This window comes from Somniosus microcephalus, chromosome 7 (genome assembly GCF_052327205.1).
Source record: "Somniosus microcephalus isolate GS21.2 chromosome 7, FLI_Smic_1.0, whole genome shotgun sequence".
Classification (NCBI taxonomy): Eukaryota; Metazoa; Chordata; class Chondrichthyes; order Squaliformes; family Somniosidae; genus Somniosus; species Somniosus microcephalus.
Genome location: NC_140993.1, coordinates 112,419,134 through 112,491,222, shown reverse-complemented (window position 1 = coordinate 112,491,222; position 72,089 = coordinate 112,419,134). Strand labels below are relative to the sequence as shown.

Sequence of the window (72,089 nt, the reverse complement as noted above, 5' to 3'; positions counted from 1 at the left end):
TTTGCAACACCAAATTTCTGATTGGTCCCCTTGGAGGACAAGACACACCCAACAGTTTGTCTGGAATATGTAATTTGATTCTGCCTGCTGGAGTAATCAAGGTCTTTGCAATATGTAATTTGATCCATTCATTGTGACAGCCAGGCTCCAGAGCTCACAGTGCTAACACTACTGCTTTCAGAGAACAGACAGGGCTCACCCTCCCGGGTTAGGAGCACACACAGCACTCACACTGCCCATTTCAGATAGGAAGGGGTGAGGCCATGGAGGGATCTTAACATGAGGATGAGAATTTCTTAATTAAGGTGTTGGTGGACAATGTTCCCCGTAATTTTTGTTGGTTGCGTGGTCCCTTTAACAGGCTGTGCGGCCCATTCAAAATTTCACGCATGCACAAAATCTCCTATTCAAAAGCCGGTAAGCGGCCTGTGCGGGACTTCCGGACAGTGTGCAGCCGTGTAGCTTAGCGGGAATGCTGTTGGTGGACCATGAACCAATGTAGGTCAACGAGTACAGGGGTGATGGGTGAATGGAACTTGGTGCATATTAGGATTCGTGCAGCAGAGTTTTGGATGAGCTCAAGTTCATTGAGGGTGGAAGATGGGAGGCTGGCCAGGAGAACATTGGAATAGTCGAATCTGGCAAATAACACATAAATGTAATGTTCTGCATGTTGTAGGAACAACACAGAATACGCTCTCATTTTTAAAAATTCATTTATTTATTGTCCATCCCTAGTTGCCCTTGAGAGGGTGGTAGTGAGCGGCCTTCTTGAACCGCTGCAGCCTGGGGAGGAGAGGTAGAATGTGGTGTAGGTGTAAAGGAGGTGGGGATGGAAGAACGTGATCCAGGCCTAACAAAGGGCAACAGAACATGATCTATCTTCCAGTCTGGATCATGTTCTTGCTCTCATCCCCCCATCTCCTTTAGACCTGGATCACGTTCTTCCCCCTCCCCACTGTTCTCACCGTGCTCCCCCCAACAAGTTTGTGACCTTCTCTCCCTGAGTTCCTGACCTTCCCCCGCCAAGCTCCTGATCTTCGCCCCACCCTGAGTTCCTCACCTTCTCCCCCTCCTTGAGTTCCTGACCCCTCCCTGCCCTGCCACAGCTCCTGACCTTCTCCCCCTCCCCGAGTTCCTGACCTTCCCCCCTACCGAGCTCCTGACCTTCTCAGCCCCCCGAGTTCCTGACCATCCCCTCTCCTCTCTCCCCTCCTTCGATCCCCTCTCACCCACCCCCCCCGGGATCCGATCCCCTGACCTTCTCTGCATGGAGTCAAGGAAAGTGTGACGGTGCAGGCCGCAGCCCCGCCCCGCTTGTTACTGCACATGTGTGGCCGGATCGAGTGCGCAAGCGCAGTACCAAACAGGCGTGCATGCACAGAGGGAATCAAAGGCACTGCGTGAAAAGTAACTCCGCTCGTTATGTGCATGCTGTACACGTGTGCTGAGTTGCGCACTGGTGTCATGAGCCATGTCGTCAGCAGATAGTCCTTGCCTCCCACCAGCTGCACATTGAGGGAGTGAAATCCCTTTCAGTTCCGGTACATGCGCCCGCGAAGCGACGTGCATGCAGTCAGTGGCACCCTGCACCATGGGGAAGCCTGCAATCCTAGCAAAGCTGCATGCTGCTTGCTGGCAAGAGAGAATGAAATGTAGTTAGCTCTCTTTGAATAGAGTGCCTCAGAGACCTCCTTTATGCAACAGTGGATGGCAAACTGCGAGATGTTGCAAATATCTCCAGGTCCAGCCTGGAAGAAGCCCGATGCATAAAAGTTCACGGCCACGGTTATCTTCACAGTCACTGGCACTGCGGTCATCGCCCCGCTCTGAGGTTGCAGTTGTGGCTGCAGCAGGTGGCAGATTTCAGTGAGGAGGTCCTTACTGAAGCACAGACGTCTCACTCATTGTTCCTCGCTGAGGATCATGTAGGAAAATTGCTCACTGAACACCCTGAATGGATATGGCCTCCTGCTGAGAGCCCTTATCCCCTCCTCCTCCCTCTTACAGCAGCTTGTCCTGCTCTGCGTGACCTCTGTTCATTCTCCAAGTCATGTTCTATTCTAAGGGGAATTCTGACTATAGTACACCCATGTCTGGCAGCAAGTGGCTTGTGCAGAAGCCTTGAACTCAGGAAAAGGTCCTTCATCACCTACCACACCACTCCCTATAGACTCTGGCAACTTCATACAGCTATAGAAAGCACCAAACACTTGTAAAAGCATGCCAACAGCAAGAAGAAATCAACCAGCAACTTATCTGTAAGTAGTTGATGATCCCTTTAAATAGTGCTGGTGGGGGTTCCTTCCTGCTACTGAATGCGTGTTCAGCTGTGCGAGGTTAAGAGAGGGCATCGCTGGAGCATGGAGCTCCAAAATGGCAGCGTTGGCGTCAAATCAGCATTGCATGCTGATTGACGTCATGATCTGCCTGCTCTGCATACCTCCAGTGGGCATTCACTGCGCAGACACTAACACCCTCACCAATACAGCATTTGCTGCGATTCGCCCCACAAGTGTGCGGCGCGCTGTGGGTGCCATTTTGGAACTCTTAGGGCACTCGTAGCACCCAAAAAACAGGCACTACGGGTCCAAATTTTGCACCCATCATTTCTTATCATGGAAGTAATTTCATCCTTAATCACTAATACTACTCCTCCCCCTCTACCAGATTCCTTATCCTTCCTGTAGACCTTATAACCTGGTATATTCAGTTCCCAGCCCTAACCGTCTTGCAGCCATGTCTCAGTAATGGCAACCATGTCGTAGCCTCTAAGTTGAATACTCACTGAAATCAATGAAAGAAAATGCAAATCGAACGCGGTAGTTGATGTTGACCAATTTTGCCCCCAATATCTCAAATATATTGTATATGCTATTCATTATCTCACCTTCCTTATCCATGTGCTCACAGCTCACATCCTGTTCTAAACACTTCCTGTGTCATCTACCTTGTAGGAGTTTAGATAACACTTTGAAGTTTGTACAAGCACTGTCCAATTTGTTTCCCTGATGCACACCCAAATCCTCCTGATAGGCATACATACACATATGATGAACATTATAGATGGAGTTACTAATGAGATGAGAATCAAAACTAAATTACGCAAAGAAATAACTAAATTAACAATGAACTATGCAAGATTTTTTTGTTTTCTTTGTCATTCATTAATTATACTTAGAGAGCAATAACATGAAATGTTACGATAGCAAAATACCGCAGATGCTGGAAATCCGAAATAACAACAGAAAATGCTGGAAAAACTCAGCAGGCTAGGCAACATCCGTGGAGAGAAATTAGAGTCAATGTTTCGGGTCAAAACCCTTTATCAAGACTAAAGAGGCACAGGGAATGAAATAGATTAAGAGGCCGGGCTGGGAGAGAACAAAAGAGAAGAAGAGACATTAAGAGGTATTCAAAACGAGATGAGATGGTGATAGGACTAGTGGAGACAAAAGACAGCTCTAGATTAGGTGTGAAATGCACTGGCAGAATGGGAGACAGATGCCATGTGGGAGAGAGAAAAAAAAGGAAAGGGGGGGGGAGGGAAAAATCAAAACAAAGGTATGGATAAAAAATATAAGTAAAAATGTAATAGGGGCCGAGGTTATGATCTGAAATTGTTGAACTCGATATTGAGTCCGGAAGGCTGTAAAGTGCCTAATCGGAAGATGAGGTGCTGTTCCTCCAGTTAATGTTGAGCTTCCGTGGAACAATGCAAGAGGCCAAGGACGGTGAGGTCCGAGTGGGAATGGGGTGGTGAATTAAAATGACAGGCGACCGGAAGCTCTTAATGTCTCTTCTCTTTTGTTCTCTCCCAGCCCGGCCTCTTAATCTATTTCATTCCCTGTGCCTCTTTAGTCTTGATAAAGGGTTTTGACCCGAATCGTTGACTCTAATTTCTCTCCACGGATGTTGCCTGGCCTGCTGAGTTTTTTCCAGCATTTTCTGTTACATGAAATGTTACAGTATCTTTGGTTGAATTGTAACAAGCAGAATGTTTGATATGTTTGTGACTGACTGTATCTGTTCCAAAATATGAACTACTCAAGCCAATGGAATAAGGAATGGATCTGTGTAGCAATACTGGAGCATTCACCTGCAAAGGTTATTTTCTTTAAATTAACCATAGGGGGAGATTTCCTCTGTGCACTGTACAGAAAATTAAAAATTGACTTATAACGACTGGGTTTACAATTTTATAACACATAGCACAAAGTGAATATTTTCCCCGATTGATAACATAAAATTATTGATCTAACTTGAGAAAGAGCTTTATTGAATCCCAGCAGCACTGCACTTTGTCCTGATGTACCAACTAGTTTATAATGGATTGAGCTCAGTGTGCTTTATATAATATTCAATCCATGCCATCATTGAATGTTAAAGGAATGAATAACACTGTCCAGCAAAATAGATTTTGCCGTCAGTATTTATTTTTCTTGGAACTCTTACTGTTACTGCTTTCCTTTGTAAGCCCTTGCCTTTCTTCTCACTAAAACAGCTAAACATTTTTACTGGTAACGTAAAAGGATTAACATGATAACAAAACTGAATGACTAAAATACTAAGCGAGAAAAAAATTATGTTTATTTTTTAGAAGTTTACAATAAAATTAACTCATAGCTTCAGTAATAACATGTAATAATAATGTTTTCATTTATATAGTGCATTTCATGTTGAAATATTCCAAATGCTCCACACAGTGGGGTAGAATGGACTTTGGCATGGTTGGCCAGTGGAGTGCACCAGGTGGCCACCCACTAGTCCTGGTGAGAGGCCCAATGCATTTTGAAGTCCAGGTCTCATGAACATTTGACTGGTGGGCTGCAGGCAGAAAGCAAGTGCACAGTGGCAGTCCATTGGTTTCTGCACCTCCCAGTCCCACAAAAGTAAACATAAACTTAGCTGTTGGCTCGTCTTCGGCTGGACCGGCAGTTGATACTGGGCGGAGCGTGCGCAGTACACACTCTGCTCAATACACTCCTAAAATGGCAAATGGAGTCCTATGTACATCATAGGATTGTACGAAAGGCTGATATTTAGTAGATGAGAATCATATACATATAAATTCAAATGTAGCCATTGACCAAATAATATTACCCATAATTACTCCTGAGTAACTAAGAAAGCTAAGACTTGTTCATAATGTAGCTGCACAGTCAAAAGCAGTTTTGACTAAGTTTCGATAACAAACAGCCACAGACTGTGAGTGAAAGTTAAATCATTAAATAACATACTATGATGCTAAGTAGAACTTAGATTTCGCTTAATAAAATAATTGCAACAATATTTAAAGAATAATGAGTATAAGGACATAAAATGAGAGAGATCATGGAGATAAGGTATGTATCTGGTAGATTAAAGTGAGATCGTTTGGATACCTCAAGACTAGTGAAACAGCGCTGATATGGGCCCTTGGTATAAAGGCCTTGTACCAGGGAAGCTAGAAATGAGATCAAAGTAAATTCCAATGGGGTGAAAAACTATAAACAAGATAACACTGAACATGGCAAAGTTGGTAGAAAAATACTGAAAAGGTGGGATGCTACCTTAGTCTGAGTGACAATGGTATTTTGACCATTAGAACCAATTAAAAAAGGTGATTTTGTTAAAGACCATATATGGACACTGGCCAAACCAACTTTTGATCAGAAAAGGGTTAAAACCTCGACACCCAAAGAACAACTTCACACAGACGTACTGCGAGGACAAAGGAACAGACTTAAGATGACATCATCTGTGTCCGAGAGGTTCCAGAGACCTAGGGCTGTGAGCTACTCATTGAAACTATTGCATAATATTAAGTATATTACTCTGTATGCTTAATAAATCTTGATCTATTGCTCAAACATACTGGCTGCTGCCTATTGGTGTCTTGTCCAAGAACTCAGAGATCATTAAGATCTTACAAATTGGCACCCCAGATGGGACAAGACAAAATGGCTAGTATTGTGTAATAGATCGGACCTCGAAAGTAGCTTCCTGATCAGCTGCTGCTCTTGAGGAGGGATAAACCCCGTGGGGAGTGCCCGTGAATTACGCGCCGATAGTTATTGATGTTAGAGGTCTGTTAAGAAAATCACCAAATGGCTAGTAAAAGTTGTGTTAATGCATATAAGAGTAAGTTAGACAGAGGCGCTTGTGTGGAGGAAGTGCAGGTATTACTGATGGAACGTTTAATCAAAGGAGACCGAGTCCCATTTGAAAAAGTGATATTCCGGAAAGTCTGTCTCAGAAAAAACACGGATTAAGAGAGAAACATAGCTAGGTGGTTAAGCATAAAGTGCAGGAGGGAGAGGGAGAGATAAAGAAGGAAAAAGATTTAATTTGCAGGCTAACCAATCTGAAAACTCAGCAAAGAAAGGGAAAAAACAGGGATTTGGAAAGCGAGGAAAAGCTGCTGAGACGCCGATGTAAAAAGAGAGAAAAAAGAGAAACTTAAAGCTTTATCGACATGGAAATTATTAATGTCTGTGCTGAGACAAATAAAACACAAGATTTGCTGAGTGAAAGGAACCTTAAAAAATGCTGGAATTTCAGTTTGTGTGAAAGTGTGTAAGTTTTCCTGACTATGAATGCTTAAGACGTTACAGTATTCCTTTCTCTGAAAGTCTGTCTTTAAAAGAATGTGCGAATACGATTGTGCCCCAAGAATTGGGAAAAAAGACTTTGAACTACAATTTAAGTTAAGCTGGTGTGTAAAAACTGAGAAGAACAACAAAAAGTTTGTTTAACAAAAGATTAAGTTTCAGTCTAAGATTTAACCTTGGAGTCGCGGTTGCTATGGTGAAATTTTCCAAAGCAGTTTGATTTGATTTGTTTAAATGTGCAAAACTAATTTTTCTCCAGTTATATTCAATGTTTTTACAGTATTTTGGAAAGGCATCTGAAGAAAGGACAATAAGAAATATGAAGTAATTTACTGTTTTCTGCAAGCATGTGCTATTTTGTTTTGTTTTATCTGTTCTGTTCATGTTTAGTTAAAGTGTGAAAACACAACTGTCCTTTTCGATCGGGAAAGTTTTTTTAAAATTTACGTGAAGTGACGCAATTGCGTGTGCCTGACAATGTTTCGCTCCACCTTCTTAAAAACCTGCAAAGGAGTTAACACTTTCCACCGACAGCTGTTTAAGTTCACCAAGCAACAACTTTAGTATGACATTTAAAGATATTGGACATTATTAAATTTAAGTTTCTTAATTTTAAGTTAATATTTCCCCACAGTGACAGAAGGAAAATTATGATTTGATAAATTAACCCCTTGGGCTCTACACAGAGTCACAATGGATTCTCTTTTTCCTTTTGTTATATGGAAGTTACCTTGTAAACTAATTGCAGCACTTCTGTCTCTAATGTGTAAGCCACCTAGCCTGGGAATCACTCGTTTCTGAAATTGGAAATGGAAGATAAATTGATAGAAATGAAATTGAACATTGACAAAACCTGTCAGTTCAACAATACTGCTGTTTGGATTTTGGGATAATTTTGAAATAACAAAGTGGACTCAGGCACTATATATTGGGTTACTTTTGGGAAAATAAAAGATCCTCTAAAATAATGATAAATAAAAAAGTGTGAATAACTTGGACCAAGTGAAAATGTTTGATCTATGTTTTCAATCTTAAATATTGTACTGGACAGTAAAGTTCCTCCAGGGCTCATGAATGAGATATGAATGGTAATTAATGGGATGTGTAAAATGGAGAGAGGAAGTGATTGAGGGTGTGAGATAGAAACAGGAGAATTAGACCACCAATTGGGAATTTTCCAAACTTTCTAATGAAAGTCAGGAAAGTGTAGTTCAGAATAGTAAATGGATAGCTTTCTCTTGGAGACATTTGTGTCCCTGCCTATAATGAACTTTTAAAGAAAACTTTGATAGTCTGGCCACTATCCAAGACATCGGGACCATGCAGAGGAAGATGAGCAAAGATCTTTAGATGACTACAATCTTTTGATAAGATCACCTGAAAGCCCAAGAAAGGCTTGTATCGGATGGCATGTGTGGCATAATATGGAGATACCGATATGAGTGTGCAAATGTGATTTGTTACGTATGAAGCAATTACCATCCGGAAATGCGTGGTGAATTTGCACTGAAGAACGGGTCTCAGACATGCTCAGTTACTTGACAACAGCAAGACATGAAATGGTTAATATGGCTCAGGAGAGTGAGACAACTTTTAAAGCATTGACACATACTCCATCGAGAAACTATCTAATTAATGAAACAATCAGAATAGAGTTAAACACATTGGTACCTGTTAGAGAGATTGAAATTGAAGTTGAAGTGGAGAATTACATGGAATTTGGATTGGGACAATTGAGGGCCAAGGGGAAATCATGTTTAGTAAGAATTATCCACAAGATGGATACGAGTAAAAGAGAGATCTGGAGAATCTTTTAAGTCCATGATTTGTTGATTAGACGTTAAACTGTAATGTCACTTGAAATGATTGTAAGACTGAATTTAACTGTGACTGTAATAATTGTGTTTTGTAGGTAACAGAGCGTGGGAAAACCAGTACGAATCCAGTATGAGGTGCTTTTGGTGGTGCCTCCTGTGTCACTACTACCGCAACTACCATGCTTTATGGGTCTAACAGGGCCTGTCCCATTCGGATACTACATTCCCCTGTTGTCTAAGGGATTCAGTGAGCTCATGATGCGACTGAACTCCTCCCTAAAGCATTTTTATGTTTTGGAGCAAGCGAACTCGAGAATGGATATTGAAATTGACAGCATAGGGGACAACTCACACTGGTGGGATATTGGGCTTAATATATCAGCACGCTCTTACGTTCATATTATTTCACACGCTCTGGTAGTTCTCCAGCTTGTAATGATAGTATATTTGATGTATGTAACCTATGTAATAAGACTTTGATACATAAGCCAATTGTATACTCATGTCTATGACTAACCAGCACTAACAAATTAATTGAGCACACCGAAAGAGAAGATCCAAGCAATGTAAAGGATACCCCAGGCAGGGTAACATCAGGAAAGATAGAAGAAACAGAGGATACTCCAGGCGGGGCAGAATTGGAACACCGGAACAGTGAATTGAATTTAAGTAAGGGGTCAGATCAGGGCCGTTACTGCCAGATCGTATGATGCAGCAATAGGAGCAGTGGGCGGAGGAGAAAGGATAGACTGGGATGCACTACAAGGCAAGACATATCAGCACGGCCGACATGATGGTTACATAAGAACATAAGAACATAAGAACATAGGAAATAGGAGCAGGAGTAGGCCAATCGGCCCCTCGAGCCTGCTCCACCATTCAATAAGATCATGGCTGATCTGATCCTAACCTCAAATCTTCTATCACTCTGCATCCAACCTAACCCATGTGATCTCCCGGGAGAGGCGAAAAACCAGATAAAGACCCAATGGCCAATTTGGGAGAAAAAAATCTGGGAAATTCCTCTCCGACCCATCTAGGCGATCGAAATTCTTCCAGGAGATCACTCTGTCCCTATATTTTCTACAGTACTTACCTTCTGTAAAGGCGATCTCCACCCCAGCCAGGAACAGGAATAAAACCATCTCCTGAAATCTAACAGAATTAGAACACAGTAGGAGCAGAAAAAGGCTACACGGCCCCTGGGCCCACTCCACTACCCACAGGGCCATGACCATTCCGAACCTAGACTCATGTCCAATTTCCTGCCCGCTCCCCGTAACCCTTAATTCCCTTTACTTCTAGGAAACTATCTATTTCTGTTTTAAATTTATTTAATGATGTAGCTTCCACAGCTTTCTGGGGCAGCAAATTCCACAAACCTACCACCCTCTGAGTGAAGAAGTTTCTCCTCATCTCAGTTTTGAATGAGCAGCCCCTTATTTTAAGATTATGCCCCCTAGTTCTAGTTTCACCCATCATTGGGAACATCCTCACCGCATCCACCCGATCAAGCCCCTTCACAATCTTATATGTTTCAATAAGATTGCCTCTCATTCTTCTGAACTCCAATGAGTAGAGTCCCAATCTACTCAACCTCTCCTCATATGACCACCCCCTCATCCCCGGGATTAACCGAGTGAACCTTCTTTGTACTGACTCGAGAGCAAGTATGTCTTTTCTTAAGTATGGACACCAAAACTGTACGCAGTATTCCAGGTGCGGTCTCACCAATACCTTGTACAACTGCAGCAATACCTCCCTGTTTTTATATTCCAACCCCCTAGCAATAAAAGCCAACATTCCATTGGCCTTCTTAATCACTTGCTGCACCTGCATACTAACTTTTTGAGTTTCGTGCACCAGGACCCCCAGATCCCTTTGTACTACAGTACTTTCCAGTTTCTTGCCATTAAGATAATAACTTGCTCTATGATTTTTCCTGCCAAAGTGCATAACCTCACACTTTCCAGTATTGTATTCCATCTGCCAAATCTCTGCCCACTTACTTAGCCTGTCTATGTCCCTTTGCAGGTTTTTTATGTCCTCCTCACTCACTACTTTCCGTCCCATCTTTGTATCATCTGCAAACTTTGATATGTTACACTCGGTCCCCTCCTCCAAATCGTTAATATAGATTGTAAAGAGTTGGGGACCCAGCAATGACCCCTGCGGAACACCACGAGTTACTGGTTGCCAATCTGAGAACGAACCATTTATCCCAACTCTCTGCTTTCTGTTAGAGAGCCAATCCTCCACCCACGCCAGAATATTACCCCCAATCCCGTGATTTTTTATCTTGAGCAATAATCTTTTGTGTGGCACCTTGTCAAATGCCTTTTGGAAGTCTAAATACACTACGTCCACTGGTTCCCCTTTATCCACCCTGTATGTTACTTCCTCAAAAAACTCAAGCAAATTTGTTAAACATGACTTCCCCTTCATGAAACCATGCTGAGTTTGTCCTATTAAATTATGTTTATCCAAATGTCCCGTTACTGTCTCCTTAATAATGGACTCTAACATTTTACCAACCACAGATGTTAGGCTAACAGGTCTATAGTTTCCAGCCTTCTGCCTACTACCCTTTTTAAATAAGGGTGTTACATTAGCAGTTTTCCAATCTGCCGGGACCTTTGCTGAGTCCAGTGAGTTTTGGAAAATTATTACCAATGCATCCACAATCCCTACCGCTACTTCCCTCAAGACCCTAGGATGCAAGCCATCAGTTCCAGGGGATTTATCCGCCTTGAGTCCCATTATTTTACCAAGTACCACTTCCTTAGTGATTTTAATTGTATTTAGTTCCTCCCCCCCTAGAGCCCCCTGTTTGTCCAGTGTTGGGATATTCTTAGTGTCCTCTACTGTAAAGACTGATACAAAATAATTGTTCAGTGTTTTTGCCATCTCCATGTTTCCCACCATTAATTTCCCGGTCTCATCCTCTAAGGGACCAACATTTACTTTAGCCATCCTTTTTCTTTTTATATAACTATAGAAACTTTTACTGTCTGTTTTTATATTTTTTGCTAATTTACTTTCATAATCTATCTTCCCTTTCTTAATCAATCTTTTTGTTATTTTTTGCTGTCTTTTAAAGACTTCCCAATCTTCCATCCTCCCACTAGATTTGGCTACCTTATATGCCCTTGTTTTTAGTCGGATACTATCCTTAATTACTTTACTTAGCCATGGATGGCTATCTTTTCTTTTACACCCTTTTTTCCTCAGTGGAATATATTTTTTTTGGAAGTTGTAAAATAACTCCTTAAATGTACACCACTGGTCATGTACCGTCTTACCCTTTAATCTATTTTCCCAATCCACTCTAATTAATTCCGCTCTCATACCTTCATAGTCTCCTTTATTCAAGCTCAGCACGCTTGTTTGAGATCCAACCTTCTCACCCTGTAATTGAATATGGAACTCAACCATGTTATGGTCACTCATTCCAAGGGGATCCTTTACTAGGACATTTTTAATTAATCCTGTCTCATTACACAGGACCAAATCTAAGGTTGCTTGCCCCCTGGTCGGTTCAGTTACATACTGCTCAAGAAACCCATCCCTAATACACTCAATGAACTCTTCCTCAAGGCTGCTCTGCCCAATTTGATTTGTCCTGTTAATATGATAATTAAAATCCCCCATAATTATAGCTGTTCCCTTATTACAAGCCTCAACTATTTCCTGATTAATACTCCGTCCAACAGAGTTGCAACTGTTCGGAGGCCTATAGACTACACCCACTAGTGTTTTTTTCCCCTTATTATTCCTTATCTCCACCCAAACTGTTTCACTATCCTGCTCCTTTGACCCAATATCATTTCTCTCTATTATAGTGATTCCTTCCTTTATTAACATAGCCACCCCACCTCCTCTCCCTTCCTGCCTGTCCTTCCTGATTGTTAAATAACCTGGTATGTTTAATTCCCAGTCATGGTCACCCTGCAGCCATGTTTCTGTAATGGCCACAAGATCATACCCATATGTCATTATTTGTGCCGTTAACTCATTCATTTTGTTACGAATGCTACGTGCATTCAGATAAAGAACTTTCAAATATGTTTTGTAACACTTAGTTCCTGTTTTTTCCCTTTTTAGTACTTTACTTTTTACTCCATACCTTCTGTCCCTTCCTGACTGTGGTAAACCACTGTTGTTAGTATTGTTGTTCACTGTTAGTACTGTTGTTCACTCTTGCATATTGTTGTACTTGTCTGTGCATGCCTCAGCTGACTCCGCCCCTGGCTCCACCCTCATGGCTGGGTATAAAGGTCGCTGCTCAGAAGCCTCCAGCCCTTTTGGATACCAGGCAACCACAAGAGGCATGCTCTGTTCTTTGGTAATAAAAGCCTGTTTATTACTTTCTCAATCTCCAGTCTTTTGTAGCAATTGATAGTGCATCAATTTTATTACCAAAGTTAAATGTTGGCTGCGGATGCTGATCAACCGATGGCGCAAAACGCTGAGCAGCAGGCGCTGCTGCGAGCCCTCAGACCAACATGCCTGGACCTAGACCCCCAAGAAGCGGGTTCGTCGACTAAATTCGCACAATGGCTGCGTTGCTTTGAGGCGTATCTGGAAGCCTCGACCGTGACTCTTGATGAAAATAAACTGAAAATCCTGGCCTCGAAGGTGAGCCACCAAGTCTATACTTTAATCCAAGATGCGACGACCTACGCGGCGGCTATCGACCTACTGAAAGGGCAGTATGCACGCCCGGTTAACACGGTCTATGCCAGGCACCTTTTAAGATCTCGCAGACAGCAGCCCGGGGAATCGGTGGAAGCCTTCCTACGGGCACTGCGGGTACTCGGACGCGGCTGCGACTGCAAGGAAGTATCGGCCGCGGCACATGCGGAGGGATTGATACGAGACGCTTTCGTTGCGGGTCTAAGGTCCGACTACTCCCGGCAGAGGCTGCTGGAGAAGGGTGAAATAGACCTGACAAAGGCAGTGTCCCTCGCGCTCTCGCTCGACGCGGCCCACAGAAATATGGACGCTTTCTCCCCTCATCGCCCCGCGCCGTGGACGCCGCAATCTTGGGCCATGGGACCTCCGACTGCTGCAGCGATGTCCAAGGCACAAAAATGCTATTTTTGTGGCCAAGCTAAACACCCTAGAGCACGCTGCCCCGCGAAGAATGCTACCTGCTCCGGCTGCGGGAAGAAAGGTCACTACGTTAGCGCCTGCAAAGGGAAGACCGCTAACGCCAGCAGCGCTGCGTGCGAACCGTGGGCGCAGCCATCTTGTCCGCCATCTTGGGCTCCCCCAGCCGCGTGGGGATCGGGACCGTGGGCGCCGCCATTTTGTCCGCCATCTTGGACGCCTCCGACTTCAACCACGGGGGAGCCGGACTCAACCACCGCCTCATCTGACGACCACATCGACTCGCTCGACCATACGCTGGCCTCCGTGACGCTGGACCAATCTCTCCCTCATCAACTGTCCAGGTCCATGATGGATATTACGGTAAACGGCCGCGCCACTACCTGCCTTTTTGACAGCGGGAGCACGGAGAGCTTTATCCACCCCGACACGGTGCGCAGTTACTCTCTCCCGGTCCTGCCGACGCGCCATCGGATCTCTTTGGCTTCCAAAGCCCAGTCAGCGGACGTCGGTGGCTACTGTGTAGTGACCCTTTCAGTAAGGGGCACAGAATACAAAAATTTTAAACTTCTGGTCCTGCCCCATCTCTGCGCTGCCGTTCTACTGGGGTTGGATTTTCAGTGCCACCTTAAGAGTGTCACATTAGCGTATGACGGACCCCTCCCCCCACTCACAGTCTGCAGCCAGCAGCTTTTAAATCGCCCGCCGTGCACCATTTGCAGCCTCTCCACCCTTAAAGTCCCCCCCCCCTCCTTGTTCGCTAACCTCACCCGCGACTGTAAGCCCATCGCTACCAAAAGCAGGCGTTACAGTGTTGGGGATAGGAGCTTCATTAAATCCGAGGTAGCGAGACTCCTGAAGGAAGGGATTATTGAAAGTAGCACCAGCCCATGGCGAGCACAAGTGGTGGTAGTGAAGACTGGCGAAAAACAGCGCCTAGTTATTGACTACAGCCAGACGATCAATCGCTACACCCAACTAGATGCATACCCACTCCCCCGCATATCTGACATGGTCAATCAGATAGCACAATACCGGGTGTTCTCGACGATTGATCTGAAGTCGGCATACCACCAGCTCCCCATCAGGGCTGAGGACCGCCAGTACACAGCTTTTGAAGCTGACGGTCGGCTCTATCACTTTCTCAGAGTTCCCTTCGGCGTCACCAACGGAGTTTCTGTCTTCCAACGGGAGATGGACCGGATGGTTGACCAGAACGCGCTCCAGGCCACTTTCCCATATCTAGACAACGTCACCATCTGCGGCCACGACCAGCAGGACCACGACGTTAATCTAGAGAAATTCCTCCGGACGGCCCAGCGGCTGAATCTCACATACAACAAAGACAAATGTATGTTTCGTACTACGCGCCTCGCTATTCTTGGCTGCGTAGTGGAGAACGGAGTCATCGGCCCAGACCCCGATAGAATGCGCCCCCTTATGGAGCTCCCCCTCCCCCACTGCCAGAAAGCACTGAAGAGATGCCTGGGGTTTTTCTCTTACTATGCTCAGTGGGTGCCCAACTATGCGGATAAAGCCCGACCCCTCATCAAGTCCGCCTCCTTCCCCCTGACAGCAGAGGCCTGTGCAGCCTTCACTCTCATAAAAGGAGACATTGCGAAGGCCACAATGCACGCTGTGGATGAGTCCCTTCCTTTTCAAGTGGAGAGCGACGCATCCGACTTTGCCCTAGCTGCAACCCTTAACCAGGCGGGGAGACCCGTGGCCTTTTTCTCAAGGACCCTCCAGGGCCCCGAGATTCGACACTCCTCTGTCGAAAAGGAGGCCCAGGCCATTGTGGAAGCCGTGCGACATTGGCGGCATTACCTGGCCGGAAAACGATTTACCCTGCTCACTGACCAGCGTTCAGTGGCTTTTATGTTTCATAATAAGCAGCGGGGCAAAATCAAGAATGACAAGATCTTAAGGTGGAGAATCGAACTCTCCACCTACAATTACGATATCTTGTACCGGCCCGGGAAACTCAATGAGCCCCCAGATGCCCTATCACGTGGTACGTGCGCCAACGCGCAGGTTGATAGGCTACAGACCCTCCACAATGACCTCTGCCACCCGGGGGTCACCAGGTTCTTCCATTTTATCAAATCCCGTAACCTGCCCTACTCCATCGAGGAGGTCAGGACCATGACCAGGAACTGCCAGATCTGTGCCGAGTGCAAGCCGCATTTTTATAGGCCAGACAGAGCGAGCCTGATCAAAGCCACGCGCCCCTTCGAGCGGCTGAGCATCGATTTTAAAGGGCCCCTCCCCTCCTCTGACCGCAATGTGTACTTCCTCAATATAATTGATGAGTACTCCCGTTTCCCGTTTGCCATCCCTTGCTCGGACATGACCAGTACCACGGTCATTAAATGTCTGAATGACCTCTTCGCCTTGTTCGGTTTCCCTAGCTATATCCATAGCGACAGGGGCTCATCTTTTATGAGCGACGAACTTCGGCAGTACCTGCTCGCGAGAGGCATTGCTACAAGCAGGACCACCAGCTACAACCCCCGGGGTAACGGCCAGGTGGAAAGGGAGAATGCGACAGTCTGGAAGGCAGTCCTTTTAAACTTAAAATCTAAGGGCCTTCCGACCTCCCGCTGGCAGGAGGTCCTCCCTGCGGCGCTCCATTCCATTCGGTCGCTGCTCTGTACACCCACCAATGCCACTCCTCACGAGAGAATGTTCTCCTTCCCCAGGAAGTCCACGTCGGGGATTTCGCTACCAACATGGCTGACTTCTCCAGGTCCCGTCCTACTGCGGAAGCACGTGAGGACCCATAAGGCGGACCCCCTGGTCGAGAGGGTGAGCCTCCTCCACGCCAACCCGCAGTATGCTTACGTGGTGTACCCGGACGGGCGGGAGGACACAGTCTCCATTCGAGACCTCGCACCTGCAGGTGCTCCTGAAACACCCTCTTCGCCACCCACCGCTACTCCTGCCTACCCCCAGGACACAGTCCCCGCACGAGACCTCGCACCTTCGGGTGCCTCTGAGAGACCACCATTGCTACCTCCCATTACCCATGCTCTGACCCCTGTAGACGGCATGCAGCAGCCCCAGGGTCCGCCACCTGCTACACCTCCTCTGAACGAGACACCGGGTTCACCATTGGATGCTGCACCATCACCGCCGCTGCTGCGACGCTCAGGACGGCTTACAAGGCCTCCTGATAGACTTCAGTACACGAATTTTTAGTGCACTTCACCCCGCCGGACTCAATTCTAAACAAGGGGTGAATGTGGTAAACCACTGTTGTTAGTATTGTTGTTCACTGTTAGTACTGTTGTTCACTCTTGCATATTGTTGTACTTGTCTGTGCATGCCTCAGCTGACTCCGCCCCTGGCTCCACCCTCATGGCTGGGTATAAAGGTCGCTGCTCAGAAGCCTCCAGCCCTTTTGGATACCAGGCAACCACAAGAGGCATGCTCTGTTCTTTGGTAATAAAAGCCTGTTTATTACTTTCTCAATCTCCAGTCTTTTGTAGCAATTGATAGTGCATCACTGACACATTCTGTTTTTTAATTCCCCCACTGCTACCTAAGTCTATGACCTTCTCTGTTGTCATTTCTATTATTTGCTCTCTAGAAACCTCCCCCCCACTAATTAGTTTAAAGCCCTCTCTACAGCCCTAGTTATATGATTCGCCAGGACTCTAGTCCCAGCACTGGCCAAGTGGAGTCCGTCCCAACAGAACAGCTCCCTCCTGTCCCAGTACTGGTGCCAGTGTCCCAAGAAGCAAAACCCATTTCTCCCACACCAGTCTTTGAGCCACGCATTTAACTCTTTAATTTTATTTATCCTAGCCAAATTCGCTCGTGGCTCAGGTAATAACCCAGAGATTATTACCCTTGAGGTTCTGTTTTTTAATTTGACCCCTAGCTGCTCATACTCCTTTAACAGAACCGTCTTCCTTGTCCTATCTACGTCGTTTGTACCAACATGGACCACGACAACTGGATCCTCCCCCTCCCACTCCTTGTTTCTTTCCAGCCCAGAAGAGATGTCCTTAACCCTGGCACCAGGCAGGCAACACAGCCTTCGGGACTCCCGCTCTTGACTGCAGAGAACCCTATCTATCCCCCTAATGATACTATCCCCTACCACTACAACATTTCATTTTACTCCCTCCACTTGAATGGCCCCCTGTACCACGGTGCTGTGGCCAGGTTGCTCATCCTCCCTGCAGTCCCCGCTCCCGCCCTCACAGGGAGTAAGAACCTCGATCCTGCTGGACAAAAACAAGGGCTGCGTCTCCTTCAACACTACATCCTGGATCCCTGTACCTTCCTCACTCGTAGTCACACCGTCCTGTCCCTGACCACGGACTACATCTGCAGTAATTAACTTCATAGGTGTGACCATCTCCTGAAACATAGAGTCCAGGAACTTCTCCCCCTCCCTGATGTGTCGCAGTGTCCGAAGCTCAGTCTCAAGCTCCATAACATGGAACTTGAGTTCCTCTAGCAGCAAACACTTGTCGCAGATGTAATCACCGTGAGCCTCAATGGGGTTCACCAGCTCCCACATCTCGCAACAGTAACACATCACCTGCTCCATTCTATATAATTAATTTAATTTCTTATTATTAGTTATGAAGACCCTGCCCAGATATATATGATAATATCACACCACTATTCAATAGGACTTACCAACTTAAAGGTATGAAAGTGAAGAGAAGGAAGAAAACCAACCAACCAGCTGATCACCAACCTCCTCCTTGAATACTGTCTGTGGAGCCTGTTTGGTTGACTCGTCTCGCTGCTCCACCTCCGCAGTGCTGTCTAAGCCTGGGAGTGGGGAATAAAACAGAGCCAAAAACACACCCTCACCTCCCACTTATCCGAACTCTCCCAATTAGCAAAACTCCAACAGCACTCAATGCACAAAGCACTCCGTGCACTGCACTAGCCCCTCCCCTTTTATACCCGGATTCTACTTTCTGTTTAAACTGCCCAAGAGTTTAAAAAACCCTTAAAAAATTAAACTTACTTCAATTAATTGACTTCTTAACACACTAAAATTCACAAAATACACTTAAATGATTTTTCTCCCACTTAGCAAAACTCCAACAGCACTCAATGCACAAAGCACAAAGGGTTGGGGAGACCCCGGGGTGTCCTCCATCCATGAGGATAGGCGGTCGGCCCCTGTGAGTGTCATAGTTAGCACCCAGGCCTATAATGAAAAGGGGGATAAAACCTCATTTGAGAAGCGCTCTGTTCCCCTCAATTAGAGGACTCCAATTTGCAGCAACACGAGTCAGAGAATAGATTGAAGTAGTCGAGGAATCAATGTGTGAAACATTTCATCCTCGAGGTGGGGACTTGTACGAAAGGCTGATATTTAGAGATATTTAGTAGATGAGAATCATATACATATAAATTCAAGTGTAGCCATCGACCAAATAATATTACCCATAATTACTCCTGCGTAACTAAGAAAGCTAAGGCTTGTTCATAATGTAGCTGCACAGTCAAAAGCAATTTTGACTAAGTTTTGATAACAAACAGCCACAGACTGCGAGTGAAGATTAAATCATTAAATAACATACTATGATGCTAAGTAGAACTTAGATTTTGCTTAATAAAATTATTGCAACAATATTTAAAGAATAATTCGTATAAGGACATAAAATGAGAGAGATCATAGAGATAAGGTATTTATCTGGTAGATTAAAGTGTGATAGTTTGGATACCTCAAGACTAGTGAAACAGCGCTGATATGGGCCTTTGGTATAAAGGCCTTGTACCAGGGAAGCTAGAAATGAAAGAGATAAAGTAAATTCCAATGGGGTGAAAAACTATAAACAAGATAAAACTGAACATGGGAAAGTTGGTAGAAAAATACTGGAAAGGCGGGATGCTACCTTAGTATGAGTAACAATGGTATTTTGACCATTAGAACCAATTAAAAAGGTGATTTTGTTAAAGACCATATATGGACACTGGCCAAACCAATTTTTGATAAGAAAAGGGTTAAAACCTCGATACCCAAAGAACGACTTCACACAGATGTACTGCGAGGACAAAGGAACAGACTTAAGATGACGTCATCTGTGTCCGAGAGGTTCCAGAGACCTAGGGCTGCGAACTACTCGTTAAAACTATCGCCTAATATTAAGTATATTACTCTATATGCTTAATAAATCTTGATCGATTGCTCAAACATACTGGCTGCTGTCTATTGGTGTCTTGTCCAAGCACTCAGAGATCATTACGATCTTACAGGATCCCGATTTGTATTTTAAATAGATCTACCACCTGACTCAGGTGGGCGCTCTGACCACCCAGATGCAGATCCGGGGGAAGATTTTGACAGCAACAGAGACTGCAGGAAAGGGGTGATAAGTCGTTCCCTATCGTTTCCATTTCTGCTGGGTGGGAAGCCTCACTACCTCAATGAATTTGTGTTTGCGGTGCAATAGTTGTCATTACGTAAACAAATGTATTGGATGGCAAACCGATGATAGGGAATTTATCCTATGGTATGGGGAAGAGTACCAAATAACTCAGGATCACACAATGACTTGCATAGATCACACACATGATCTCTCACTCACTGTTGTATCCGTGTGTTAATGGAGACATGGAATGCAGGAGTTGGTTTCACAGGTGTTTACTGAACAAAGTCTGGAGGTGAACTAACAGATACAAGACACTATACAGGCTTATATAGCCCGAGTGGCCATTACAGTACACAGGGGGCTCTTAAAGGCACATACACCACAATTCCTCCCCTTCTAGACAACCAGTACATAACATTTTAAGTAATCATTAATTAACATATTTACAAGAACAATAATCTACACATTTGCTGCAGTTAATCAATTATAAGTCAGTCTCTCTGGAGGCTTCCTGACTCGGTCTGGATAACGCCTCGGTGGTGTAGTAGTTTTTGGTGGTGTAGTAGGTTCTTTTGGCAAGGTCGATTCGGCTTGAATGCCAGTGTCGGGTTCATCTGGTTCCAGTATCACCGGATCGGAGGTAGATACTATGGGTATCTCTGCTTCATCATTAGGCATATAGAGTTGTGGTGTAGGTTGTCCCTTCACCGTTAAATCGTAGACTCGTGAGAGAGTCGGGTCATTTCTCGTTTCCTTTTCAATGGCAGAATTTGTTACTGGTAGGCATTCCACTATGGTTGAATGGAACATCTCCACTGGGTCCACTGTAGGTGCCTCTTCTACCGTTGGCAATGGTAGGCACGATAAACCGTCAGCATTCCCATGCTGTTTTGATCCTTTGTATTCTATGTCATATTGGTGTGCCCCTAGGAAAAGGGACCACCTCTGTAGCCTTTGCGCTGTCATAATGGGAACACCCTTTTTAGGGTTAAATATGGAGACGAGGGGTTGATGGTCAGTCAACAAGGTAAATTTTTGTCCGTGTAGGTAATGGTTGAATTTCTTCACTCCCCATACCAGGCTGAGTGCTTCCCTGTCGATCTGGGCATAGTTACGCTCAGCTGAGTTCAATGAGCATGACGCAAAAGCTATTGGCCGCTCCGAGCCACCAGGGAATCTATGCGATAATACCGCTCCTACGCCGTAAGGGGATGCATCGCATGCCAGTCTGATTGGCAGTGATGGGTTGTAATGAGCCAAAACTTCCTTGGACATGATCAAGCCTTTGCATTTATGGAAGGCACGTTTACAGTCTTCGCTCCATTTCCAAATTACTCCCGTTTGTAGCAGTTCGTTAAGAGGGTGCAGAAGAGTTGACAAGTTCGGTAAAGTTTTATGATAGTAATTTATCAATCCCAGGAACGACCTTAATTGTGAGACATTTTCAGGTGCTGGGGCTTTTATGACCGCTTCAATTTTTTTCAGGTGACTTATGCAACCCTTCCTCATTAATTATGTGGCCACAATATGATATTTGTTTCTGGAAAAATTCGCACTTGGGGCGATTTGCTCGTAGGCCCCGTTCTCTCAGCCTAGTGAGCACCAGCTCCAAATTGGCAAGGTGCTCGTTGTCGTTTTCTCCTGTTACAAGGATGTCGTCTAGGTAGCATTGAGTCCCCGGAATCCCTTGGAGGACTTGCTCCATAGCTCTTTGCCAGATAGCTGGAGTTGATGTTACTCTGAAAACCAGTCGATTGTACTGGTACAGGCCTTTGTGTGTATTTATCGTGAGATACTTTTTAGAGGCCTCTTCAACCTCCATCTGTAGATATGCCTGAGCCAAGTCAATTTTGGTGAAACGTTTTCCTCCGGATAGTGAGGCGAAAATATCTTCTATCCTCGGAAGAGGATACTGTACCGTGTGAAGGACCGGGTTTACAGTCACCTTGAAGTTCCCACAGATGCGAATTTTTCTCTGTTCTTCAGATTTATCATTATTCAACGTTTTCTTCATGACCGGGATGATGGGTGTTGCCCACTCGCTCCAATCTATCTTGGATAATACGCCTGCCTTTTCCAAATTCTCCAGCTCTGCCTCGACTGCTGAATGAATTGCGTATGGCACCGGCCTTGCCTTAAAAAACTTGGGAATTGCCGCATCTTCCACTTTTATTGAGGCGGTGACGCCTTTCAAGGTTCCTAGTTCCTGTTGAAACACTTCCTTGGCGTTGGCCAAGATGTCTTTTAATCGTTCAGGTATGACGTCATCATCATTTTTTTTCTTACTGGTCACCGTCAGTGCCTGAATGGAGTGCCAGCCTAAACGTATCTTCCTGATCCATTCACGTCCCAACAGCAGTGGACCACCATCTTGCAGAACGTATAAATACAACTTCTGTATTTCCTTGCCGTTGTATACACCAGGCACCTTTATTTTCCCTTTGGGGTATACTTTCTGCCCCATATATGTTTTCAAGGTAATGGATGTGTCTTTCAAAGGTATATGCGGAAATAGCCGCTCGTAATCCCGTCGACTTATGACGGTCAGAGCTGATCCTGTATCTAGCTCCATTTGAACTGGGGACCCCGCTATCGTAAGGGTAACCCAAATGGTCTGGTAATCATCTTTGGCAATTACATTATGTAATTTGAGACAGCTTAGTCTCGTGTTTCCGGAGTCGCTATCGCTCTTCTGGTCTTCGGAGCTACTGTCCGTCATCATTTGTACCTTTCTGTACTTTTCCTTATTGATTTTTTTCCTGTCCGTGGATTTTTTTGTGTCCAGATCGGCATACACGTGCAATGTGTCCAATCTTTCCGCATTGCCTGCATGCTTTGTCCTTGAACCAGCAGTCCCTCTGGTCATGGGTGGATCTGCCGCAGCGATAACATCTCTCGAAACCCTGTGTCATTTCATGGGTGCCGAAGTCCTGTGTCTTTTGTTGTATCTCTGCAGCTCCTCTTGCGGCCGCTTCGTATGATACAGCCATGCTGAAAGCCTTGTCCAGTGTCAAATCTTTCTCAGAAAGCAGCCTTTTCTGTGTTCCTTCACTTAGGAGACCGCAGACGAATTTGTCTCGAAGAGAATCTGCCAGTCCTGCCCCGAATTGGCAGTGCTTTGACAGCTTCCTTAATTCGGTGAGGTAATCAGCGTTACTTTCATTCTTGTGCTGATTCCTCTTGAAGAATTTGAATCGTTCCGCTATCAGCAGCGGTGTTGGGTTTAAGTGCTCCTGTAGGGTATCAACAATCTCCTTAAAATTCTTGTCCTTTGGTTTGGCTGGAGTGATTAAGTTTCGTAACAGCCCATATGTCCTTGCGCCCATTAGATTTAAAAGTACTGATGCCTTTTTATCATCTTCTATTTCATTTGCTGTGCAATATACCTCCACTCTTTCCAGATATGTGGTCCAATCCTCTATATCGCTATGGAAAGCATTAATATTGCCAGCCTTAGGCATCCTGAAAAAAAAAATGGCGCCTCCCGTGCTTTTCTTTCTTCCCTGCAGAAAAAAAATGGCGTTTCCCGCGCTTTCCCGCCACTGCTGCTGACAACGCTGTTCTCCGCGGTTTTTATTTGCATAGGTTTTTTTTTCAATAGGTGGAGACTTGTTCCCGCCGGACTCTCTGGGACTTTTCCCTCCCTCTGCTTGGTCCGAACGCCGACCTGCTTTGCAGCACCGGCCGTCTCCCGAGTGCTCCCCCCCTCTGTCTCTGTTTGCCTCCGCCTTCGCTGCTCGGCCCCGCTGCAGAGCCAGCCGATGGAGCCCCAGCCCGCCACCCAGGAAGGACCACTGCAGTACCTGCCACCAGCTAGGCTAGCTGGTGAAACCACGGTTTTTTTTTTTTTTTTTCTTTCTTATTTTTCTTCGACTTTCGTCTGAGGAATCGATCTCCTTGAGGTGCTGCCGAATTGCAGGTAAGTCCGTTTCCAATTCGTCGCCACTGTTGTATCCGTGTGTTAATGGAGACATGAAATGCAGGAGTTGGTTTCACAGGTGTTTACTGAACAAAGTCTGGAGGTGAACTAACAGATACAAGACACTATACAGGCTTATATAGCCCGAGTGGCCATTACCGGCATTACAGTACACAGGGGCTCTTAAAGGCACATACACCACACTCACTCCTAGCAGACTATGTTTTAGAAGATACTTTGAACATATTTATGGACCCTTACCACTAAGTGCTGATAACAGAAAGATACTTGGTAGAGTATAATTCCCTGACCTGCCAAATTCAATTTTACTACTTCTATATGTACTAGTAATAATCACCTCATCAACAAAGCAGGAATTTTTAACAGAGAAATTATTAAAATATATACTGATCCTGGGGATTCACTGGAATAAAATAAATCCCCATCAGCACTATTTCATAAATTAATCAATGTGAGACCACTAACTAACAAAATTATATTCTGGCTCTTCCTATAATTAGTGGTGGTGTGCTAAGCAATAAATAGCTGGAAGGCTTCAGTTCAATTATCTACTCTATGCTGAGTTAGCCAATCTCTGGCAGAATAGTAGTGGGGACATTATATTGGGTTCAGCAATTTAGTGCCCCACTGGAATAGTCCAGGAAAGAAAACTCAGACGCATTTAATCTCTACCCAGTGTCCTCTGCTAGAAGTACAAATCTATGGACACCAGATGAGAGTGGAGTAAGGGTTGATTGTGCTTGAATAGGTTGATAACACTTACTGTCCAGGCTTACACAAGAAGAATACTAGGGTAATTAACTAAGGACCACCCTGGACCTATACATCAGCATAAATTGCCACCTTCAGCAGCGAAGTATTAAGGGGAGAGCATTAGAGGAGGAAAAAATGCATTTAACGGTGTTAGTGGTATAAATGATATTAGATGGCTGTAACATCAATATTAGTGCAGTAATTGCTTACATAAACCTTCATTTCAATACATACGGCGTTACATCTCAAAGGTTTCAGCATCACGACCTGCCCATATCATACTTCACTTACTTTAGCATCCTCTTTGTACATGGTTACACATGGATATGTCTGATGCAATATCACTACCTGCCTGTAATATGTAACACATACCCAAATCATTGTCTTTGTTCACAGTAACTCACAATTATATCTAAATTAAAATCTAGCACAGAAGGAGGCTACAAAGTCCATCCTGCCTGTATTGGCTCTCTGAAAGGGTTATCTACTTAGTCCATTCCGCTGCCCTTTCCACATAACATTTTAATGTGTCTTTTTCAAATATTTGTCCATTTCCATTTTAAAAGCTATTATAAATTCTGCTTCTACCACTGTTTTGGGTATGGCATTCTATTCCATTCTTACAAAGAACAGTGCATATGCCATAAGCCTATGCTTATAATCACGGATTTTCCCAGGACCTGTATCTCAGGCTCTGGACCTATGCCACAGGTGTAAGAAAGTTCAATTATATGTTACTCTTCCCAGAATATTTTTCTGAAGACAGAGGTCATCACACCTCGGTCAAGTCCACCAATCGTCACTAGGACATACTATGAAGTACTGTTTGGGCACTGGGGAGGTGAAGGAGCCTTTTCCAAAACCAGCAGAGCTGCTTAGCCTGAGATAACACCCAGCCAACATCAATTTAAACAAACTGGGGCTTCCCATCACCAATTTAGCTGCCAATCTCTTTTTTTTGTTTGCATATTAACTTGCTAACTGGAGCACTAGACTCAAATAGCTGACGCCTCAGAAAGCAGAAATCTTTACAACGTTAATATCTGAAATATTATATTCGTCCTTACTTAACAAAAGGTGAAACCCCTATTATTTGGAGAAAATAAGTATAGTTTCTTATATTTAAATGTGTTAAGCTAATTGCTAATAAATGTCCCTAAGGTTGACAGTTCATATCTAGAGTTTTCACTCATCCTGTTTTTGGCCAGACAGTCTGTTCTTTCAGCAGGCTGCCTGTGTTTCTGTAAGAAAAGTAAACTGGACAGCAATAGCCCAGTTTCCACTCTTTTTGCCCAGTATTCTGTGGCACACTGTGGTGCTAATGAACGGTAAGCTGTGCAGGTGAGAAGGGAGCTACCCATGTTTTTCCTCCCTGGGCTATTCGCATGGTTTGGGAGACTCCAAGTGCAGGCCTGCCCCTGACATAGGCCTTGCACCTAAAAATCAAGCAGCAAATTGAGTGCAAGATGCAGGTGTTCTGGGCTTAGTCATCAGCCTGTCCCCTCAACAAAGACTCCTCGCATTCTCTGCGGCAGGTCTAGAAGGACACCCGGGTCCTGGCTTCAATGCCGCAAGAAATTTAACGACTTTACACATTCAGCCAAGGTAAGAATTACTTCTTGTTATGGCTCCTTCTTTGCATAACATCTTGCCACATCATTTACCTTCCACACCACCTTAAACACTTCCATCCCCCTTTGCCTTTGTGTATATTCTAATGAGCAATGAGAACTAAGCCTTACTTCCTCCTTGCAGCTGAACTATCAGAAACTGTTGTTGCAGTCACAGCAAGCACATGCAACATATTTCCATCACATGGTTGCACCGGGAAAGCTATGCGCTCTTTTAGGTTCCTTACCACCACGTATCACCTTCCTGCCACTTTTCCACTCTAACACCATAACATTTTGCCTACTGCTTGCTCAATGTCACACATCAGCATGCTTCGCAACAAATCCCAAGCCTTACATGGAGCCACTCACTAATAGGCTCCCCGTCTTTTTGCAGGACAAGTTGGTACACAATGCCAAGGAGCAGGCAGGAACAAGTGGAGAGCCTGCTCACATCTACGTCCTCAGTACGATGGAGCAGGAAGTCCTGGGTATTCAGGGTACAGGCCTCCCTCTCAGCATCGGGGATGTTGAGGTGGAAGTAACATATAAGGACTGTCTGCAATTTGTTTTCTTCTATTTGCCCTTGATGTGTGTCTTTTTCATGGAGCTGCCCAATTTGTTGATGCCTCGCCACTCCAAAATGTATGAGGCCCCATAACCTGCCCCATTAATCCATCGTTATACTTCTAGGTCCCTCTGCAGAATCAAGCTTTTCAGAAGAAGGCGGTGAGCCTCGCCAGACTGCACCATCACCGGACTTCAGTACGCACCAGCTCAGAGACCAGCGCTCTGGGTGGGAATGATGGTGAGTTGGAGGGGTCTATACAGGGCGAAGTTCACATCACAAATGAGCAGGAGCTGGCAGTGGTGGGAAGGACAGCAGGGGACAGAGGTGACGGGAGGGTAAGCCTGGGTCCAACCATTGCTGAAGAGGATGGGGATAAAGATTTCAATGTCCCAGACTTTAAGAGAAGGATCTTGAAACTGCACCAACAGTAAATGCATTGGATAACCTACCAAGGAGCTGCGATATCATGGCTGAGATTATGAAGGAGTCCACCTCGAACATGTGTGGCAAACTGGTTTGAAGCATGAGTTCTCTGTGTTCATCATGGAGCAGGTGGTGCCCTCTATGGAAGCTACAGTGAGGCTTGCAATGCAAGATCCCTAGTCACCACCAATGGCAGCTTTGATCAAAGGCCAAACTGCTGCCACTGCGGCTCTGACTTCTACTGTCTCCTCCAGCCTGGAAAGGCTGTGCAGCTGCATTGACAGGCTGGGGATCGAATGGAGAGTGGCTTTGATCAGGTCATTGACCTCCTGCAGTCTGCTCTCATGCAGATCAATGGGAGGGGAGAAGTTGCGCAGCTCAGTGGGAGTAGCAGTGGTGTTGGCATTGTGGGAGCTGCAGATGCTGCGTACTCTTAGCAAGACATTGCGTCTGCACCCTTGTCAGACCGTCAGCCAATGCCCACGCATGTGTCATGGAGTCAGCTGGGCCAGACTGCCCTGGCAGCAGCTGAGATGTGCCAGTCTTCAGCCAGTCCCTTTCAGAGCTGCACAGTTCGAGGCCCCCAGTGCCCTCATTACAACAGCAACAGCCTTCCACCAGCCATGCTGAAGCCATGGGACAGCACAACGTAAGACCACTACAGTAGGATAAGCACACTTAAGAGAGACACTATTGGGTAGAACCTGGGTGAATAGTAACTTGTGGAATTTGTTCAGTTTATTACAGAAAATCAGACTTTTATCTGTCAATTTGTGCAGATTGGTTCATTGAGAGCTGCATGGCCTTCATTGTGCGGTGGCACTTGTACATCTCATGCAGTGATTTCATTTGTCTGGGTAGGATGGGAGGACTGGGCTGGATGTAAGGGAAGAATGGTCTTTTTGTGTTTTGAGGGGTTGCTTCAGATCAAAGGAATCGCTGGTTGTTCGTTTGTTCTCGGTCTTCTTGTGCTACAAGATTTTATTGGTCTGCGGGTTCCCCTTCTTCTTCCAGCTCTTCTTCATCAGAATCCTGCAAGGCTTCTCAATGATTCACAGCCAGGAGCTGTCTATGCTCAACAGCAAAATCATGCAGGATGCAGCAAGCTACCACCATGCGCAAAACTCTTGGAGGCCTGTATTGCAGCACTCTCCCTGACCGGACCAAGCATCTGATGCACTGCTTCAATATTCCAAAGACCTGCTCAATGATAGCACAGGTACTCTCATGGCTATTATTGTAGCAGCGTTCAGCGGGAGACTGCGGATGCCGAAGCGGTATCATGAGCCATGTAGATAGAGTATTGCCCTTATTGCCAAGGAGCCATCCAAGCACATGCTGGTCTTCCTGTAAAAATGCAGGCACTGTGGCCTGCAGTATGGTAACATGGAACCTCCCCAGAAATGGCACGGAAGCATAATTTGCATTGCATGGTCTGTGATTACCTACACATTTATTGAATTGAAGCACTTCCTGTTCAAAAAGGCTACAGGCTCATGAGGAGGTGCCCTGATAGAGACGTATGTGCAGGTTGTAATGATCAATAACATGTCATTCTATAGTGGACACTAGGTGGAGCCGTAGAGCTGTGTAGAGCTGTATATAAGACTACACTACCCAGCTGTATATATATTAAGACTACATTACCCATGAGGTACTAGGCTACCCACAAGGCAGCAGTCAAGATGGAAGCCTCTACAGATACTGTACCTAGTCCACATGTGCTCAATAAAAGTAGCTAGCAAAAGCTAGCTGTGTTCATAATAAGAATGTCTATTTATTAATGAACACAAGATGGTACCAGGGTGGTGAAGATCTGCTGAAAATTGTGAAAAGCGACATGGAGAATTTGAAGCCACCAGAGCGTTTGAATCTCACAGAAAAAATCGACTACAATTGGCAGACTTTTAAACAACAATTCGAACTCTACATTGCAGCCATTGGATTCGGTACGAAGCCAGACGCAAGGAAGATAGCGTTGCTGCTTACGGTTGCAGGCCCACAGGCGATAGAGGTATTTAATACATTTGTATTTAATCCAGAGGAGAACAGAGGAAAATTAGAAGATGTGCTAAAAAAATTTGATGCACATTGCTCTCCCAAAAAGAATGAGATGTATGAAAGATACATCTTCCGTTCTCGGACACAGCAACAAAATGAGACTTTTGATAGCTTTATAACTGATCTGAAACTGAAAGCACAGACATGTAATTTCTCTGAGCTGAAATCATCCATGATTTGTGACCAGATTGTGTTTGGTATTCATGATAAAAAAGTCAGGGAACGTCTGTTGAGAGAAACCGAACTAAATTTGGATAATGCGGTGAAAATATGCCAAGCCAGCGAGCTAGCTCGAAAGCACGCGAAGACTTTCAGTGAAATCAATAATAATGCGATTGTAATGAGTGATACTGCTGCTGTCGGTGCTGTGTCCTACAAGGGGAAGAAACGTGGGCAGAACAGAAATGAAAAGCAATCGGAGGATGAAATTTTTAATTGTAAACGCTGTGGTTACAAACACCAGTTAAGACAATGCCCAGCGTTTGGAAAAATGTGCACAAAGTGTAATGGAAAGAATCACTTTGCCAAACAATGCTTTTCAAAAGTAAAAACTAAGAAAGGGCAACGAGTTAATGTAATTGAGGACACTGATTTAAGTGAGACATTTTTTGTAGGAATGGTGTCATGTGACAATATCAAAAAGGATACAGAAAATGTCCAGCCCTCAGAAATGGACAATGCTGAACATAAAGTTAATGCAGTAAAAGAGGACAAATGGATGATCCCACTGCAGGTAAATGGAGCATTAGTTACCTTGAAACTAGACACTGGGGCAAAAGCAAACTTAATCAGTATGAGTGACATTAACAATATGAAAGAAAAGCCCAAATTACAGAAAAAGTCAGTACTACTGAAGGACTATAATGGACAGAAAATAGATAGCTTAGGTGTATGCAGACTTAAAGTGACAGTCAAAGACAAAGTGCATCATCTCATGTTTTCTGTTGTGGCTGAACGACTTGATTCACTACTGGGTGACAAAGCTTGTGAGGACTTAGAACTGGTCAAGAGAGTCTACCGTATAAACTGTGCCATAAGCAGACCAGATGACTCGGTGGATTCTGTAGTGAATAATTTTGAGGATGTGTTCAAAGGATTTGGAGTTCTACCATTCACTTACAAGATCCAGCTAAAGGAGGATGCTCAGCCAGTGGTACATGCTCCACAAAGAGTTCCAGCACCCCTGCGTGACCGGCTCAAGAATGAACTGGACAGAATGACCACACTAGGAGTCATCAGGAAAGTCGAAGAGCCAACAGACTGGGTTAACTCCATGGTATGTGTAAAGAAAAAGAACAATGATCTAAGAATATGCATGGATCCAAAGGACTTAAATGCAAACATAAAACGTGAACACTACCAGATTCCCAAGCGAGAAGAAATCACCAGTGAAATGTCAGGTGCCAGATACTTTACAAAGCTCGATGCCTCACAAGGATTTTGGCAACTAAAACTGGATGAAGAGAGCACCAAATACTGTACCTTCAACACACCATTTGGCAGGTATTGTTTCCTCAGAATGCCTTTCGGGATAATATCTGCATCTGAAATCTTTCATAGAGCGATGGAACACATAATTGAAGGTCTGGAAGGAGTTCGGGTCTATGTTGATGACATCATCATCTGGGGCTCCACACTGAAAGAACACAATGAGAGACTGACTAAAGTGCTACAGAGCATACGCCGGAATGGACTGAAGCTCAACAAAGCCAAGTGTCAGTTTGGCGTCCAGGAAGTCACTTTCCTAGGAGATAATCTATCTGGTAAAGGAATAGAGCCAGATATGGAAAAAGTAAACGCCATACTCAAAATGCCCCGACCCACTGACAAAAAAGGAGTGCTACGCATCATGGGGATGATAAACTTCATTGGAAAGTTCATTCCTAACTTGTCAGTCAAGACAGCCTGTCTGCGAGACCTGCTGCATAAAACAAATGAGTTTGCATGGACAGAAAGACATGAACAAGAGTGGAAAAACCTCAAAACAGTGCTGACAACCACACCTGTACTCACCTTCTTTGACCCAACAAAAAGAATCGAAGTGTCAACGGATGCATCAAAAGATGGCCTAGGGGCGGTCTTGCTACAAGCAGAGGGTGAAGATTGGAAGCCTGTTGCCTATGCCTCCAGGTCTATGACTGATACTGAGTGTCGATATGCCCAGATTGAAAAGGAAAGTCTAGGCTTGGTAGTTGGACTAGAAAAGTTTCATGGCTACATATATGGACTTCCCACCTTCACAGTTGAGACAGACCACAGCCCTCTGGTTGTCATCATAAAAAAAAACCTGAATGAGATGTCTCCAAGGATTGAACGACTCATGATGAAGCTGCAAAGATATGACTTTGAACTGATCTACACACCAGGCAAATACATAGTGTTAGCAGATGCATTATCCCGAGCACCCACAATGAGTCATGTGAGCTCTACTGAAGAAGACGTGGATGGTCATGTGAGTATGGTCACTGCTGCGCTGCCCGTGTCAGACACAAAATCAAAGCAAATAGCAGAAGAAACAGTAAAAGTTACAGTATTACAAACAGTAATAGAGATCATTCATCATGGTTGGCCAAAAGGTTCCTGTCCAAAATATTTTCACATAAGGTCAGAATTGAGTGTTGCAAGTGGACTATTACTAAAACAGAACAGAATAGTCATTCCACAGGCTCTACGTCAAGACATGCTCAAAAGGATTCATGAGGGACACCTCGGAATTGAAAAATGCAAAAGGAGGGCAAGAGACACTGTTTATTGGCCTGGCATAAATAAGGACATTGAGAACATGATAGGCAAATGTGAGACATGTCAGAAACACCAAAACAAACAAGCAAAGGAACCAATGATAATAGCTGACATACCAACAGCACCATGGCAAAAGGTTGGTATGGACCTTTTTCATTTAAATGGTAAAGACTATCTAATAGTGGTTGACTACTATTCTAACTATCCTGAGATGGCGCTGCTCTCAAGCACCACAGCAAGCAGTGTCATAATGCATGTGAAATCCATCTTCGCCAGACATGGAATTCCCAGGATATCCGTTAGTGACAATGGTCCGTGCTTCAACTGTAAGGAATGGCAACAGTTTGCAGCACATTATGACTTTCAGCACATCACATCCAATCCTTTGTATGCTCAGTCAAATGGTAAGGCAGAGAAAGGTGTTCAAGTTCTCAAGCAGCTACTGAAGAAAGCGACAGAAAGCAAGTCTGATCCTTATCTCGCCCTGCTGAGCTACCGAGCCTCACCTTTAGACTGTGGTTCTTTACCTGCTGAACTACTAATGGGTCGCAAGTTGCGCACCACGCTACCCTGCTGTGCAAAAGAACAGCAAAGTGAGGAACTGAGACAGAGACTGCAACTGTTAAAGCTGAAACAGAAATCATACTATGACAAGTCATCCAAAACTCCAAAACCATTGACAAGGGATGATGTTGTCAGGATTGAGGATCCAGATGCATGGAACAGGAAAGCTACAGTTCTTGAGGAAGTAGGACCAAGGTCATACACTGTTAGAACTGAGGAAGGACAGATTCTCAGGAGGAACCGCCGTTCCCTCCTAAAAACACAAGACTATTCAAGACCAGATTGATGACAATGCTGCAACTGCATCTTGTCATTCACCGCCAGAACAATCTCATGAAGACACATCAGACTTACCCGTGTTGAGAAGATCCACACGTGAAGTAAAAAAGCCTGATAGACTTAATCTTTGAGTACAATGTAAAGCTTTGAAAATGTGTTGACTGTTTTGAAAATGTTTATGTTTATATTGAAAGTTGATTGATATTGATTTTGTTAAACCACAAAGAAAGGGGGATGTAATGATCAATAACATGTCATTCTATAGTGGACACTAGGTGGAGCCATAGAGCTGTGTAGAGCTGTATATAAGACTACACTACCCAACTGTATATATATTAAGACTACATTACCCATGAGGCACTAGGCTACCCACAAGGCAGCAGTCAAGATGGAAGCCTCTACAGATACTGTACCTAGTCCACATGTGCTCAATAAAAGTAGCTAGCAAAAGCTAGCTGTGTTCATAATAAGAATGTCTATTTATTAATGAACATAAGACAGGTGATGACTCCCTGCACTTGGGGAAGCCTGAGATGGTTGCAAAGTCAACAGCCTGCTCATACTGACTCCTGCTGTCTGTGGCAAAGTTGATGAGACAGCCAGCCCTTCTGAAGATGACATCTATAGCCTGCTTAATGCAGGAGTTTACGGCTGACTGGCTGCCATGCGCCATGTCACCTGCTGCAGCCTGAAATGAACCAGTGGCAAAAAAATTAAGGCCATCGGAACCTTGAGGCTCACAGGCAATGCATAACCACCTCTCAATGTGGGCTCCAGTTCTGGCTGCAGTAAGTGATGCAAAGCAGTGACAGCCTCATGGCTGAACCAGAGCCTCTGAACACATTGTTTCTCGGTGAAATTGAGGTATGGTATTTTGTTTCTGTAAACCCTATTGTGTGGATATTGGCGTCTTTTTTGACCCTTCCTTGCTATTCTTGCACCAGCTTCCCGGGCAGCTTGCTCCTCTTTGTCCTGTTGCTTCTTCTGCTCATGTTCCTCTTCCTCCTCCACCCCCCAAGATAGGAGTTGCCAGAACTACTCCCATGCTCAAGACGACTCAGTTGTTTCAATACTAAAAACCCAGAAATACAAGAAAAAAGTTCTCTCCTTCCGAATTTAAAGCTATGCAATAATCAGTGCTTACTTACACATGTATTAAATGATGCAATAAACTTCAGTGAGTGCCCCTTTAAATATATTTACTTTCCCTACTGCTCACTTTCCTGAATGGGTCCTTCACTGAGCAGCTGTGACAATTTTTATTTAAAAATTGAAGAGGTGTTCTACCTGCATAATAGAACCCCATTTAAATACTGTTGCTGCCTAATACAGGTGGATGCCTGGACTGCTGGGCTCCTTCTGGAAATCAAAATGACAGTGGAGCCAACAGAGGCACAATCAGGGCGATAATCTCAAGCAGGTAAAAACTGACCCTTGTATGCCTGCTTTAAGGAAAAACAAATAATACTGTCTAGGTTGGCAGAACTTTGTAATAAACAAATGGGAGATAAATAGATAAATAAATTCATCCAATTAGAAATCAGCCAAGCTCCAGATCTTCTAAAACATCAGAAGATTGTACCCTAGTCTGAGGAGACTTCACTTCTCATTAAACCAGTGCTACTGATCCCTTTTCTAAACCTTTATGGATAGCTGGTCTATATTGGGTTAATAGTTTGGGGAGAGACCAGTTCACAAAGAAGAAAGAAGACTTCACTTCTGATTAAACCAGTGCTATTGTGAGATTTTCTGTTTATTATCTAGTGAAACATCAAGTAGATTGTAATTGAATGAGAATTACATTTATAGGAAAATTCCTGTATGTTTCTGTTGCCTCTGTTCTCTGGATCTCTTTTTCTAAACTTTATAGATAGCTGGTCTAAACTGGGTTAATATAAGTTAAGTAATGTCCTACTTGTAACAGATTTAGAGATAATATGCAACGTATTTTTATTATTTTAACTTTATTTTATTTTATTTCTGACAATCATGTCTATTCCCATCTCTCAAAAAACTTTAAATACTTTACTTACTCACTTTTTGCATGTGTCCAGAGACCCACTGTCCATTTTGAAGATGGAACCAACATTGTAAAAATAAACCTCTGATATGACTTTAAACATGAACTCCAACAGCACAGAGGAAATATTACCACCCAACGATTCATCTCGTGGCCAGCCACTGCAGTTTAATATCATGGTGAAACATATCATGGCTTCACTTGGATGTCATTATGACAATACAACATATATTTCTTCTGGGGTCTTCTTGCTCCATAAACAATGAAAAATTTGACAAACATTTCCTACGAACTTCGGAACAACAAAAACAACTCGCATTTGTATAGTAATTTAATGTAAAAACAAAGTCCCAAGTCATAGTGAAAAAATGTAAAAACAAAGGAAATAGTAGGGAGGGTGACCAAAAATTTAGTCAAAGACGTGGGTTTTAAAAACGTTCTTCAAGGAGAACAGGGTGGAGAGGCAATACCCTTTTGAAACATAAAACAAAAAAAAGAGATAACAAGTGAATTCCCATTCCTTGTGTGAGGCCAGACAGTAAACGTTAGCAGGAGGCTTAACTGGGAAAAGGGAAAATGAGAGCTCAGCCTGATTGTACCTACAGTTGATATGCACATGTGCACACTTTCCAGCAGAAATCAGTAGATAATGATCAGGAGCATGGACCCTAGTTGGTTTACTCCATCCATGACCACTGAGGTCAATTGTAACAACCCTATCCTGGCCTGTAATGAGATTGGGAAACTCGGCAAAGACCAGGGATTGAACCGGAGACCTGTCCAGTCAGTATGGCTCAGTTCCATGCAGTTATTGTGAGCTCTCTGCCTCTCTTTCCTCCTTTAAGACACTCCTTAAATCCTACCTCTTTGACCAAGCTTTTGGTCATCTGCCCTAATTTCTTCTTATGTGGCTCGGTGTCAAATTTTGTGTCTTATAATACTCCTGTGAAGCGCCTTGGGATGTTTTACTATGTTAAAGGCACTATATAAATACAAGTTGTTGTTGTTGAACCTAATATTTTGTAGTCATAATATAATCAGTTTATGCTTGCATTCAGAACTAGTTTTTTTTAATGGGGTAACTTTGCTATGTAAAAGGATAGTTAAAATATGGTGGGCCAATTAGGGACATAAAAGGAAATCTTGTAGATGCATGACTGAGGAACTGAATGAGGGCTTTGCATCTGTCTTCACAAAAGAAGAGGATGAAGTTAATGTTGCAGTAGATGAGGGGGGAGTAGAGATATTGGATAGGATAAAAATAGATAGAAAGGAGGTGCTAAATAGGTTGGCATCACTCAAAGTTAATAAGTCATCCGGTCCAGATGGGCTGCATCCTAGGTTGCTGAAAGAAGCAACAGTGGAGATATCAGAAGTTCTGACCACAATCTTTCAGTCATCCTTGGATGTGGTAGTGGTGCCAGAGGACTGGAGGATTGCAAATATTACACCCCTGTTCAAAAAGGGGAGATGGATAAACCTGGTAACTACAGGCCAATCAGTCTAACGTCAGTGGTGGAAATACTACTAGAGACCATTGTCAAGGACAACATTAATTCTCACTTGGAGGAGCATTGGTTAATAAGGGAAAACCAGCATGGATTTGTTAAAAGAAAATTGTGTCTCACTAACCTAATAGAGTTCTTTGATGAAGTAACAGAGACGGTTGATGCAGGTAGTGCAGTAGATGTTATATATATGGACTTTCAAAAAAGATTTGATAAAGTACCACATAACAGACTTATTCGGAAAATAGAAACACATGGGATTAAAGGGACAGCGGTAACTTGGGTACGTAATTGGCTAAGGGATAGGAAGCAGAGTGTAGTGGTGAATGGATGTTTTTCTGAATGGGTATAGGGGGTACAATTTCAAAGTTTGTGGATGATACACAACTTGGCAGCATATTATATAGTGAGCAGGATAGCAGCAGTCTTCAGGTGGACATAGACAGACCGGTGAAATGGGCAGACACATGACAGATACAATTCAATGCGGATAAGTGTGAAGTGATGCACTTTGGGAAAAACAACATGGAGAGGCAGTATAATCTAAATGGTGCTATTTTGAGGAGGGTGCAAGAGCAAAGGGACCTGGAGGTGCATATTCACAAATCCTTGAAGGTGGCAGGGCAAGTTGATAAGGTGGTTAAGAAAGCGTATGGGATATTTGGCTTTGTAAATAGGGGAATTGAATACCAAAACAAGGATGTCATGCTAAACCTTTACAAATCACTGGTTAGGCTTCAGCTGGAGTATTGTGTATAATTCTGGGCACCACACTTTAGGAAGGATGCTAATTCCTTGGAGAGGGTACAGATGAGGTTTACCAGGCTGATACCAGGGATGAGGTACTCCAGTTATGTGGAGAGATTGAAGAAGCTGTGATTACTCTCCTTAGAGCTTTGAAGGTTAAGGGGAAACCTAATAGAGGTATTCAAAATTAAGAAAGGTTTTGATAGAGCAAGTAGGGAGAAACAGTTTCCACGGCTAAGTGAGTCAGTAACCAGAGGTCATAGATTTAAAATAAATGTCAAAAGAACTAGAGGGGAAATGAGGAGAACTGATTTCACACAGAGGGTTATGATCTGGAATGCTCTACCTGAAAGTGTGGTGGAGGCAGATGTATATTGTAGTCAAATTGTAGTCAAAAAAGAAGCATTGCTCTTTTAAGTATATTCATATATAATTTGAAAAAAAATTGAAATTGCACATACAAAAGTCGTCCTTAAAATTGGTTATATCAAGATCCGTGGAAAGTGGCCCAATGTCTTTAAGAGATGCAAATTGTGATGCTGGTCACGTGTTGGCGTGAAACGAGCAGATCGGGCTGAACCTGCTTCTGTGCTTCCTGGATCCAAAATATATCCTTTGGCTTCAGCCATCGATATTCCCTCCCTCCCGAAAAATCCTTCCAGCAAATCCACATTCCAGCTCTCGGTAACAACACAGTGCAAACATTCACTAAATCACAGCCCTTCTTGAGGGCTGCATCCGTTACAACAACAGGTAAAAAAAAAAGCAAGTGAGGGGCGTGATGCTCACCATCCAACCTGATTAAAAGGGAGACAGAGAGAGATCATTCCATTCCCCAAAGATCCTGATGGGACCTCTCCGTTTGAGCTCTGGTCTCTGTTTACGAGCCATGGCATTTGCTTTCTCCACGCTTTCTGCCACCTTGCCTACATTGAGGATCGGCGTGCCTACTGACCATGGGGCTCAAGTCCAGGAATGGTGATGGCTCTGGCGATGGCAAGAGGCTGCGGGTGGGTTTCGCCGCCGATTCCGAGCCCGGGGTGGTGGGACTGGGGCTGAGCTCCGGGGCGGACCGTGACGGCGCTTTGCTTCTCGAAGGACGGAGCAAAGAAGACAGCAAACCGGGAGCGAAGCAAGGTCTCAGCCTCCTGACCAAACCCCTGAGCTACAGACGACCAAGCAAGAGGAAAGCAACCTGCAGAAAACTGCAGAACTTTATCTATGATGCACTGGAGAGACCCGGAGGATGGGCACTGGTCTATCACGCCTTCGTGTAAGTACTCGTCGCAACCTCCTTTCATATTTGTAGCTTCGCTTTATTTATACGCACAACAGCGCGATTTCACTGTGATTTCTTCCTGTTTTGTTGCATGGGATTACAATGACCATATCTCGCTTTGTCTAACCCCCAAAATACTGGCACAAAGCATCTTCGTATTACTCCTGAAGTCAGTCAAACACAAATCTTGACAGTCGTTCGTCACTGCTGTTAATAAACGTTAATTCTAATTTATTTCACTCAGTATATAATATAATATTTTTATTAAAATGATTTTAATAGAATTAACTGTCAAATTCTATGCCCACACACGATGTCTTTCGCCATGCTGTTATTTCTTGCACAGTCCTGTATGATTTCAGGTAAAATAATAACAAAAGGGAATCGGTTTTGTTGCTGGACACATTGTGCGTTGGTGCCAGAGAGCCACACCTAAATCTGATTTAGGAACTTGGTTATTGGTGTGCAGTATGGTGGAGGTTTATATGACACCATAACGATCAGGGCATTATTATTGGTCTACCAGCCACGGAATAAGCTGCTGAACCTTGTGTGAAGCTGTAACGTGGAGTCCAGTGATAGCGGATTCTCCTGGATAATGATGTGCACTAACTGACTTTGCCACAGTTTGTTTGTACTTCTAAACCTACATCTACACAAGAAATCACTCCAGGTGTGGAAGAAAATTTATAGGCAAATTCAATTTTAAAAATCAGTTCATATTATTTAGAGAGGATTTAATCAGCTTTAAAAAAAATCAATGTTCTGCTTTCACTAGAAAAGGATTTCTCTCTACTTTCCAATGGGAATGGCTAGTGTGTGGAGGTACAAAGATTGTAGCACATGGTGCCTCCTCCTTTGTATATGGGCATGCACTTTGCCCAAAGCAAAGTTTACCCTTTCTTTCCTCATATCCTTCTGGTGGGAGGAACATGCCCTCTCATCATTCGGGTCCCATTAACCATTGTAATCGAAGGACACGTCTTACACTTAGACACTTTGTTAAACCTATTGATATACTAGAGTCTACACAGTCAAAATAATACGTTTTTCAACATAACATGGGAGATTAATAGATGTCAAGGAGTGTTGCAAGGGCGTAACTCAATCTGGTGACATCGTGACCCACAGAAATGAAGCTTGATTATAATTAAAAATAAAATATAATATACAATGTAATTTATTCAATATTTATTACATGGATGGTAGTGCTATTGCCATTCCTCCATATTTATGCAGCTGGAACGTACTAAACTGAAGAGTGTGAAGTAATGTAATTGTGTAAATTCAGAAAAAGCAGTGTAAATATGAAACCATGTTGAACCTATGATGATGCAGTACTGGTTTCTGTTCATGAGTGGAAAGGAAATCACATTCATAAACTGTTATTTTTTTAAGCTTCCACCAGATAATTCTCTTGTGCACAGCAGCAAAGATCACTCCATTAGCCCTCACCCCCTATCAATCGGAATGTGACTTTTCACAGACACATTATCTGGTAATATACCTTTACACAGGGTTGAACAGGCAGCTCCATTACAATATGTAGTATCCTGGAATTGACAAGTTCTTTTGTGTTCTCTCAGTCTTCAGATAGCAGAAGAATAAATACTCTCCTATACGGTGTGATTCAGGCTATTAAAGTATGAATCCAGTTTCTTCACAGTTAAAGATAGATTGTAGTGGAAAATCAATACAGCCGATTTCACTTGATTACAGAACCTTAAACTTAAACCACTGTTCTGGCTAAATACCACAGAAAATTTTGCTAGCATTTTTAATTGACTCATCACATTGTCTAGACATTGACATTGTCAAGTTCAGTATTACTACTTTCTGAGTTTCTGTGCACTAATTATAGTCCATTTATTTTGTATTGTATATTATTTCAGCCAATGTGGCTCACCATGTATTTGTCAGTAAGATTTCATCTACCATATGTTCGTATAAATAATCCAGATTCTTTCGCTGCATCATTGCATTTTAACGCTGTAACCATTTTAATTGTTCACAAATTGGACAATCTAACACTTGACTCCAGGTCAATTATTATGTAAATAAAATACAACAATGGTTCAAGCAATAACTCCTGCAGAATTCCCCCTATTCTGACAAACAATCTCACTGTTTCCTGTCCTTCAGCTAATTTTCTATCCAATCCCATAATTTACCCTGAATTCCCAGGTTTTAGATCAATTAGAAGTCTTTCATGTGAAACCTTATCAAAACCCATTGGAATAAGCCATATAAGAAATCCCACTGTCTACTTAAACATTGTGAAATAAGAGGTTTTTAGGTTTGACTTTTCCTTACTAAGACCATGGCCTAGAAATTCAGTCGCGTTTGCGCCCACTTATTGGCTATAGAGTGGTTTGCGCCGGAAGTTTTTTAGCGCCCGAAATTCAGTTGGTCCCTAACATCGGCATTAGCCGGTAGCGCTGCGCCAGCACCAATGACGTCATCGGTGTGCGCAGCGCCCCGGTTCCAATGCTATTCCGTGCCGATGGCCAAATTCAGTTGCGGCCGCCTCGCCCGTAGCGGCCGCAAACAGCGTTTGAAAAACGGTGCCTTGCAGCTCCGAGAGGCCGGCGCATAAAGGTGAGGGGCGGCCGGCCGCTTTCCCGGCGGCCGCCTGGCCGCACCTCCCTCCCCGGACTCCTGCACCCCCCCCCCCCCCCACGGCATTGGTGTCTGACTCCCGCGAGCCCAGCACTTCTCCGTGGTGCCGGGCTCATTTGCCGGGGGAATCCAGCGGCGATCTCACGGCTGCAGGCAGCTCCTCCTTAAGAGAAGGAGGAGGCCTGCAGTACCCCAGCCTGCCGCACCGCATCGGGCGCCGCAGCGGCAGCTGGACGCCTGAAACTGACTTTCATCGCCCCAAACGAGGCGGCCAAACCCTGCAATAGCGCCCGCCTCCGTCTTGGGGCGGCGCAACTGAATTTCAGGCGGGCGCTACGGGAATCCGGGCGAGCGCAAAATTTCGGGCACTAAAGACCTGGCGCGGCGATACCGAATTTTTAGCCCCATGTTTTCTATTTCTTCGGTTATTCCTACACATGTGTTCCTCAAGCCTACCCCTTAGAATGGTTTCCATTACTTTGTATAGAAGTTAGGCTCATAGGCTTCTCGTTGTTTGGATCAGATTAGTTTCCCTCTGTAAATATATGCTAAGGTTGACCAATATGGAAGCTAGCCTGTTGCTTTAAGGCCACAAAGTCTAATTGCTGTAAGTAAATTTAGCCTGAGGTTCCTCAAAGTTTCATTGTTGGTTGATGTTTGCAAATTGGAATATGTTAGGCTGGAGGTTAAAATGCTGGGTGCTTTCAATCTGCATTTCACAGATTGTTATGCATCTCACAGATTGTTATGCATCTCTAATAACTCTGCCATCTGGAGTGTGATGTCTGATGTGTGCTGACATATGAAGTTAATATGGTATAGATAGATAGGTATTAAATTTACCTGCTTTCAATCCTGTGGTGCGTCACAAACATAATCTTGTGGTGCATGTCAAACATTCAATAATTCTCTTATGATGCAAGCCAGTGCTCCACAAATTTTGTAGGTCTTTAACAGCCTTGTATTTTTGTCTTCAGTCTCTTATCTTGCCCAGTACATATGCCACAATGGACTAGAAATTGGAACCTTTAGCGCCGTCCAGTTCTGAAGAAAAAATGGGGGCCATCTTGCACCCGCCCAGTTCCAGCATGGAACGCGGCCGCCATATTTGGCAGGTCGGCAGCTCTGCCATTACCTGCTGCTTTCGCCTCAAATATTTTAATGATCAGGAGCTTGATGTTAGTCGGCGTGCAACGGCGAATTGATTCGTGCTGAGCGATTTTGAACGCCACCGCTCCTTTTACCGCCCTCTCTAAAGCACGCCCGTGTGTGCAGCCGTTGCCAGTGCGTAGCCAGGAGAAGGTCTCCACCAAAGTCTTCAATAGCTATACAGAGTATGTCCAGTCCAGTGAGATGGCTCGTGGCCTTTGCTGCAGAAACTCATTAGCAGATTGAATGCCTGTTCTATACACATTAGATGCCAGCACTCAAACTGGAGCAGGTCAGTAAGTTCTGGCACGTAATGTGTACAGAACAGCATATGGTTACAAATAGTCTGAGGGACTTGTAATGCATCTAAAAGCCTGATTCGTTACTGTTGGTCAGTTGTATAACTCAAGACGCACACTTGTACACCAGATTTTCAAATCTTACTAATAAGCGCTTGCAGTTGTCAGTAAACTAGAAATGAAATGATATTTGGGCTTTGTAAATGTTTACTGTTATTGTTACAAGTGTCCATATTGAATATGCATCCTGTTCCTCTGAAGTATTACTTTTTCAATTAAGAGACCTGATGACTTTTTCCTCTTTCTGAAGGAATTTGTACATCTGCAGTTACTCACATCAATATTCTGGTGTTCAGGGTATCCAGTAAACTTTTCACATTTCTTGGTCTATTCAGGAAGGAATCATGGATCACCTATGCCAGCTCTGACATCCAGTATTGCAAACAAATCTCCCAATTCCAGTACAACACTGCCTTTTCAAAATGCTTATCTGGCTACTTTCTAGAGAGATATACTCCTTAAAAAGAGTTACAGTGTGAAATAAAGAATAGATTTGCCTTCCAAAGCTAGGTTTTATTAACTTTAAAATCAGCAGCATATCTTTCCACCTCCAGTCCCAACTAAGCTAGAAAAGGACTGAATTTAAGGTAGCCACAACACATCATGTGATCATCAACTACCAATGAGATTACAACACATATCCCAAGGCAGTTAACAAACAACGAATCACAATACTTTTACTAACCAAGGAATAATCACCACATTCACCCCTCCTTTTAAAATATACTCCAACCTAATAACTTTTACAATTTACAATTAATTATTTACAACGAAACTATGCACGAGAATAAAACTATTTACATAACACAATACTAAATGAACAACAACAAATAATAACATTACGCATAAGTATTAAGTATCCCTCAACTAAAACAATATACTATAATATTTCAACAATTTTTAAAACATTACTATCAATTTAAAAGTCCATTTTCAATCGGTCGACCGGATATCTTGTTCGTGTCGACCTTCTTAACCTTGGTGAAATTCCTTGCCCTCCCACGCCAGAAGGCACAGAAGTATCTTCAACAGGAAGGCTATCCATATCCCGATTCTCAACGGTTTCCGGATTAGAAATCCCATCAAAAGATGAACTAGGACGGTCATAAACATCTATCAAAGGCTGACTAATAGAAGTATGATTATCTGCAATCGGATTGGAAATAGTCGTAGTATCTGTAACAGCATCCACATTATCTGAATCATGACCATTATTAATATTCTCAGAAGAGGGCTGGCCCCCACAAGGAGCCAAGTCTTTAATTGAAACAGTACTTTCTTTCCCATCTTGGAATCGAATATGAGCATATTGGGAATTTGCCTCCAACAGCTCCACCTCCTCCACCAAGGGGTCATATTTTGACAATCTAACATGACGTCGAAGCAACACAGGTCCCTGCATAGTAAGCCATGAAGGTACCGAATATCCCGTAGTAGATCTCCGCGGATAGTTAAAGAGCCTTTCATGGGGGGTCACATTAGTAGCCGTTGAAACCAATGATCTAATGGAATGCAGGGCATCAGGCAGCACCATTTCCCACTGTGTATTCTTAAGGTTCCGGGATGTCAACGCCAACATAACTGCCTTCCAGATCACCCCATTGTACCGTTCACACTGTCCATTACCCTGGGGATTATACGGGGTAGTTCTACTAGTAGAAATTCCCCGACTCTGAAGGTATTCCTTCAACTGGGAAGACATAAAAGAACTTCCCTGATCCGAATGGATATACGCAGGCATCCCAAAGATGACAAAAAGTTGAGTCAAACATTTAATAACTGTAGCAGCTGATACATCTGCACAAGGAAAAGCAAAAGGGAACCTTGAAAACCCGTCCACAACAGTAAATATATATTGGTTTTGAGTAGTTGAAGGAAGAGGCCCCTTAAAATCGACGCTCAAACGTTCAAAAGGAGAAGTAGCCTTTATAAGATGAGCTCGTTGAGGCTTAAAGAAATTCGGTTTACACCGAGCACAGATAGAACATGATGAAGTCATCCGCTTGACGTCTTCAACTGAAAAAGGCAAGTTCTTACTGCGTACAAACTGTATCATCCTCGTAACCCCAGGATGACATAAAGCATTGTGAAGATTAATAAGCGTATCTCCGTGAATCACAGAACAATAAGCCCTCGACAGTGCATCAGCAGCAACATTATCCTTCCCCGGACGATAAACTATGTCAAAATGGTAACATGCCAACTCAATCCTCCATCTCATTATTTTATCATTTTTAATCTTTCCAAAATGTTTAACATCAAACATAAAGGACACAGATTTTTGATCAGTTACCAACATGAAATGTCGCCCCGATAAATAATGTCTCCATTTGCGCAATGCTTCTACTATTGCGTATGCCTCTTTTTCTATTGAGGAATGCCTTTTTTCACTATTATTCAAAGTACGTGAGAAAAAGGCCACAGGTCTTCCATTTTGGTTCAAAGTAGCCCCAATTGCAAAATCCGAAGCATCCGTCTCAATCACAAAGGGAACCTGCTCATCAATGGAATGCACAACTGCTCCTAAAATATCCTTTTTAAAATTCTCAAAACATGTCCTGGCCTCCCATGATAGAGGATATGTCGTAACACGAATAAGAGGCCGGATCTTCTGTGAAAAATTTGCAATCCAATTAGAATAATAAGAAAACAGTCCAACAACTCGTTGCAAAGCCTTAGAATTAGTAGGACAAGGTAAATCGATCAATGGTCGCAGACGTTCTGGATCTGATTTAATCTTATTTCCCGAAATAATATACCCCAATAGATTTACCTCAGTAGTCGAAAAGACACATTTCTCTTTGTTAAAAGTTAAACCAACTTTTTCCGCAGCTTGAAGGAATCTTTTAAAATTAGAATCATGCTCCACCCTTGATTTGCCACACACTGTGATGTCATCTAAGTATGAAAAGGTGTCAGAGAGGGAGTTATCACTTATAAAAGCATCCATTGCCCGTTGAAAACAAGCAACACCATTAGTAACACCAAATGGTATTCGGCAAAACTGATACAGCTTTCCACCAGCCTCAAAGGCCGTATATGGTTGATCCTTCTTAACAATAGGAATCTGATGATAAGCACTCTTTAAATCAATAGTGCTAAAAACTTTATACTGAGATACTTTATTGATAAGCTCATCAATCTTAGGCAAAGGGTACGTGTCTAATTGAGTATACCTATTAATAGTTTGGGAATAGTCTATCACCATTCATTTCTTGTGTCTCTCATTAGTCGTGACAACTACCTGTGCTCGCCAAGGCGAACAACTAGGTTCAATGATTCCTTCCAATAAGAGACGTTGAACTTCAGAATTAATAAATTCTCTATCCTGACTACTATATCTTCTTGACTTGGTAGCAATTGGCTTACAATCCGACATCAAATTGGAAAAAAGTGATAATGGAGGAATAGATAAAGAGGTTAATCCACAAATAGATAAAGGTGGCTTAGTCCCTCCAAATGAAAGACTAAGAGACTCGTGTAACTGAAGCACATCATGTCCAATCAAAATATCCGCACAGAGATTAGGCAAAACAGATAGGCGTATATCAGTATACGTATTACCTAGAAGAACCATTTTCACAAAGCAACAACCAGCTATTTGTGAAGTAAGGGTCGTCTGAGCCATACACACCTGATACGTAACAGGCGAAATTTTCAAATGCTTCTCCTTCGCAAACTGAAGACTTATAAAACTCTCAGTACTGCCCGTATCTATAAGGGCCTTCACTTCCAACCCATTAACTTGAGCCGTAACTATAGCTTTGTTTAGGCCATGAGCAAATGCAGCAGAAATTGATGCAATAAACGGCCTATCTAAAGGCTGGATAGTCACAGAAGAGGTAGTGGAGGAAGACCCTCCCACACCAGGAGAAGGGAAGGTAATTGAACCTGATGATTTGCACACGTGTGCATAATGACCTCTCTTGCCGCATTTACTACACACAGCCTCCCGAGCAGGACACTTCAGACGAGGGTGCCGGATATTCCCACAAAAATAACACTTCTGAATCCTAGAGGCAACGGCCGCCGAAGTAGAAACTGTTTCAAAATCTAGTAAACCACTCCCATTAAGTCCACATAATTCCTTTTCATCCGAAACCATAGTCGCAGGCTGATTAAAAAGAGCATAAGAATCCGAACTTCTCGGAGCCACATCCAATGTAGAAGCTTGCTCAAAAGCACTTTTAAGATCCAGAGTCTTATTTTCTAACAACCGCTGACGAATTGATCTAGACAGTAATCCATTAATAAAAGCATCCTGTACCGATTCGTCCTTATGTTCTTCAGCCGTCACAGCCTTATAATTACAGTCAACACTAAAGCACCGAAGTGCTTGTAAATAAGTATCCAAAGATTCTCCCACCTGCTGCCTACGGGCAGATAGAAGATGACGTGCAAATACCTCATTCTTTGGTTTAACAAAAATCTTTTCCAATGTAGAAATAGCCTCTTCATAAGTTTTACAGTGCAAAATATATTTATATACATCCGGGTCAATGTAGTTGATCAGCATATTCAGCTTATTTAGAGCCTCTTGATCCAACACGCCCAAAAAGTTTTTAAATGTACAATACCAATGTTTCCATTTATCATCCACTCCAGCAGAATTGGGGTCAGCCTTGAATCGTTCTGGTTGAAGATATCGCTCCATTCTAACAAAAAGTTAATAAATTGAAATAAAGAATAGATTTGCCTTCCAAAGCTAGGCTTTATTAACTTTAAAATCAGCAGCATATCTTTCCACCTTCAGTCCCAACTAAGCTAGAAAAGGACTGAATTTAAGGTAGCCACAACACATTATGTGACCATCAACTACCAATGAGATTACAACACATATCCCAAGGCAGTTAACAAACAACGAATCACAATACTTTTACTAATCAAGGAATAATCACCACACAGTGAAAAGCCTCTTTAATAACAAAGCTTATTCACTATGCACGTATTAAAAGAATCAGCTGCTTTTATTTGTATTCTAGGGAGTAGAATCGGTAATATTGGTCGCATTCTTTAAAATATGACAGTGTATTTTTGCGCTTTGATTTATCCTGCATACCCTCTCTGTCAACCGAGAAACATAACTGGAAACATTTCACTTCACTTTCATCAATCGCGATTTCCTGATAACGCCTCACAGATACTTTAGACCCGACCTTCAGCCTCCTGCTGATCTTACCGCCTGAAAGAGTGCGTTGCATGAGAGGTTCTGTGCTGCGCTCATTTAAATCAGCAGGCAGCACCAAAATACCGCTGTTTGCACTCTTTTACAGGCGACCGTTAACCTTGGCCCACGGTGGCACGCCCGTTTTCAGGCTTAATCGAATTTCTAGGCCATAGTCTTGCAGGATATTTGAAGCATTTTAACAATTGGACAACATATTTGTGTCCTTTTTCAGTAAGTACCTGCAGAAAATATTTATGTAGTATTTTGACTATTTTCTCTTTAATGTCACTTCCACTTTTTCTTCCAGAATTCTAACTTCCTATCTTAACTGCTCTTGCTTTTACAATACTGGAAGAATGTTTTATTACTGCACTTGGTTTCTTTAGCTATTTTCATCTACAAGGCCATTTTTGCACTTCTTATATCTCTTCTAAATGGTTTTTGTATATTCAGGTATACATTCCAAAGTTTCTCCCCCATTCTTGCTATTTTCCACATGATTCTCTAACATTGCACAGGCTTGTGGTATCTGGCCCTTTTATATTTTAGTGTTGATTCTATGTGCATTTACTTTAGGCTGCAGTTTGTAACTTTCTTTTCCCAGTGGCTGTGGAAGGTATTTGCGGGCAGCAAACGATAAACGGTATCACTGGGCTTATCACAAGCTCGCAGTGTACAGAGCGTGGTCGAGCATCACCAAAATATATAGTTTCAGTCAGTGCCTCAGCCTTCAAGGAGGGGAGACAATCAAAAAATATGGCTGTATCCCAAGGAACCGGAACCCTTTCCTCCTACGTCATCTCCAGCAACGCATTTAACTTCCTTATCTTGCTATTCTATACTGTGGCATGTGGGAGCAGTGCTGAGATTGCTACCCTCGAGGCCCTGTTCTTTAATCTATTGCTTAATTGCTGAAACTTCATTTTCAGAACACCAATTTGATTTTTCCGATGTTGTTGGCTCCACTTCTGGCTGTTCCACTGCCCTCTCAAATATTTTGCACCTGCTCTGTGATATGCCCGACTCTGGCACCTGGGTGGCAGCACACTAGTTGAGATCCCTGGTTGCAGCTACAGAAACACCTGTTTATTCCCCTGCCTGTGGAATCCACTATTACTACTGTGTTTCTGCATTTCACTTCCCGTCATTGGCAAATACTAGCTTCACATATTTGTAAACATAATAATTGCACTTTTTGTTGAGGTTGTTGTGCCCCATTGCTTTTTCAAGGTTTGCAGTTGTGCACATTAAGTAAGTGGTATCATTCATCAATTTCTAAAATCTATCATATATCTTTTCTGATGTGATTTTCAATGAAAAAATCAGTAAGTTTAGATTTCAGTGATTTTCTTTTCCATTAAGGAAATTGAATTGGGACATAGTTGCACTGGGTATATTTTTGTGTAAATAGGTGCAAATGCCTTGCCAGAAAATTCATTACTCAAAGTTATCAAAGTAACCCCATACAATTCCAGTGTTCTATTTATTCAGAGGCTGTTAAAATTAAGGAAAAAATGCATTTCTCAAGGGACTAGATAGAATTTGGTGCATTATCATGAATATTTTAAAGATGCCATGGTGTAAATTTGATTTTTTTTCATTATTTGTGTATCCAATTCTCCAACAAGAGATGTGGTGTGTTTAAAGCTCCTCTGAGGGCTCATTTGGTAAATCTATCACCCAGTTTAGTGCTCAGCCCTGCAGGCCCTGTTTAATCACCAGTCTGTGCTGTTAGCTGAGCTCAGATGGATGACAATAAGCTCGCTACAATTGGCCTCGGTGCCCCTGGACTAGTGATGAGAGAAATCCCCAAGTGTTCTTACACCTGATCCCTATCTTGTGACCCACCTGGAAAGCCTGCATGTCTGGTCTCGGATGAGGACAGTTGAATAGGCTGACGACACTCACTGTCTAATTGCACATATGAAAAATGGCCACTTGGGGGAGCTGCCTGTGCTGGTGGCATCAAACCTCAGCAGAGAGTCTGGCAGAAACTGGAGAAATGGAAAATAATGTGGAATGACGACAGATGGGAGCTTGTAACATTCAGTAAATGTATAATATTTCCCTAGTTGCATATTTTGGAAGTTGGTTCGAGTAAGATAAAATTCTGGCTGTTCCTTCTGACAAAAATTTTCGTGAAAAGTTGGCATGTGTACAGAGCGAGAATCAGTTTTGTACTTGTGCTGATTTTTTTCACTAAACTTGTAAATGGGCAATTTTATGCCTTGATGAATAGGAGTGGGTTAGTGTGTTCCCTGTTTTAAAGGGTTGTGAATATACGTGAGGTAACTTCACATAGTGTGAATGCTGGGAAGAAGTGGCAAGTGAGGGCAAGAAGGGAAAGTAGTTGTGAGGGCCGTAGTGCTCGAGCTAATGTCTGGTGTTTCAGGGCTGTATAGAGAGATGGGAAGAGGAGACTTGCTTTGGCAATCCTGGTAAGGTCATTACATTTCTTCCTGCACTTGCAGCCAGGTCCTAGGAACTATGCAGCTGGCATTCACCTGCCTAGCTACCTCTCTCCATCACTGCTGGCTAATTTGCTGTGGCAACTATCACCAATCTGAAGGAGAGAGGACCTCCTGATGGTCCTTACTTGTTCCACAAGCATCTCCATGGCAATATCTGAAAATAGGGGTGCTCTGGCCATTGTCATTCTGCTTTCTGCCTCAGTAATGCATTGTCCACTCACCACCACTGAAAACTCCATCTCTCCTTTGAGAGCTGCAGACTGGCTTTAAGCAGCAGCAGGCAGCTGTATTTCCCATTCTCTTAAATGGCGACTTGCCTGTTAAGCAGCACAATTAGTGCCGGCAGCTTGGCTCCAATATTTAAATGAGGTCTGGCCACAAAAATCGATTGGACGTCCCTCCAATGTCATTGAGTGGGCAGAGCAGTTGCCCTGTTCACTGTCCGCCCAATCTGTGTCACAAACAAAAATAACCCCATCGTTCTTTTGGGAGAATGTTGAAAGTTGTAATGTTTTATATCCCAATTGAGGTGATGCCTGTTTAGTGACCCCTGCTGCTAACTTATTCAGATGACCTGATATATTCCCCAATTTGAAAATTAAGCTGAGCATGGTGGGATCAAGAATCGGGGATTTTGAATAAGCTACAAAACATCAGCAATGCTTTTGCCTTTAATGCTAAGACCATGGATTCAGTACTCGTCTCCAGTGGGTACTACGAACAGTAGTAGGAGTGAAGGGCCAAATACCTAGCCCAACTAGAAGGGCTTGTACTATTCAGCAAAATTGATGGTAAGGGAGCTAAGTCCATTTTTTTGAATCTGTTGAATAAAGTCGACTCAAAATCAAACTTCTATCAATATTTCCACTCCATCCTACCAAAGGCTTTCTCCACATCCAGTGATCGGACTAAGCAGAGTGACAGCTGTGTGACAAGCAAGATAATAAATTGGAGCGATTCCTTAACTATTGGAGAAATATTGTCATTTTACAACATCAATATGGTCCTTGTGAATTGTGTGGGAGGATGCAAACCCAACATTTGTTGCCATGATTTTAACTAAATAATTCATAGTTCACATAAAGCAGCGAGGTAGGCCTGTAATTTCCACATTGTGTAATATTCTTACTTTTTTTAGCCCCCTTTTTGCTTCTGGTCCTAATATTGGCAATTAGAATATTGATTTAATTATCACAAGTGGTTATTCAAATCAAGTTGATCATTAAAATTAAGGATTAAATGAACATTTGAAGAATATTCAAGGACATGTGAAAAGAGCAGGGACATGATGGTATATATCTGTTAAAAGAAAAACTAAATGCTAGAAATCCGAAATATAAACAAATGCTAGAAACAGACAACAGGTTCATCAGCCTATAGGAAAAAAAAAGATAGTTCTGAGGTGGAGTTATCATAAGCACTGGTACAGGCACAGTGGGTCAACTGATTTAATTCATATTGAGATTGGAGTTTTACTTTATGGTTTAACATTTGCATTCTGTTGGAGTTGCTTTCAGCCTGGAACCCACTAGAGGAAGAACTTTGTTATCAAATTCCATGGTTTCTTCACCTGTCACACACAGCTAGCCAAACAAAGGAAAACCAATATACATTTACAGATTGCAGCTTCATTGCCTAGTACTGTACAAAACTGGATATGCATTTCCCAGTCAATCCTTTTGTAGCTTCTGAGATTCTTTGGAATTTAAATACAATTGGGATACAGTATATGAGTAATTTGAAACATGACGTGGTAATGTAGCAGGCTTGGAAGGAACATCTGACTTTGGACCTATGGTTCCTAAAGCTCTCTGGCACTGGGGTTTTCCTCGTGTCATGTCTGGGTCTGTTGTAGACTAATTAATAGAGATTGCTTGCTATGATTAGTCAACTCTGTTATCATTGTATCAAGCGACTGCCAGGAAGGTAGAAGGCAAATTAGATGGACCTTGGTCATTTTTCGTCTAGCAATTCCTATGTTCCTGTGTATAACTCTTTTAAAATTGCTGTCGCAAGATAATTATATCTTAAATTTTCAATCCAGAAAGATCCTAAAGCCCTCCCCACCATTTTAGCATCCAATATTTCTTAAATTATTTCTGGATTTTTGCTTCCATTGCTTTTTGCCTCCATTGTTCTATCTTCAAGTTTATTCCACATGTTGATCATTCTTTGTGTGAAAATATTTTCCTGGTATCAGCCCTTAAATGATCTTTTAACTGGTTTGAACCTGTGTCTCTTCATTCTAATCTCACAATTTAATTTAAAATTATATTCTGAGTTTACTTGCTCCGTTCCTTTCGCCATCTCGTATCTCTCTATAACATCACCACTCCGGCGTCTCCTTTCCAGAATGAAAGCCTAAGCTTCTGTAGTCTTTCCTCGTATTGCCTTATTCTCTCATTTCTGAAGAGCTGTCTCTTTTGATTTCACTGCCCCTCTTAGTTTGCATGTTCTAAATCCAAGTAATTTATGTAAATTAGAAGCAGTAGTGGCCACAGCACAAAGCCCTTAGGTACTCCACCCGCCTCCCCATTCAGACATTACTCATCTAACGAGTACTTGTTGTTTCCTACCCTTCACTCAGTTTTTTATCCATTCTCAATGTTTATCCTGAATGCCCATAACTTTGAGTTTAACTAAGAGCATTTTATGTGGAATTTTAATTTAACTAGGTTATAGCTGTAGAGATGGGCCTCAAGTTTACACCTGGCAATCAATTCCATAATTTTACATGAAATGGAAGACTAATGGGTCTGCAGTTCCCCATATTTGTTTTGTCACCCTTTTTGAATATGGACACCACACCAATTCCAATCTTCTGGAACCTCTCCAGTGTCCATTGGCTCCATATAATGATTGTCATTGCTTCACAAATCAGCCTCCGCTGCTATGCCCATTTTTCCTCATTATCTCACTTTTAATTTGTTTATTAATCCATTCAGGATCACATTTGTTCAGTTAAAATTGTTCATTTTTGATGCGTGTTGATCCTGTATGCTCAACTGTCATAAATTTTGGATATTCTATTTTTGGTTCAGTGCCACTGGTTTCTTCCATAAGTGGACTCCCGAAAATGAGCCCAATCTAGAAATGCAGAAAATGAGATGTGGTGTTACACCAGTAATGGGCCACTTTTGTGGTATGAAACCATGTCAATGGGACAGCTTCTCACTCCAATATAATGAAATGGTCTCTAGATACAGCACTCACTCAATGGGTAAATAGTAATAGGGTCTTCTGCTGCATAGTGTATGTCTCAGTGTAGCTGACAGCTCCTGTATGTACTGAGAATGTTTCTATAATAGCTCCTATATGTACAGTGATTGTGTCACACTCAGTTCCTGTCTGCACAGTGAATGTCTCCGTATCTTGTATATACTGAGTATGTCTCAGCTTCTGTACATATCTTGTACAGAACATGGTTTGTGTTTTCCTGCTCCTGCCATTTTTTGGGGTTGTGTTAATTTGATATGCTGGACTCCTGACTGGTTTGCCATCACTGAGTGGGACAGAACTGCTGTGCAGCTGCAGTGTATAAATCAGTGATGCAAGACAAATTGTAAGTAAATGTCTTCCATGCGAATGAGACTCATGCATACCTGTAGTGTTACCTCACTTTGACCCTTGAAATTGTGCTTTGCAAAATGTGGTGTCCAGTGAATTAGGCACTCAAGGCTGTGCCCATATTTTCTGACCATCCACCGCCTTCAGCAAAGCTTTGTGCCACTGTTGGAACTTCAGAAAATGGGGTCTTGTATATCTTAGTGGCAGCTAATTAATGCATGGTTTATTCCATCTCCTTGTGTAATGTGTATGACTCAGTGGCAGCTCTAGCACCTTCTGTGTATGTCACAATGCACACCCGTAATGAATGTCTCAATGTCAATTTGTGTATGTACAGATCTTGTGCTTTTAACCTGAGAATTGACCTCCTAAAATAAATTCCAACATGTATTTTACACTGAAACCCTGAAATACTAATATCGCCTTGAAATTGGCAAGATAAAAAAACTCAGCCCCCCCCTCCCCCCGCACCACATCACACGACGTACTATTTCACAAAAAATAGGTTTCTGTTTATTGATCCAATCCATTGCCTGCTGCCGCACTGAGTGCACTGTGTTTTGACTTTTGGTTTCCTAGTTTTTTTGGATTATGGGCATTTTGTTTTATTAATGACAAAGAAATCATTTAATTCCTTGCAGCTGACTGTTTGGCCAAAATTAGCACAAAATAACACCCAAAATTCAGAAAATCTATGTCTGTGTCTCACCTGTACAATCTGTGTTTAGTCGGCATCAGCTTATGCATATCCATTGTATTGACTTTTTTTAGTTGCTCCATATGCCACTTCCATTATGTATGCAGTATGTTTCAGTGCCAGCCTTAGTATGTAGTGTGTATGTCCCAGTATCGGTTCCTCCTTATCCTGTGTAGATTTCTTTAGCCACCGTATGCAAAATATATAGAATCATAGAAATTACATCACAGAAAGTCATTTAGCTTAGCATAGCTGTGCCAGTGCTAGCTCTTCAAGTCAAGGTGATTATGCCTGATTATTAGCTTTTATATGTGTCTGTGTAACATGGTATCAAGAACTGCAGTTACTATTTATGGCTATCAGTTTCTATATGTATATACTGTTGTATGTTCATTATTTTAGTTAACTGTTCCTGTATGATTTAGTGTTAGCTTCTTCCATTTAACTTCAGACTTCGCCAATGCTCTTCTTGCCACCCTCCTGAATTCCACCCTGTAAAAAAAATCCAGCTCACCCAGTGCTTGAATCAACTCTAGTGCTTGACTCCCGTATTGTCCCACTTACCTAACCCTGGTCCTCACCGATCCCTACTGTTTAACATTTTTAAAAATTTGTTCGAGTTGTGGGAAGCCCTGGCAAGGCTAGCATTTATTGCCCATCCCTAATTGCCCTTGAGAAGGTGGTGGTGAGCTGTCTTCTTGACCTGCTGCAGTCTGTGTGGTGAAGGTACTCCCACAGTGCTGTTAGGGAGGGTGTTGTGTATGTACCTTTAAGGGAAGAACTGGTTTTAGACTGCAGTACCGGCAGTGACCACCACGGTATAAAAGGCCCTAGCAGGCTTCTGTATTTCAGTCTGACGTTACCCTCCTGTTCAGTAAAGTACCTGTTAAACTGTTCTCCCGAAGTCCGTGTATTATTGAGGCGCGGACTTTACAGTGGCGACGAGTAAGTTCGAACTCACCTGCAGTGTCTCACGGGGATCTCACCCTGAGAGGAGGTTTCTTGGAGGTCGTAGTCTGAGCAACGGGCGTCGACCGCGGGCAACCGCCCAAAGGATTCATCGGTGTTCGGAGAATTGCGGGAGAGGCTGTGGAGAGCTGAGCTTGGCTCCCCAGTTAAGGTGTTCCAGCAAATCGTGCTGGTAGCAGGTAGTGCGCTGACCCTTCCGGACTGCTGCGGGCTCGAGCTCGATCGAGCGGCTCTACAAAACGGGCCGCGCAGCGTCGCCAGGAAAAGAAAACAAAAGAGAGAGAGGGTGGAGCGCACAGGGCGCGGTCGGTGCTCAAGAACCGGGCAGCGGAGAAAAAATAAACGGGGGGAAGGAAAGTGAGATGCGCCGAAGCCGCGGGTCGCCGCCATTACCCTGTAGAGCGCTAGGAGCAGCGTGGCAGCAAGGGGAAGAAGGAAAAGCATGGGAGGCACCATTTCATCTCATTGGGGAAGAAGGAAAAGCGCGGGAGGCGCCATTTTATTCCATTGGGGAAGAAGAAAAAGCGCAGGAGGCGCCATTTTAAATCACCCAAGATGCCGAAAAGTGGCAGTATCACTGCTTTCGACAACGAGGTAGAAGACTGGACCATGTATGTGGAAAGAATTGAAGTGTACTGCAAGGCAAATGAGGTGGCCGATGGAAAGAGGGCGTCGGTATTATTGAATTTGATGGGCGCGAGTACGTACGGCCTACTGCGGAATTTTATTACCCCAGCTAAACCAATGGAGAAAAGTTTTGAGATTGTTAATATCTTACAGGAACACCTAAACCCTACACCGCTGCTGATAGCAGAAAGATTCAAGTTCCGTAAAAGAAACCAGCACAAAGATGAGAGCAATGCTGACTATCTTACGGAACTACGCAAGTTATCGAAGCACTGCCAGTTCGGAGCAGGACTGGCAGACACCTTACGGGATAAGTTTGTCTGCGGGCTCCAGAGCGAAGGAACCCAGAAACGACTACTTTCGAAAAAGGACCTGACGCGAGAACAGGCTTTCAGCGCGGCAGTATCCTACGAAGCAGCAGCACGGGGAGCTGTGGAAATACAACAGAACCACAAGAATACAGTGCTAACGAAATGACGTATGGAGCAGAAAAGTGCTATCGCTGCGGCAGAACAACCCATGAGCAGAAGGACTGCTGGTTTAAGGACAAAGTATGCAGGCAATGCGGAAAAATGGGACATATAGCAAGAGTCTGCAGGTCGGTAAAGAAAACCAACACTACAAGAACTACTAAGGAACAGTACAAGAAAGTAAAGAAATTGACAGACAGTAGTTCGGAAGATCAGGAGAGTGATAAGGACTCCGGGAGCAGGAGACTAAGTTGTCTAAAGTTACACAACGTGATCGCAAAGGAGGATCACCGAACCATTTGGGTCACCCTCATGATAGCAGGGTCCCCAGTAAAGATGGAATTGGACACAGGATCAGCCCTAACTGTCATGAATCGACGAGACTATGAGCGGCTATTCTCACACATACCCTTAAAGGACACGTCCACTGTATTGAAGACATACACGGGGCAAAAAGTCTACCCCAGAGGAATAAATAAGGGTGCCAGTTAAATATAACGGCAAGGAAACACAGAAACTATCTGTGTATATACTACGAGATGGAGGACCACCATTATTGGGACGTGAATGGATCCGAAAAATACAATTGGATTGGCATTCCATTCAGGCGCTAACTGTGCCTGACAATAAGGATGATGACGTCGCACCTGGACGTCTGTCACAAATTCTATCTGACGCGGAAGAGGTGTTCCAACAAGGACTTGGGACTCTAAAAGGAGTAAAGGCAACGATAAAGATCGAAGATAACGCAAACCCAAAATTTTTTAAGGCCAGACCGGTGCCATACGCGATCCGCCCAGCCGTTGAAGCTGAACTGGAGAGTCTGGAGCGTTCGGGTGTGCTGTCCAAGGTGGACTGGAGCGAGTGGGCCACACGCATCGTTCCTGTAATGAAGAAAGCATTGAGCAGCACGCCTGGGGAGCCGAAGAAGGCTCGCATCTGTGGGGACTTCAGAGTGACTGTGAACCCAGTCCTGCACACAGTACAATATCCACTTCCACGGATAGAAGATATTTTCGCCTCACTATCTGGAGGGAAACGTTTTACAAAGATTGATCTGGCCCAAGCGTATCTACAAATGGAGGTGGAAGAAGCATCTAGGAAAATACCTCACGATAAACACTCACAAAGGCCTTTACCAGTACAATCGACTGGTATTCGGGGTAGCATCAGCCCCGGCTATTTGGCAGAGGGCGATGGAACAAGTCCTGCAAGGGATCCCGGGGACCCAGTGTTATTTGGACGACATCCTGGTTACGGGCGAAAATGACAGTGAACATCTTGCCAACCTGGAGCAGGTGCTCACGAGATTACAGGAATATAGGCTACGAGCCAACCGCCCCAAATGCGAGTTCTTCAGGAGACAAATCTCGTATTGTGGCCACATGATTGATGAGGAAGGGTTGCATAAGTCACTGGACAAGATTGAGGCTGTAGTCAAGGATCCAGCACCGGAAAATGTGTCGCAACTGAGGTCGTTCCTCGGGTTGGTGAACTACTACCATAAGTTCTTGCCAAATTTATCTACAATTCTGCACCCACTGAATGCCCTACTGCAAACTGGAGTAACATGGAAATGGAGTGATGAGTGTAAGCGTGCCTTTCAGAAATGTAAATGCCTAATCACTTCAAAAGAAGTATTGGCCCACTACAACCCAACACTACCGATTCGGTTGGCATGTGATGCATCACCCTACAGCATTGGAGCGGTGCTGTCACACAAATTCCTTGACGGTTCAGAGAGGCCAATAGCCTTTGCGTCGCGCTCGCTAACCTCAGCTGAGCGTAACTACACCCAGATTGACAGGGAGGCCCTCAGCCTGGTGTGGGGGGTGAAGAAGTTCAATCACTATCTGCACGGGCAGAAATTCACCCTACTGACTGATCATCAGCCCCTGGTCTCCATTTTTAACCCAAAGAAGGGCGTCCCGGTGATGATGGCGCAACGGCTGCAAAGATGGTCACTTTTTCTAGGGGCACATCAGTACGACATAGAGTACAAGGGTATGAAACAGCATGGAAACGCTGATGGGCTGTCGCGCCTACCGTTGCCTACGGTAGAAGAAGCACCTGCAGTGGACCCTGTTGAGATATTCCATGCGACCATAGTCGAATGTTTGCCTGTTACAAACTCAAGTATAGAGAAGGAAACCCGAAATGACCTGACACACACTCGGGTCTATGATTTGACGGTGAAGGGATGGCCAGCATATGACGACTCACTGTTGCCAGCATTCTCGCCAAGGAGAGAACCGCTGTCAGTGTGCCGGGGGACCTTGATGGGTGGATCCCGAGTGGTAATTCCACCCAAGTTGAGAGATAGAGTGCTCAATGAGCTTCATGAGGGTCATCTGGGAGGGGTAAAAATGAAGAGCCTAGCCAGGGCGTTTGTGTGGTGGCCGGGAATCGATAAAGAAATCGAGGATATGACCAAGAGATGCACAGGATGCCAGAAGGTCCAAAACGCTCCACCACAGGCCCCGCTACATCCATGGGAGTGGCCCTCATCTCCATGGCAATGGGTACACATTGATTTTGCTGGTCCATTTATGGACTCAATGTTCCCAATCGCTGTGGACGCCCATTCGAAATGGCCAGAGGTCATTAAAATGTCCTCCACCACCACGGAGAAAACTATTGCAGTCCTAAGGACCATCTTCGCCAGGAATGGGTTGACAGAACAGATTTGCTCCGACAATGGGCCACAGTTTGTGTCAGAGGATTTCCGGAGGTTTTTGAGGAATTATGGGGTGAAACATTACACATCTGCCCCATATCATCCAGCCACAAATGGATTGGCTGAGAGGTTTGTTCAGACCTTTAAAAAGGCCATAAAGGCAATGTATAATGACGACATACCACTACAACACAAGGTGGATAATTTCTTGTTTGCTTACCGGATTGCGACACATGCAGTCACCAACCAAGCTCCAGCCGTACTGTTCTTCAACCGAAGGCTAAGATGTCGCCTGGATTTGCTCAAACCAAACATAAGACGAGATGTTGAGGATAAGCAATTCCAGCACATAAATGAGAAGCCAACCAGGAGCTTCAAGATAGGGCAACCAGTCTTGGCCCGCGACTACCGAACAGAAAAATGGCAGCCAGGAACGATATGCACACAGCAGGGACCACTAATGTACACAGTGGACATTGGAGAGAGCATTGTGAGACGCCATGCTGACCAGATTCTAGAGTCACAGGAACAAGCCAAACCCATACCACGAGCAGGTGCACCTGGTAATCAACCCGAAGTTCAGATTGCGTCTACCTCAGAAGCAGTGGTATTGGAAGCTGACGAACCAACCAATGACAATGAACGAGAATCAACTCCGCCGCAAGAACAGGATACTCGAGAAAGGCGCTATCCAGTCAGGATCAGGAAGCCTCCTCAAAGACTGAACTTATAAATGATTATTTCAGTTGATGTATATAGTACCCAGAAAATTGTAATTAGTTGATATTTAGTTGTTAAATGAATGTTATGTACTGTTTATCTAAAAGGGGAGGAATTGTTGTGTATGTACCTTTAAGGGAAGAACTGGTTTTAGACTGCAGTACCGGCAGTGACCACCCCTGTATAAAAGGCCCTAGCAGGCTTCTGTATTTCAGTCTGACGTTACCCTCCTGTTCAGTAAAGTACCTGTTAAACTGTTCTCCCGAAGTCCGTGTATTATTGAGGCGCGGACTTTACAGAGGGAGTTCCAGGATTTTGACCCAGTGACGATGAAGGAACGCCGATATATTTCCAAGTCAGAATGGTGTGTGACTTGGATGGGAACTTGGAGATGGTGGTGTTCCCATGCGCCTGCTGCCCTTGTCCTTCTAGAAGAGGTTGTGGGTTTGTGAGGTGCTGCCAAAGAAGCCTTTGTGAGTTGCTGCAGTGCATCTTGTAGATGGTACATACTGCAGCCATGGTGCACCGGTGGTGGAGGGAGTGAATTTTTAAGGTGGTGAATGGGGTGCCAATCAAATGGGCTGCTTTGTCTTGGATGATGTCGAACTTCTTGAGTGTTGTTGGAGCTGCACTCATCGAGGCAAGTGAAGTGTATTCCATCACATTCCTGACTGTGCCTTGTAGATGGTGGAAAGGCTTTTAGGGAGTCAGGAGGTGAGACACTTGCCACAGAATACCCAGACTCTGACCTGCTCTTGTTGCCACTGTATTTATGTGGCTGGCCCAGTTAAGTTTTTGGTCAGTGCTGACCCCACCCCCCCAGGATGTTGATGGTGGGGGATTCGGCGATGGTAATGCCGTTGAATGCCAAGGGGCGGTGGTTATGCTCTATCTTGTTGGAGGCAATAACTATCTCCAACATCCTGATCCTTGTTTATAAATCCCCCCCCAGCCTTGCTTAATCCTATCTGTACAGCTCAGTTCTATGTCCCAGCTTCCACCTTCCGACTGCTCTACTAAAGCGCCGTCCATCCTTCATCAATAGCTGAGCCTTTAGCCATCATGCTTCTATATTATGGAATTCTCCTCCTAACTCCTTTGTCTTGGTACCTCTAATATTCTCTGCTTGGTGTCTGGTTTCTCCAAGGATACTTTGCCATGTTAAAGGTGATCTATAAGTGCAAGTTGTTGTAGTTGCTGCAGTTGAACCTGTAATGGTAATTGTAGTATCAATATCTCCGTGTCAACTTCTGTCTGCACTGTGAATGTTTCTCTAAGTCATTATCTGCTGCTGCAGGGATCTTGTATGTCTTGGTGTCCGGTACTGTGTACACAAGTACCACCTCCTGGATGCTCTGTGTATGCCTAAACCTGGATAAATTGTGGTTGCTAGTTGGCACAACATAGATGATGGGTTTTTTGTTGCATTGTTGATGGAGGAGACAACATTAGTTTGTGTAGTAACACAGTGGATGCAGCAACTATATGTGAACATGCCTTTACTCTTCCTACTTCTACATTCACCCATTGAGCGAGGTGGCTGCTGTTGTACATGTCTATGCTCCCCGGATGTCTAGTATGGAGATGTATCTGTGTTCTCTGAGCATCTAAGGTGATTCACAGTAGAGAGCAGAACTCGGGTTCGGTCTTTGGATCCAACCGCACTGATAGCCACACTAAAAATTCAGGATTCAGCCTCGGATTCAATTTTGTACTTGTCTTATAAGTATACCACGTGGCTATTGGTGAGGCTGAATCTGAAGATTGAATCCTAGTCCTGCTCCCCACTGTGAATCACCGTGGACTCCTCAAGAACACAAATACAACTCCACACTATACTTCAACATTAACGCACACTAATCTGTTCACAGTAGCAAAAGGCCACAGACATCTCCCTCAATAGATAAGCCCAGAAGTAGGAAAAATTAAGGCATGTTCACATATAGTTGCTACACAAGCTAAATGGATGCACACTTGACTGACATCCCTGGGATGCTTACCTCTAAACAATCAGCCAGCAGGAGAAACATTTCTTTTAACTTGAACAAATGTTATTATCTTTTGAAAAGCCCTTATTATTGTGATGGCAGACACTTACCTGGTAGAAAATTTGACAGCAGGGAAGTGAAATGATCTATCTTCAACATGTATGCTATCATGTTATAATGCAGGAAGGCAACACAAGTCCACTATGGTTGAAATTGGGAAAATTGGTCTGTAGGTGTGTTGATCCATAAATTAACATTTCCAAATTCGGTTCAGATTTTTAATTGTTAAAAGTAACATGTCTTGCATCAATATTTATAGTTTACACAAATCACATTGGAATATTTTCAGGGGTGAATTGTCTGGCTGAAAGGCAGTAGAACTTACTGCTAGCAGACATTACCCATAGTTACTGCAACTGCTATTTAATGGTGGTAACAGTAAGAGAACTTGAGGAGTTTTTTCAATTTGTTGTCAATAGGATTTATGCATTTAGATGACTAAAATGAGAAACAATGTTGGCTTGTGGTACATTCAGTCCATCAGTAAGTATGGTGCTTTTTTTTTGATTGACTGACTAATTGTGGGAATTTCAAATTCCTAGAGTTTTGACCTGCTGTGGGCTTGACTACAGAAGTGGAGAATGGTACACCAGTCAGAGGCCCTGGTACTTCTGTTGTGTTAAAATGTAATTCTTCTATTCATTAATTTCTCTCTTTGCACAAAGGAGAAATATGTAATTTGGGGATTCCAGTGTGCTGCACTGCATAGTGATGGGACAAGGGTTCATGACCAAAATTGAGTGCAGGGCTAAATTCCTGTGGTAATCCCAGAATAGACCCAGACACCCATTTCCCGTATGACAGCAGCCTTTTGCTTACAAGTATAAAAAAAATCCTGTTGAAAATATGTAATTCATATTGCATTACCGAAGATGTAGGCAGGGTTACTGGTTGGTGCAGTAAGTTAGTGCACTGCCTCTTTGTAGGCTTGAGTCTAGCCCAGATTGAAAGAGTTCTGTGAAAAAAATTAAGGCATTTCTAAGTCTAGTTATGAATGAACAGAGATCCATGGCAGAAAACTGCTCATAATTTGGCATTAATTGGCAAAATATTGGCAGTGTCACACTGAGAGGCCAGAATGATAGCTGGTGTAAAAATGCAAAGCTAACACTGGTACAGGTAGACTATCCTTTATCCGAACTTCCGAAAACCTCTAAAAACCGAAAGTTTTTTTGTTCAGCGTAAGTCGTGCGCACGACATGACCAGAGTGGCGCATGACTTACGCTGAGCAGGGCAGAGGGTCACAGAGTTCCCTCCTGGGTAGGAGATTGCAGGCTGAGCCAGGCAGTGTGAAGGAGGTACCGGGAGATTGAACCCAACAATACAGCGGCCCGTCCGATATTCTTTTCTCCCCCTGACCCGACCCGAACTGCGGCCCGTCCGATATTCTTTTCTTCCCCCGACCCGACCCGAACCGCGGCCCGTCCGATATTCTTTTCTCCCGACCCGACCCGCGGCCCGTCCGATATTCTTTTCTCTTCTCCCCCCGCCCTGGACCAACCCACCGCCCCCCCCCCCGGACCCCCCCGACCTGAACCGCGGCCCGTCCGATATTCTTTTCTCCCCCCCCCCCCCCCCACCCGACCTGATTTGTGGGCCAGCTTAGTAGGAGTCAGCTGATATTCGGCTTTCCAGAGAAGCAGGAAGGGGAATGAGACACAGAACAGTCGCAAGAGGTAGCCTGAACTTTTACAATTTATATTAAATACAAATTTCCCAGTCTTATAATAATACCTTCTGAAATCTGAAAAATTCCGAAAACCGAAACTCAGCTGGTCCCAAGGCTTTCGGATAAGGGATAGTGTACCTGTACCATAATGGGTGCTTGTGAGGTTGGGTTAAGACCTATTGTTGGGAAAATGTAGTGGGTGGTTTCATCACCATCTAATCTGTACTATACCTGACTCGGCCTTGACTCAGTTGGTAGGGCCCTCGCATCTGAGTCAGAAGGTTGTGGGTTCAGTTCTACTCCAGAGACTTGAGCACAAAAACCTAGGCTGACACTCCAGTGTAGTACTGAGGGAGTGCTGCATTGTCGGAGGTGCCGTCTTTCAGATGAGACGTTAAACCGAGTCCCCTGGCACTATTTCGCAGAAGAGCAGAGGAGTTATCCCTGATGTCCTGGCCAATATTTATCCCTCAGTCAACATCACTAAAACAGATTATCTGGTCATTATCACATTGCTGTTTGTGGGAGCTTGCTGTGTGCAAAATGGCTGCTGCGTTTCTTACATTACAACAGTGGCTACACTTCAAAAAGTACTTTATTGACTGTAAAGTGCTTTAGGACGTCCGGTGGTCATTAAAGGCGCTATATAAATGCGCTATATAAATGCAAGTCTTTTTTGACTGAGGAAAGCATGATGCTGCCACTGTCACAAGTGGTAACATTTTACTCGCAAGTAGTGACATTCTGTCAGCTTCTGCAACAAGTGGTTCTGTCTGTCACCACTGAATGCAAAGTTCACAAAAAGAATCTTCAAATGAAAAGTAATACAGTAGGAATTTCAAGTTTCCAATTTGCACATGATTTGGTACTAGTATGGACATTCTGTTCTCTTCTAAATAGGCTTAGTAAGAAGGAATTCTTCCATTGTATCTTGACTAAGTAATTCAGGATTCCATTATATAATTATTCTAAAGGTGCATTGCTAAACCCATAAAGTTCCTCGCTAGGCCTTTGGAGTTTTCATTCTGAATACGCATTCCACATTATGATGCACAATGACAAAAATAGTGTTTGGCTGTTTCAAAACCACACAATCTAATTTAATTGCCAAAATACTGACAATCCTCACTTAAAGTGTAGACATTGGAAATTTATATGTCCCATAAGAATATAATAACAGTAATTAGATCGTGCCAGATAAATACTGTCATGCGTTGTTGGGTAGATTGCAATATAGCACATGAGCCACAGGCCAGCAGTGAATCTAACATCACACCAGAGGTACTAGCAGTGGATCTCGGCTATTGCCTTCAAAATTCAAGAACAACATGAATGTGAAACCAATGGCTGAAATTTCTTCCAGTACACTGGCAATGGGTTAATTTAGTCATAACCCCAGTGCGGCAGGGATCCTGAGAATCTTTCCGCTGTTTTATTTTTCTACATGCATGATTGGGAGCAGGGAGGTTACATTAACAACAATGTGTGACCATTCTTCTCTAGTTCTGTTTGCATTTTGATGATGGGAGTGGGTGGAATTATGAAAGAATATTTAAATTAGAATTTAGCGCAAATTGTAACTAAATTGGAGTGATCATGACGATGGCCCTTGAAACAAAATGGTGAAATAAGAGATGTTCTACTGGTGTTGGGCAGAATAATGGGAGATGAGATATATTAGAACTTTGTTGCTGATACCTGTCTGGAAAATATGGAACACGTTATATTTCTCAATGTACATCAACAATCCTAGACGGCTACAGCACAGAAGCAGGCCATTCCGCCCATCAAGTCTGTACTGATGTTCGTCTCCACATGAGCCATCTAGTCTAATCTCATTCCCCAGATCTTTTTAATATTCCTCTTGTTTAAGCAGCTATCTAATTTCCCTTTAAAAATAAAAAATGGCTTCTTTCAACAACGGTTTGTGGCAGAAAATTCTCCATTCTGAACACCATCTGTATTATGTCATAATTTTAATCCTTTTGTTTATTGTACATGTATGCCCTCTGATTACCATCTTGCTAATAGTCTATTACTACTTACCTTACCATAACTCTTCATAATCTTGAAGACTTCTATCAGGTCACCTTTAATGACTAAGATCCCTTTGCTCTTCAGTTCTCTTTAAAATGTTACCTTCCTTCAGCTAATCTTACTTCAAAATATATTCTTTCATATTGGGTTGCATCTGTCATCTATCTGCCCTCCTATTTCTGCACCTGCCTGATGGTTGTGACATCAGTCCCGCTGGTGTTGGCTGTGAGACAGTGCTACAGTATTAAAATGAGACCTAGGTGTTAAAACGGCCTGCGCCTCGGGCTGATGTCTCCACAGGAGTTTCTCTCCTCCCTCACCCGCCCAAGGTTAAAAAATCGACCCTTAAATTTCTGTACTGGGGAAATGGATTTCCCAATGGGAATCTCTTTCCTGTACTATGAAGAGAAGGGTGAAGAAATAGAAGAGGCTAGATTGGAGGCCCTTAGAGTGAAGTATCATGGAAGATGATTGTTTACAACATATAGATGCTCACTCTACAGGGTTTACATATGTAGAACGACTTATTTAGATTTCTTTGCCTGTCAGTGCCACAAAAAGTTGTCCCTCGGTTCCGCCTCCTCTGAGGCTACTGGGGAGTTATGCCAGCTACTGGCAGAAGACCTGCAGCCCACTTCCACCAGGAGAACATCATTGTCTGTAGCAGTGAAAATGACCACTGCCTTGAATATTTTTTTGCCTTTTGGGCAGACTCGGGTGACCTTTGTCACATTAGTCAGACAGCAACACACCACTGTATAAAGAAAGTCACTGACTCTCTGTTCAGGTGACCCACCTGCTCTGTGGAACCTGCAAAACCAAGAAAGTGAGGTGGCGTGTTTCAGATGAGATGTTAAACCAAGGACCGATCTGGCTGCTCTGGTGGATGTAAAAGATCCTGCAACTCATTTATTTGAAGTTGAGCAGCAGCATTCTTCTAGTATCCTGACAAATATATCCCTGAAGCATCTGGTCACTGTTTAATAAAATGAGTTGTTTGAATAGTGAAATACTAGGACAGCTGACAATCCTATTGGTAATAAAAATGTTTTGCTTGATTACAGTGAGGATTTTCAGAGTTAATTACAGAGCTTCTGTTTTTCTTATTAGAGCAAATTCTCTCAACATGCTCAGACGGTATTGTTAAGACAACAATGAATGTTGGAAATTTGAAAATAGATCAATGTTTCTGCCTAGATCTATGATGGGTTACACCCAAAGAGTTGACCTATTTGCTTTTTCAGATGCTGATGGAATTGTGCATTTCCACCATTTTCTATTTTTATACTTGGCATGGAGTTGTGAGGCATGTGATTTCTGTTTCTTTCATGTTAGAATTGCTGTAAGTGTTGTGGCCCTCACATCTAATGAATTAGCTGTCTGCAGGCAATGAGTACAAGACAGCTATGGTATGATAAAGATGTCAATGAAGTCATTGAGTAAACACCAGCTATGGGTCTGCTCTTGCAACAGACAATACGACTCCTGTGAAGTCCCAGTTGTCAGAATGGTGGGATCAGATAACCTGCATGTGGAGCTGTCTGATGACTGCATATTCTGAGTTTTACTCACACGGATTTATGTCTCCTGAAACCACAACTGAGCTGCAGTTTGTTTGGTATAAATTTGGCACTGCACAGCCTTTTGCTTTGTGCTGTATCTGATGCAGTATTCTCTTCCTTTGCCAAGTCCAAAACCAGGAAGGGGACAGGGCAGGAATAGACTGGGAATCAAGCTAACGAGTAGGACAATCCAGCCCCAGGAGCCTGAGCGAGGATGCAGAAAGCTTAAGGAAACTCGGATACGAGTGCAAGTAGTGGAGTGGCTTGCAAAACACTTCAGTTTAGTTGCATTTAGATTTTGTAGTTTTAAAAATACATTTTATTTTTGCTATACTTTCATTTTACTGATCATGCAATACTAATTGTTACAATTCTGCTTATGTTTAATAATTAATAGGCTTTAGTTTTCCTTGGGCTCTATCTGCATGGATTTTCCAATTTGAAAAATCTGCAAAATGAAAGGCCTCATGAAAATATGTCAACAATATTTCGGAACAACTAGGGATAGTCTTGCTGTGTTTTGTGTATCTCCTTCAATTTTTCTTGCACAAAAGCTGACATATTAGACTTCAGACTGAAATAATGGGGTTGATATTCACCCCCCACCCCATGACGAGTGGGAGGAGGTGGGGGGTTTTAAACCCTAAATAAAGGAATGGGTCCCGCATCCCGCAGAGTACGTGCTCGTTGCCGTTTAAACAGCAGTGGGTTGTGAGGCTTACGTGTGTCCCTGCTTGGAGAGGTGGAACATTTTATCATAATTAAGTCAGGATCCCATGGTTTAAATTTAACAGTTGCTGGCCTTGTTTCCCAGAGATTGGGAAACTCAGCAACGAAATAGAGGCGGGAGCTGCCGACTCAAGAAGGTAAGTGCTTTTTACAGCACTCCTTGTGGGCCAAGAGGAGCAGGAGTGGTGTGAGATTATAACATTAATTAAGCTTTATGATTATAAAATGTATCCTGCTTGATGAATATTCCTTTTTTCTTGTAAAATTGCCCTTACTGCTAAAGAAACATTACTGTTGGTGGTTATCAGCCTGTGCAAGGTTCAACTAAGCTTTTTGCAGAAGTGGGTAGTAAGGCCAATGGCTAAAGCTCACAGCTACGTCCTGTTATGGCAAAGCTATGTCATGGGTCAAGATGAGATAACGACTATACAATAGAACATGCAAAGACAGCATAAGAGAAAGAGAGACCCTTTTGGATGAACCAAATATGGGACTGTTCCCGAGAAGAGCGAATGTTTGAAACTCTCTTGACTATTACCTCAGCTATGGATGTCACCTATGGTTGGATATGAAGAGTCAGATGGTCTGGGAAAAGAGGGATAAAAGGAGACTGTTTGACCTGAGATGTAGAGAGAAGGACGAAGGTACCTGTAGAGGCGGATCCATGCTGGCCAAGTGTGCCTAACGCCTCTCTGGTATGCTGGTATTGAGGAGCGGATCCACGCTGGCGAAAGCCTAACGCTCTTCTCTGCTTGTAAGACAACCGCCAGACCGGATTAAAGAAACAACGGAGACATCGCACACTACTCTGTCCAGTGACCAAACCGGGTAATATCCTTTGCAACTGTAAATTACTGTCAGTCAATATGAGTCTTTGCTGGCTGTATTAATTTCCACTGTACACCAATAAAACATCTACCGTTGCCAATATGGAGTCATGTCCGAATCATTAAGTTTGAGGTAAAACCTCTTTTATAGTGGTCCCTCAACTGCTTAAGCAAACCTTGGCCTCCCTTTTGCCAATTGCTGCCTCTCTTTCCCCCCCCCCCCACCCCCCACCAACTATAGCGATTGGCAACCTCCCTCCTCCAACCTTTGATCTCTGACCTGCCCTGCAGTCGACCTCGCCTGCGCTCCTTCCCTGCCCCAGACTGCCCCAAGCTCCCATCCTCCGGCCTGCCCCACGATAGACCTCCGGCCAGCCCTGCGATCACGATGACCGGGGACTGTCCTCAAGGGTCCCTGACTGCAGCCTCCTACCACTGGTTTTCCAGCTTGTCAGCCTGTCAATTTGGCCAGCTGCCAGGCAGGAAATGGAAGACAAAAATTGAGTTCCTACTGCTAAATTCGGCAGGACCTCTGCATCCTTGCCAGGTTTTCCCTTACACCGTTCCTGCCTTCCCATAAATAGCGTGGCCAATCTTTCTGAATATTGTGGAGTTTGCTTTTGGTAATTAACAACAACCGGAAGCTAATCAGTTTCTTAGTCCTACGAAATTGAGACCATAATATCCCCAGCGATAATGAAGCATTTTTCAAAACTGTGGCTTTCAATGTGTTGATTTTATTATTTTATAAAACATTAAAGGCCTGAAATTCCAGGAGCCCTGCACTGCCAGCAGAAGTGTGGTGGAGCAGGATCCTGGCTACTCATGCCCAGCAATGCAGATCCTGTTCCATAATTGGGCCAGCTGTCCCACACATGTACATCAGAGGTGCCTGACTTGACAGCAGTCCGGAAAATTGGAGCGGTATCATGTCAGAGCTAGAGGCCCTGGTTACGCCAAAGATTCAAAGTTGTATAATGTTTCTTCATGTTGTAGTTATTACATGGGCATTTTTAGAGAGGTAATCGGTCCCCCCTGAGATCCATTATCATTCAGTCTTTGCATCTTGAGGTTTTTACTAGCCCCATAATGAAAAGCATGGAAGCCCTCTCGTGAGCCGCCTTTTCTCCAGAGTATACAATTCTAGGCTCTTTAACCTCTTCTCATAGCTTGGATGATTTAAACTAGCTAACAGATTGGTTGCCCTTTCCTGCACTGCCTCTAACGCCTGGATACCCTTGCTGTAATATGGTGACCAGAGTTGTACACAGTATTCCAGGTGAGGTCAGTCCAGTGCCTTGTACAGACTCATTGTCACCTAGTGGAATTTGTGCTCCATACCTCCTGGCTATAGATCCTGAGATCTGATTAGCTTTTCTTCTGGCACCTGTACCCTGAGCTATTGGTTTCAGTGAGTTATCCACCATTAGTTACATAGAAACATAGGAGCAGGAGTAGGCCATTCGGCCCCTCGAGCCTGCTCCACCATTCAATGCGATCATGGCTGATCATCCAAATTCAGTACCCTGTCCCTGCTTTCTCCCCATATCCCTTGATCCCCTTAGCCTTAAGAAATATATCTAACTCCTTCTTGAATATATTTAATGAATTGGCCTCAACTGTCTTCTGTGGTAGAGAATTCCACAGGTTCACCACTCTCTGGGTGAAGAAATTCCTCCTCATCTCAGTCCTAAATGGCTTACCCCTTATCTTTAGACTGTGACCCCTGGTTCTGGACTCACCCGCCATCGGGAACAGCCTTTCTGCATCTAGTCTGTCTAGTCCTGTTAGAATTTTATAAGTTTCAATGAGATCCCCTCTCATTCTTCTAAACTCTAGCGAATATAAGCCCAATCAACCCAATCTCTCTTCATACGTCATTCCTGCCATCCCAGGTATCAGTCTGGTGAATCTTCGCTGCACTCCCTCCATGGGAAGAACATCCTTCCTCAGATAAGGCGACCAAAATTGCACACAATACTCAAGGTGTGGTCTCACCAAGGCCCTGTACAACTGCAGCAAGACATCCTTGCTCCTGTACTCGAATCCTCTAGCTATGAAGGCCAGCATACCATTTGCCTTCTTAACCGCCTGCTGCACCTGCATGCTTACCTTGGTGCACAAGGACACCCAGGTCTCGTTGCACTTCCCCTTTTCCCAATCTATTGCTGTTCAGATAATAATCTGCCTTCCTGTTTTTGCCACCAAAGTGGATAACCTCGCATTTATCCACATTATACTGCATCTGCCATGCATCTGCCCAATCGCCCAACCTGTCCAAATTGTACTGGAGTTTCTCTGCAGCCTCCTCACAGCACACACGCCAACCCAGCTTTGTGTCGTCTGCCAACTTGGAAATATTACATCTAGTTCCCTTGTCTAGATCATTAATATATATTGTGAATAACTGGGGTCCTAGCACCGATCCCTGTGGTACCCCACTAGTCACTGCCTGCCACTCGGAAAAAGACCCGTTTATTCCAGCTCTTTGCTTCCTGTCTGCCAACCAGTTTTCTATCCAAGTCAGTACCTTACCCCCAATCCCATGTGCTTTAACTTTGCATGCTAGTCTCTTATGCGGGACCTTATCAAAAGCCTTCTGAAAGTCCAAATACACCACACCCACTGGTTCTCCCTCATCTATTCTACCAGTTACATCCTCAAAAAATTCCAGTAGATTAGTCAAGCATGATTTACCTTTTGTAAATCCATGTTGACTTTGTCCGATCCTGTCACTGTTTTCCAAGTGCTCTGCTATTACATCTTTTATAATGGACTCTAGCACTTTCCCCACTACCAATGTCAGGCTTACCGGTCTATAATTCCCTGTTTTTTCTCTACCACCTTTTTTAAATAGTGGGGTTACATTAGCTACCCTCCAATCCATGGGAACTGTTCCAGAGTCTATCAAATTTTGGAAGATGACCAGCAATGCAACTACTATTTCTAGGGCCACTTCCTTAAGTACCCTAAGATGTGGATTATCAGGCCCTGGGGATTTAGCGGCCTTCAATCCCATCAATTTCCCTAACACCATCTCCCTACAAATACTGATTTCTATCAGTTCCTCTCTCTCATTAGACCCTATGTTCCCCGACATCTCTGGGAGTTTATTTGTGTCCTCCTTTGTGAAGACAGAACCAAAGTATGGATTTAATTGGTCGGCCATGTCTTTGTTCCCCATTATAAATTCCCCTGATTCTGACGCTTAACTTTACCAATCTTTTTCTCTTCACATATCTATAGAAGCTTTTACAGTCAGTTTTTATGTTCCCTGCAAGCTTACTCTCATACTTTATTTCCCCCCTCTTAATTAATCCCTTTGTCCTCCTTTGCTGAATCCTAAACTTCTCCC

General features: G+C 43.6%; 1 pseudogene; it reads left to right on the top strand.

Moving 5' to 3' along the window:
* The first annotated feature begins 26,533 nt into the window (after positions 1-26,533).
* LOC147114847 (uncharacterized) lies at positions 26,534-27,606 on the top strand (annotated as a pseudogene).
* The last annotated feature ends 44,483 nt before the right edge of the window (positions 27,607-72,089 follow it).